Source organism: Aethalodelphis obliquidens, unplaced genomic scaffold (assembly GCF_003676395.1).
Source record: "Aethalodelphis obliquidens isolate GAN/ISIS:26980383/991018 unplaced genomic scaffold, ASM367639v1 scaffold14, whole genome shotgun sequence".
NCBI lineage: Eukaryota > Metazoa > Chordata > Mammalia > Artiodactyla > Delphinidae > Aethalodelphis > Aethalodelphis obliquidens.
Genome location: NW_020837958.1, coordinates 375,788 through 447,876, shown reverse-complemented (window position 1 = coordinate 447,876; position 72,089 = coordinate 375,788). Strand labels below are relative to the sequence as shown.

The window sequence follows — 72,089 nt, the reverse complement described above, 5'->3', positions numbered from 1 at the left end:
TCCAGAGATTCAGAGACTAAGACACACTCATACTTGCAAACTGTGCTTCAGCCTTAGATTACGTGTGAAGCCAAGTCTTCCAAGGACAATTGGAGAACTTCTGGCATAGCAATGGCTGAACCAGGTCACAAGCAGAGAAAGCACCAGGAGAGAAGCCAATCTCTTTATGTCCTGCGGTTCTCTCTCACCTTCTCAGTCCCCACTAAACCGACTCATTTTTAGGTTCTGTAAATCCTGCTGGTTTCAGGCAGAATTCTCTTCCAGGAGTCTCAAATTTCCCCATTTCACTCTCATCCCTATTCAGTAGCCCACTCAATTCTGCTCTTCCTTATAACAAGAAAAGCCCTATTGATCTTAGCCAGGAAAATTATCTTTCTGACCAATGTCTTAAGCATGAAGATAGTTATCAGTGTCATGAGTCAACCCATCTTAACTGACCATCCGGAGACTCTGTGAGAGGGACCCCACCAAGGCTCATTGTAACACTGCTCTTCACAACCGTATAGCTCAGTTAATGAAAAAATGGACACAGAAATTGGGAGAAGAACAGATCTTGCTCTCCCAAACCCACAAGAGCCCACCAGGTAGGTACAGGTTATTATTTTCTTCTATTTCCAGTCATTTAGTGAACCAGAGATAGTCACAGTGCTGGGGAGATGCCAAATCATGAACATAGGCATGGACCCATCAGGTTTAACTAAAATACAGGGTATAAAGAAGTTATTTGCTATACTTTTTCACTAGTTCTCTCTGGTTGATGGGGAAGAAGGTTTTTACTTAGCTTTTAAATTGGGAACAACTTAAGTTTTCTAACAAAAGAGGTGCATATTCTGGGTATGGGGTAGGGGAGTTTGTGTTGGTTTGGCCAATTTTCTGTACGACGTTATGGGAAAAAATCGAATGAACTTTTTGGCCAACCCATACTACCAGTAGAGATCTCTTGCCTATGTGTCTGATGTGTGTTAAGGGACAGAAGGTTTTCGAAATGACCTCGGGCTTCTTTCTGGTTAGTCTTTGTGAATCTCAAGCTGTGGGATCCTGCCCCACTGTTTAGAGGGGAACTGTTCCCAGAGTGAAATCTGGTGGAGATGTGCATAGTCTAGTTTTCCTTCGAACACCAAAAATTAACACATGTTAAGACTTTCTTCTTAAAGGTTTTAGGAGAAACTAAAGACAGAGCTTTGGGAATCAATATTGGATTGAATATCATTGCAAAATATTGAGTAGACTCTGAAGACACAGTATTTCCAGTTAGCTTCCTCTGAGGATGAAAACAGGAATAGAGATCAACAAATCCTTCAAAACCATTCCTTTATGCACATGAAATTGAGTGTGTCATTGACAAAATATTTTCAGATACATTTCTATGTTAAAAAGACTGAGAGATGCATAGGTAAACATGTCTGTTGGATTGTTTTTAGTTGTACGCATCAATGCAGATTAATGAGAAAGAACCTGGTAATAATTCTAGATTAAGAATAAGACTTGGGGGCTTCCCTGGTGGCGCAGTGGTTGAGGGTCTGCCTGCCGATGCAGGGGACGTGGGTTCGTGCCCCGGTCCGGGAAGATCCCACATGCCGCGGAGCAGCTGCACCCGTGAGCCATGGCCGCTGAGCCTGCGCGTCCGGAGCCTGTGCTCCGCAACGGGAGAGGCCACAACAGTGAGAGGCCCGCGCACCGCAAAAAAAAAAAAAAAAAAAAAGAATAAGACTTGGCCTGGGGCTTTTTTGTTTTTGTTTTTTTTCCCTTTTGTTCCATCTAATCATTGATGAGACAGTAATCTTGGCCACTAACTTGGACCCTCTGAGCCTCAGAATTTCTTGTACTTTACAGTGAAGATTTTCATTGCAGGATTGTTTTGAAACATAAACAAGCACAATGCCCCTGTCAGTTGAGAGCTTTGCACAGGGAGTTAGAGAATTTTCTCATGGCTGCATTTCTGTTTAAACTTCATAGTGCGCCTGAAATTGAACTTTCAGTAGTATCTCTCCATGATAAGAACTTACTGGAGAAAGCTGCCCTATCCCCACCTCGCCAAACGTGGCTGACTCTTTTGAAGAAGGAGCTGGAATTCCTGGGGGTGAGTGAGCCTCCTCTAATCACAACCAGAGTAAAGACTGGCTCTAAGGAAGTGTATTTGTTGGCATCCACATAGTTTCCCCACTCAGACTCAAGAGGAGTGAAATACCTGGTAGACGAAAACTTGACACTTACCGCACCCTGTTGGGTAAAAAGAAGCATTTCCTCATGAAGACCCGGATAAGAATAGCAAATAGGATCTGTCAACTCTGGTCAGTTGCCAGGTGATTAATATCATCCTGTGAAGGATTTAGAATCTTTATCTTCTCTTAGATGGAAAGAGCCATTATTGATGTCTACCATGAGAATGTAAATAAAGACACAGGAGAAATGTACTGGCTATTCCTGCCTTAAGGCATGCCTACATAAATCCTTCGAGTGGCCAGATGATAGTGGAAAATATTGCATTTGGATACTTTCTCAGGACTGCCTAAGACACCAAAGCAATTTCTTACATTTTGCCTTGATTATAAGGAAATTGATGTAATCTTAGGAAAACGTCTTCTTATTTCACAAAACTTATGCATTTTTCTACAGGTAACACAAATTCTGATTAGTTTGATATGCTTTTATTTTGGAATAATCGTCTGCTCCGTGTTCAATAATTCAGAATTTAAAGAAGAATTTTTTTCATCATTTAAAGCAGGCTACCCATTCTGGGGAACAGTATTTGTGAGTATATGTCTACAATTGTCTCTGAAATAACACTGTACATGGCTTTTCTTTTATTTAGATCAGATCTGACCAATTGTTTATTCTAGTATTTAGACTATATGAATATATTCTAATATGTAGATATGTAAATATACATACATATTTGCAGTTTACGAAGCACTTTGGGTTGAATATGCTAACACACGTTTATCAGATGAGAAACCTGGGATTAATAAAAGTTAAACATATTACCCAAGAGGCATTTAGCTAATAAAAATTGAAACTAAACTTTCAGAACTCAACTTCAGAAAAATTTCCCTAACACTATCCATCAATAAAGTTATCTTAGTGAAGGGAGGGGGAAGAGATTGCTGAGGTGAGGAGAACAAGACTGACATCTGAGGAACTTCTACTGTGCCCTAGAAACTCTTTTTTTTTTTTTGCGGTACGTGGGCCTCTCACTGTTGTGGCTTCTCCCGTTGTGGAGCACAAGCTCCGGACGCGCAGGCTCAGAGGCCATGGCTCACGGGCCCAGCCGCTCCGCGGCATGTGGGATCTTCCTGGACTGGGGCATGAACCCCTGTCCCCTGCATTGGCAGGCAGACTCTCAACCGCTGCGCCACCAGGGAAGCCCCTTAGAAACTCTTTTAGGTGCTTTCTCAGTGCATCCTTTTTAGTCATTGTACTATTTAGAAACTAGATGGCTGAATGAGCTCACAAAAATATACAGCTTTATTGAAGTATAACTGACATGCCATAAATGGCACATTTTAAGGTGTACAATTTGATAAATTTTGACACATGTATACACACGTGAAAACCTTACCACATCCATATAATGAACATACTCATAACTGCCAAAAGTTTCCTTGTTTCCCTTGGTAACCCTTCCCTTCCTCGACCCCTATCTTCCCATCCTTAGGCAATCACTTGTTTTTTGTCACTATAGATTAGTTTGCATTTCCTAGAGTTTTATATAAATGGAATTATACACCATGTTCTGTCTACTGTCTGGCTTCTTGCACTTGCATAATTATTTTCAATTAATCCATGCTGTTTTTTGGATCAACACTTCATTCACAAGGATATATTATTTTAACCCTAATCACATTGGCTTGGCACTCTGCTAAATACTTAGGTCTCTGGTCACTCGTTCAAGACTCTCTTTGAACCTTTGTCATATTTTATTTGAAACTTCCTTACTGTCTTTTCATTTCAAACAGCTTATTAGATGTCTCTCAACTCATCATACAATCTGAATCTTTGGAATTTTGTTTTTAATTTGTGCTATTGGTTGACATCTTCACTAGATCTTTCACCATATGCATTTTCATAATGACTATATGTCTGTACGATACATGGCAGACTCTGGAGACAGACACATGTTTCTGGCCCAAAGGAGTTGACAACTATAACACACAAGTTGCTCATGAAAGCAAATGATTACAAAAAATTAGAGTAGTGTTATAATCACGCGCCAGGGCTGCTGGAACTTACAATATTTAATAGTAACCCACGGACTGTCAGGGTTGGCATCACCTGGGAACCTGCTAGAAATAAAGAATCTCAGGCCTCGTCTAGGACTTACTGAGTAAGAATTTGCATTTTAACAAGACTCTCATATAATTCATATGTACATTTAATTTTGAGAAGCTCTCTATAGGAAATAAAAAATAAAATAATAAAATTTAAAAGTAAAGGAGAGCTTTATAGAATACCCACAACTTTACCTTCTATTTGGAGGACGGGGGTGAAAGGGACACAGAGAAGAACAGAGACTCACTGTGCTCTTTTTTTTTCCTCCTCCCTTTTGAACAGTTTGCTATTTCTGGATTTGTGTCAGTTATGTCTGAAAGGAAACATGCACCATATCTGGTGAGTTGCATTCTGTCTTTGTCCATCCTTGAGAAGGTAAGAAAAATCTAATGTTGAGAGTCTTGCAAAAGGTACGTCGTCATCTCTTACGAGCAAATGTGGATATGTGATATTTTTCCAATCTACTTTGTATTTAATGTAATCACTAAAAATAAAAGCATTAAAATACCAATTGTATCATTTAAAAACAATAAATGTAACTACTCTGACACTTGTTGAAAAATTAACCTCACACCTTCTCTGTCCTCGTAATCTAGTCCTATGATCAAATAAATGACTCGTTTCCAACGAAGGAGTCTATTTGAGGAGAGGCTATGAGTATCCACGTGGCTTTTCCTGGATGCAGTCCTAGCAAGAAAGTTATAGGTCCTTATTACACAAGTACATTTTCAAGATTTCCCTTTTTCACCTATATTTTAAGTAAATGCAGAGTTGATTGGATATATCCAGCCCTGAAATGCAGATAGGTTTATCGAATACTGTGGCAGGTGCAGGACCAAGTCTAAATGTTGTTCTTTGTCATCAGATACGAGGAAGTCTGGGAGCGAACACTGTCAGCAGCATCGCTGGAGGAATAGGAATCATCATCCTGATCATTAACCTAAAGAAGAGCTCAGCTTGTATCTACCGTTGCCGGGATATTTATGAGAACGACATCTGCTTTGTGGCTTCTGTTTCCGCTGTATGTATTTCTTGTGGGAAGACTAAGATTCTGGGTCTTAGTCTCTCAGTAAGAGACTAAGTCTACTAAGTAGACTTAGTAGACTTAGTAGTCTCTTACTAAGTAAGAGACTAAGTTTACTAAGTCTCTCAGTAAGACGCCTTCTCTTCCTTTCCATGAACACAATCCTTTCTTGCAACCTCAATCACATAATGCAGTGTTCTGGAGGCGCATACCCAGAGATGTGCCGGCCTCCTTCCCCTGCCCCCCCAGCTGAATTCTGCAAGGGTGGAGTCATCTGCTTTGAGTAACCATCTCCTGGTTTTCCCACGTGTCATCTTATAGGAACTGGTCTTGAGGGTGGGCGGTCATGAAAACAAGGGTTGCTGTAAGGGAATGTACTTCTGGGACACCTACCTTGTCACTCTACTTGTCTGTCTGGTTGTTGTTGGTTGTTATTCAACAGGAAATTGTGGCAATGATCCTGTTTCTCACCATTCTGGGGTTTTGCAGTGCTGTGTCACTCACCGTCTATGGGATTGGAGAAGTAATTGAAGGAAATAAGGTAGGCGGAGGCCTGAGATTAAATCCTAAACAATAAGATAAAGAATTCGAGCTTTGTTGCTTAAAAGTATGGCCTGGGTTTCCTGCAACATTTCTTCCAGTTTCAGCATTCCATTTCTCCAAGTTTCAGCACTTTGATGTCCAAATCTCAAGTTTTGAATCAAGCTTTCCACTCACAAATCTCACGGTATATTCCTGTGACTGAGAAGTTTAGGAAAATCGGATCTTCATCATTTTAGAAAATGTAGATGCTTTGAAGTTGATGAGCATGAGAGACGAATACACAGGTGGCAAGTGGTGGAGACACTCAGGTATCTGGGCTCACTTGCTTTCCCAGGATAGTTCTGTTCTATTTGTTCCTGCTCTCTTTTTTCTTGGCTTTCACCTTCCCACTTGCTCTGAAACCTCAAGCTTGTCTCCTCCCTAATCCGTGACTACCAACTGCATTTCCACTTGTCTTACACATTTTACACCTTTGATGTATGAAAAAGAATTACCAATACCTGATGCACATACATTTACTCAGATCTTCCAGATAAAACATGCTCTCTCCATCTGTCCACTTGCCTGAAGCATTCAAGTCTGGCTGCCTTTTCTGATCACTTTCCTCCAGTGACAGAGGTATAAGACAAGAGATATACCAAAGTTCAGACACAGAATCATCTCAGCAACTTCTCAATGACTGACGGTTTCTTCTGAGCCCACGTGGCCAGGCAATCTGGCTTGGTTCGTTACAGACGGAGGTGTTAATGACAGTGTAATGGCAGATGGTGACATTCAGAAAGGCAAAAGGAGATGAGATATGCCTCTTAAGAAAGTCTTCTCGTGGCAGGAAATTCTTGGTGATTGATACTGAATGATTTTTTCCCTCATCAGATTCCAGAAGATCGTCTTTATGAAGAAGTAAACATCTATGCACCAATTTACAGTGAGTTGGAAGATGGAGGGGAGGCAACTTCTCCCACTGATTCGTAAGAATCATGAGTCCAGAACATTCTGATCATAGCAAAGGATCTAGGAAGCCAAGATCTTTGTTTAAGGGACTCCTGGCAAACTTTCAATTCTTTCTGTGACCTGCCAACTTTACATTATGACTTATTCTCCAGATGACAAAATTCTATTTTTGTTGTTTCCATTCACTTAAATCCCCCTCCATTTGTAAATACGAAAGACTCCTATTTTTCTTGTTTTCTGTGGCTGTTTCACACCCATCCCTTCTGGGCCGTCAACAGAAAACAAGAAAAATAAGCATTTACTCTGTGCCTAGAACTGTGCAAATAGAGAAAACAAGAGGAAGGCTGGTTGAGCGTTGAGTTAAACTTAACAGTTTGGTAATATTTGTCTCTTAGCCCCTTTTAGAGTTTACAAGAGCTGCAGATGTATGTGATAGATGCCCCCCACCCCTACGGGATTATAAGCACCTTGAGGGCAAAGTCCACTCAGCAAACATAAACTGAGAACCAACTAAGTAAAGTGTTTCACGTCTGTCTCTTTCACTCTGTGTATCCCAGTATTTTATCCGTAGTGGGTGCTCAGTGTGAATTTATGGAGTGTAGGGGTGAATATTCAGGGAGGCTATATCACCAGGTCAAGACAGAGGTAGGGTAGAAAAGGAGAAAGAAATGATTCTGAAGGGAATTTGGAGGTGATAAGAAGACTAAATTGACATATATTAAGAATAGAGTTAGGAGGACAGTCAGATGGTGGTTTGAATAGAGATTCTCCAGGAATGTATGAAACATTTTGGTGCAGCCGCGTCAGGTTAGCATGGCTGCCTCCTGCTTGTGTTTGGTCTTATATGGACAAAACAACGTGGTATGTTAGAAGGATCACTGATCTTATAAAGCGCAGGGAGTCCGCATTGGAATCCCAGGCCTATTGCTTATTAGTTGAGTGAGTTGTGGCAAATCATTTAACCTTTTACTTAATCTGGGTTTTCTCATCAGTAAAATTAACATATTAGGAATAATTTACCTGCCAGTGCTAAAAGTGTGTATGGAAACACACACACACACACACACACACACACACACACACAGAGTATAAATTAAAAGTGCTCTAAAAGAGAAAGAAATTATTAATAAATTAATTAATTCTTATATACATAAAGCAATCTACAAATCTTAGTACTCGCTAATGATATAAAATTTAAGTCCATTTGATCTGAAAGGCTCCACTCTTTTTTTAAACAAAAATTTAATCCTATGAGCCAAATATGTCAAGAGTAGTCAGTGAAAACAAAGCCACATTTGCTCAATGAAATCAGCTATGTTAAACGACAACAAAAATTTAACCCATTCTATATGAAAAAAAGTATGTCATTACCTTTGAAATAATTGTGTCCTCCATATGTTATTATTATTATTATTATTTACAATAGGTCCTTGTTAGTTATCTATTTTAAATATAGCAGTGTGTACAGGTCAATCCCAAACTCCCAATCTATACTTCTCCCCCACCCTTCTCCGCTGGTACCCATAACCTGTCCTAAAGTCTCCACTTTCTAAACCCACTTCACTTTCTCTTTAATATGCTTTGTGCTTGACCCCCTCATGTCAACACCCTAGCTTCAAATGTTCTGCCTTCCCTTTTGTGCTTGCTTGAATTTCTTCTTTCTGTAATGCTTATCTTAAATCTCACCTGATTCTTTAAGTTTTTCTAGTTGATTGCTCCTCTCTCTAGAAGATAAGTTTTTCGAATCGAATACACACACCCCTTATACTCTATATTAAACCTTCTGTATGCAAATATTTTATGTCCCCTCAATGATAATATATTTTTTCAAAGGCAAAAAGTCTCATAAAAATCTGTATGTTGCATGAATCACCAACACATTCACGGACACAATATTGTTCAGCAGTGTTTGCAGATTGATGAATAAGCAGCAGGGAGTTTTATTAAGTTACTCAGTATCTGGAGATGGAAACCGTAATGGAGAGATCACTTAATGAAGAACTTGAAAGAAGAATAAATGAATGAAGACATGAGCTAAAATGAAGTCAGTGGAAATGGAGAGAAATGATTGTGTCTAAAACATGGAGAGAAAGAGTATTTGGTCTTCTTGCTAACAAGTTGAATTAAAGGATAAAGTTAGAGAAGCAACTGGTTGATTAACACATTATGTGTTTAAGTCGATCAGAGAACAACGGGTAATGTTGAAAGAAATGATAGGAAGTGAGAAATATGAATTAATAAGTGAGGAGTACAGACAGACTCAGATTAAGTGCAGTTTTAGACTGTCATTTTTAGCAGACCAAAGACAAATGCAACTAAAGAGTGCCTGGTGGTATCCAGTGTAGAGTGCTGGTAAAGATGGAATTTGGTAATAGAGATTTAGTGTTGTTATAAGAGAGATCATTATTAAATGAAGCAGATTAACATTCTAAGAGAATTATTTTGAGATAGAAGTAAAGCCAAGTTAACCTGTACATGCCTGTAATCAGAGGGGAAAAGGAGAGAAAATATCTAAGGTAGAATATAAGGGAATTAGGCAGAAAAATGCACTGTGAAACGGTAGATAGCAGGTAGCCCAAAGTAGAGAGAGGTTAGACAACAGAGAATGAATAATCATCAGAGACGGTATCTGCTGACTTGGGTAAGAGAAAAGTCTACAGTGATAAATCAAATCCAGTTAAGATGTAGAAACTGGGCAAAGAAATAGCAGTAGGGAATGAATGCAAAAGGTGCAGAGAAATTCAAAACAGGGTTATGGTGATGAGTGAATGAATAAAATATTTGCAGAGGTATTTAGAGAGAGAGAATGGCGGTATATGTGATGTAAGACACAAAGAGAGGAGGCTGTGAATAGAAGATAACGAAGAAAAGTTAAGTTGAGCCAAATGATTTTGTTGTTGTTGATATTTTTATTTTTAAGAGAAGGAAAGAGTAGTTCACACCTTTAGCCTATGTAAAAGAGTCCTGTGGAGGGACTGAAAAAAATCAGCTGGGGGTAGTATTCACAGATTAATTACTAAAATAATTAAGTACATTTAATTTATTTGGGATGCCAAAATTAAAAAGTGATAAGTAGATGTTAATTTCCCCAGATTATGAAAGTGATCACCTAACCACACAACCAATGACTTAAGTGAATTGTCATGTTTTTCTGACCTCAGGACCCTAGGTTTTCTACTTTCATTTTTCTGAAATTAAAATTTTGTTTCTCCAAACTTGACAGCAGCATAAAAATATACCCTTTCACTGCACAGCTGTATCACCATACTTGATCATCTACAATCACATCCCTTTCATGGCATATGTACTCGAATCCAAACCCCTAAACCTGGCCCACCAGGACCTCTAGAAGTGAATCCAGTCTATCTTCATACTGTGTCATATTTTACACCATTCTTTCCCCGACTCGATTAACGTTTTAACCACATCTTTGACTGTATTTCTATATACATCACACATTTTTTGCCTCAAGATCATTCTGATGATTGTTCTGCCCCTGCCTGCTTTCTATCCCATGCTCACTTCAGGCACACACTGAGGACACAAACAGCATGCTCTTCACATAGTTAGCGCCCCAAATTATCTTTTTAAAAATGTCAACCTAAAGGTTATCTTCTCCATGAAGACTGCCTCATGCACACATATTCATCCAGCCATAAGATCCTGCTTCATAATCACTTTACCCCATGACTCAACGTATTATCGTGTATTATTAGTATACTTATGACCTCCTTGATGTATCCTCAATCACTGGTATTTGTTCAATAAATCAGAATCATTTCACTTGAGTTCTTCTCTGTGTGTGTGTACATGAGGGTGGGGGACTGATCAAGGATAACTGGGAATCAAAGCATCAATTCAGTGATGCTAAGGCCAAGAACAGTTTCTGGAGTCCTCCTTTTAAACAATGCTTTATCAAATGGGATAATCTATAAACAGCCCCACAGACAGAAAAGAGATTGTAAAAAGAATTATCAGCCATCTCGTCAATAAATGGTAGGATAAAGTTGAAAGGAACCTGGACCATAAGTCACATTTTACAAGTTAGCCCTGACTCTGATTTATTTGTTATGCTATGTGAACTTGGGACCGTCTTTTCCCTTCGAGGACCTCAATTTTTCCATCTGAAAATGAGCAGTTTGGAACAAAAAAATCCCAGCTGAACTTCCTGCTTCCATATTCCCTGCTTTTAGATAGTTAAGATTGTTGGTAATCACAATTACTAGGTTTGTGACTGGGACAGCAACAGCAATCAGAGTTATTTGATGCTATTTGATGTATGGTCCAGCAAGACATCTGGGACAATAACATTCATTCTAGAATCTCCTGACAAAAGCTAATCAAAGGTCTCTTTCTAAAAACTGTCTCAGAAAAAAAATTCCCAAATAATTCCCATTCTATGAGGTATGGCTCTACTTACAAAAAATTCTAATAAAACAGGGTACCATATTCATAATTTCAGCCTGGTTTAGAGTGTTGAAGTAAATTTATATGTACAAGGGTGTGAGAGGCCATTGGTAGTCACCATCTGTGTTTCATGAGTATTTCCCATCACTGGAAAACCTCTGCTCACTCCACAAACAGTTAAGTGGGCTCAACTTACATCTCCCAAACAACTTTCATCTGGGACCCCCTGCATAGGGTTGTGTTGAACAACATTGCGGGGCAGGGATCGTTTAGAATGTGAACGTGGAACGTAATATACCCAGAAGCAAATTGTAGAAGCTACATTAGATACTAGCTCTATGATCTTGGATAACCCTTTAAATTTTATCTCAGTTCATTTTTCTTATCTCTTAAATGGTTATATTAACTATAATTACTTCAAATGTACTATGCATGTTCATAGATCACGTAGCCAGTGCCTAGACTGGTGTATGGGACATATTTTTGCATGCATAAATATTGACGCCTAATCCTGAACCTATCCCAGCTCCTCAGGGGCCCTTGACAAGATGTACCAATACCTTTGCTATTCCTGGTTGGAGGAAGTGGTTATGGGACAATGGAAGAGACCAGGGAAGGCAGTCTATGGAAGGAAGCTATGAATATGCTGTGAATCCTGCCTTTTAGGAGTTCATATTCAAATATATAGAGAGAAAGTTTCACTTGGCAAATAGAAGATTGTATTAGAACATAGAGGAAGAATACTTCTAGGATGGGGAGTCACCATGGGAAATTAACGATTAAATTAAAAAGCTGAACTGGAATTCTAAATCTTATGAGAGAGTAAGAATGACAATAAAGCTAAGATTTAATTGAACTTCTGTCATGTCTTGACTTCTGCTGGAAGCCTAACTGGTGTTACTTCATCTTAATCTATAAAACAAACTTTTGAGGTAAGCAAATATCTCTTTTTTTAAAGCCATAAGCTTCTCCACACAACAAGGATAAAACCAAGTTGCCCATGGTTGTTTAGTCAGTAGATCACAGAACTGGGGTTTAGATCCAGGCCAGTTTGTCTTTCGTATCCATGTTATTTCCACTTGGCTCTACTATCTCGCTGAGTTATGGGAAGTGTGTAATAAGTGAGTCTTATCTTCCAAGGGATTGGTCATTCATTCCTGCTATAGAAAACATGAGCGTTGGAGTGACACCAGCATCATGGCAGCATAAGACAGCCCTCCTTTGGTCCCCGCTTTTAAACAGCGAATTCTGAACCCATCCATGAACAAAAGTACCTCTGTGGGAGTTATGGGATTCAGCACCATACACCAAGGGACCCAGGAGGAGTCTCACCCACCCACCCATGCATCAGACGTTAGGCAGACTGAGCTTGGTAGGGGCTGTGGAGCTAGCAGGAGTTTGCTAACTGGCCACAGCCCCTCTCAGCCCCAGCAGGGGAAAAGCAAAAGAGGGCTGACTTGGAAAGACATCCATAGATGAGAGAGACTTTGTAGAAGTCCAGCCTTCCCAAGGAGAGAGTCCAGCTTTCCATTAGAGAGAGAGAAAAAAAAAAGAACTGGACACATTGAAGAGGGCAAGAGAAACTTTGCTAGCGGTGCCCCTTCCTGGAGGTGGCACAGCATGGGGATGAAGTAGTCAGTGATGACTTCTCCCCTCAGGAAAAAGAGAGAGCAGTGAGTGAGTTCCCAGCTACCACAGCTGTGGGGGATGCTGCTGGAGAACCCTGTTTCTCTCCTGCAGCACCCTGAGTATGAAGGCAGGACCTCCATAGCTGGGAGGAAGAAGAGATCAGGAAAGAGATAGATAAGACTATCAAAGGGCATTAAAGGAACGTGGTTCCTGCTGACTGCCTCTTAGACGCAGCAGGAAGCCCGCTCACACTGCTGGGAGACCCTCATCTGAGGTTCCCCACCTGGCCCGTGGGGAACCCCAATGCCCCAAGTGCTAAACCCACCCCTTCCCCAACACTGTGTGCAGCAGCAAGAGAGCCCCAGTAAACAGTCTTCTCAAACAGGTCAGGGTCTGTGGACAAGGGAGACCGTGATACTTGAGCTGCAGCGCCACCATCTGAAAAAACACAAGGGGGGTTTCCAGTTTGGTGAGTTGTAACAACCAGAGAAGACAGACAAGTTTCAGAATTTTGCCACAAGGAGTTAAGAAGTGTGGAGCAGGTATCCATACAAGGTTGGAGGAAATACCAGCTATAAGCAGAACCAAGAAAACAGTATCTCTCTCTAGAAGACAAGGAGAGATTTGAGGAGGTGTCTGCTGATTCAAATGAGAAAACAGCAACACAAACTCCAAGGTACATGAAGAATCAAGGGAATACGCTACCACCAGAAGATGACAAGAATCCTCTAATAGCTGAATTCAAAGGCATGAAAGTTTGTGATTTAGCTGATAAAGAATTCAAAATAGCTGTTTTGAGGAAATTCAAGGAGGTACAAGAAAACAGAAAAATAATTTAAAGAAATCGGGAAACAATTCATGAACAAAAAGAGTTATTGAACAAAGAGATAGAAATCATAAAAGAAGATCCTAACAGAAACTCTGGAGTTGAAGATTTCTTTTTCTTCCAGTTTCATTAAGATATAATTGACATACAGCCCTGTATAAGATTAAAGTGTACAACATACAGTAATAGTTCAACTTACATACATCATGAGATGAGTACCATAATAAGTTTAGTGAGTATCCATCATCTTGTATAGATACAAAATTAAAGAAATAAAAAAAGCTTTTCCTTGTGATGAGAACTCTGAGGATTTGCTCTGGTAACAACTTTCGTATGTAACATTCATCAGTGTTCATTGTATTTATCATGTTGCGATTACATCCCTGGTATTCATTTATAACTGGAAGTTTATACCTTTTGACTACCTTCATCTTTTCTTTCTACTGATTAATTTATGTTCCCTTTTATCAGGAAGAAGGAAATTTAGAATGGAACAGGGTGCTAGGGTGGAAGCAGATGTCTGTCACCAGAGATGACTCTCCAAAACTAAAATTGAGGGGTTTAGTATGTGTGGAAGTACAACTACAAGCTAGAGGTTCAATATTGTCTTTCTTCCATGTCTTTGTGAAAGTGTTCAACTATATTTGTGGATCTATAGTGCTATACCTAATGTCGGGCCCGACTTTTACATCTTAGAGATTAGTCACTAAATATCAAATTTTTATTCTTGGTTATTGTTAAATATTGGTTCTGTATGTTACCACCGATGGTGTTGAAGATGATTCCATTTCCACTGTGGGAGAAGGTGACCTCATAGATTATTGCAGAAAGGAGAACTTCTCTGCAAAACAACCTTCTCTTTCTTGCCTTTCTTCCTTTTCCAGTCATAATGTAGTAAGATATGCAGTCTCTTATAATAATTATGTACCCTTTCTTATTTGGATTTCACCCAGCAAACTTATTTTGGTGCTCATCCATGTTTTTGTGTGTACAGGGTAGTAGTATTCCATTGTATGGATGTACCACAATTCGTTTATCAGTTTGCCTATTGATGGGCATTTGGACTGCCTCCAAGTTTGGGCTCTGACAAATTAAACTATTATGAACATTCATGTTCTAGTCTTTATAGGGATACAAGCTTTAATTTCTCTTAGGTAAATTCCTTTCCACTTACAGTGAAAAGGCTGAGTCATGTGGAAGATGTTTGACATTTAAGAACCTGCCAGATGGTTTCCAAAGTGATTGTACCATTTTACATTTCCACCAGCAGTGTATGAAAGATCCCATTTCCCAACATCAATGCCAGCACCTGGTATGGCCAGTCTTTAAAATTTTACCATGCTAATAGATGTGAAGTATTACCACACTGTGATTTTAATTTGTATTTACCCAGTGACTAATGATTTTGAGCTTCTTTTCATGTCATCATTTGGTGACGTATCTGTTCAAATCTTTTGACTTCTTTTAGACTGAATTGTTTGCTTTCTGATTATGGCGCTTTGAGAGGTCTTTATATACTCGCATACAAGTCCTTTATCTTAAATGTGATTTGACACTTTTTACTCCCAGCCTTTTGCATCTTTCTATTCTAGAGCAACGGACACTCAGGTTGCTTCCATGTCCTGGCTGTTGCAAACAGAGCTGCAACGAACATTGTGGTACATGACTCTTGAATTATGGTTTTCTCAGGGTATATGCCCTGTAGTGGGATTGCTGGGTTATATGATAGTTCTACTTTTAGTTTTTAAAGGAACCTCCATACTGTTCTTCATGGTGGCTGTATCAATCTACATTCCCCACCAACAGTGCAAGAGGGTTCCCTTTTCTCCACACGCTCTCCAGTATTGTTTCTAGATTTTTTGATGATGGCCATTCTGACTGGTATGAGGTGGTATCTCATTGTAGCTTTGATTTGCATTTCTCTAATGATTAGTGATGTTGAGCATCCTTTCATGTGTTTGTTGGCAGTCTGTACATCTTCCTTGAAGAAATGTCTATTTCTCTGCCCATTTTTGGATTGGGTTGTTTTTTTGATATTGAGCTGCATGAGCTGCTTGTATATTTTGGAGATTAATCCTTTATCAGTTGCTTCTTTGCAAATATTTTCTCCCATTCTGAGGGTTGTCTTTTCATCTTGTTTATGGTTTCTTTTCTGTGCAAAAGCTTTGAAGTTTCATTAGGTGCCATTTGTTTATTTTTGTTTTTATTTCCATTTCTCTAGGAGGTGGGTCAAAAAGGATCTTGCTATTATTTATGTCATAGAGTGTTCTGCCTATATTTTCCTCTAAGAATTTTATAGTGTCTGGCCTTACCTTTAGGTTTCTAATCCATTTTGAGTTCATTTTTGTGTATGGTGTTAGGGAGTGCTCTAATTTCATTCTTTTACATGTAGCTGTCCAGTTTTCCCAGCAACACTTATTGAAGAGGGTGGCTTTTCTCCATTATATATTCTTGCCTCCTTTATCAAAAATAAGGTGACCATATGTGTGTGGGTTCATCTCTGGGATTTCTATCCTGTTCCATTGATCTATATTTCTGTTTTTGTGCCAGTACCATACTGTCTTGATTACTGTAGCTTTGTAGTATAGTCTGAGGTCAGGGAGCCTGACTCTTCCAGCTCCATTTTTCTTTCTCAAGATTGCTTTGACTATTCGGGGGCTTTTGTGTTTCCATACAAATTGTGAAATTCTTTGTTCTGCTTCTGTGAAAAATGCCAGTGGTAGTTTGACAGGGATTGCATTGAATGTGTAGATTGCTTTGGGTAGTATAGTCATTTTCACAATGGTGATTCTTCCAATCCAAGACCATGGAATCTCTCTCCATCTGTTTGAATCATCTTTAATTTCTTTCATCAGTGTCTTATAGTTTTCTGCATACAGGTCTTTTGTCTCCCTAGGTAGGTTTATTCCTAGGTATTTTATTCTTTTTGCTACAATGCTAAATGGGTGTGTTTCCTTAATTTCTCTTTAAGATTTTTCATCATTAGTGCATAGGAATGCAAGAGATTTCTGTGCATTAATTTTGTATCCTGGTACTTTACCAAATTCATTGATTAGCTCTAGTAGTTTTCTGGTAGCATCTTTAGGATTGTCTATGGACAGTATCATGTCATTTGCAAACAGTGACAGCTTTACTTCTTCTTTTCTGATTTGAATTCCTTTTATTTCTTTTTCTTCTCTGATTGCTGTGGCTAAAACTTCCAAAACTATGTTGAATAATAGTGGTGAAGGTGGACAACCTTGTCTTGTTCCTGATCTTAGAGGAAATGGTTTCATTTTTTACCATTGAGAGTGATGTTGGCTGTGGGTCTGTCATATATGGTCTTTATAATGTTGAGGTAAGTTCCCTCTATGCCTACTTTCTGGAGGGTTTTTATCATAAATGGGTGTTGAATTTTGTCAAAAGCTTTTTCTGCATCTATTGAGATGATCATATGGTTTTTCTCCTTCAGTTTGTTAATATGGTTTATCACCTTGATTGATTTGTCTATATTGAAGAATCCCTGCATTCCTGGGATAAACCCCACTTAATCAGGGTTTATGATCCTTTTAATGTGCTGCTGGATTCTGTTTGCTAGTATTTGTTGAGGATTTTTGCATCTATGTTCATCAGTGACTTTGTCCTATAGTTTTCTTTCTCTGTGACCTCTTTGCCTGGTTTTGATATCAGGGTGATGGTAGCCTCGTAGAGTGAGTTTTGGAGTATTCCTCCCTCTGTTATATTTTGGAAGAGTTTGAGGAGGATAGGTGTTAGCTCTTCTCTAAATGTTTGACAGAATTCTCCTGTGAAGCCATCTGGTCCTGGGCTTTTGTTTTTTGGAAGATTTTTAATCACAGTCTCAATTTCAGTGCTTGTGATTGGTCTGTTTATATTTTCTACTTCTTCCTGGTTCAGTCTTGGAAGGTTGTGCTTTTTTAAGAATTTGTCCATTTCTTCGAGGTTGTCCATTTTATTGGCATAGAGCTGCTTGTAGTAATCTCATGATCCTTTTATTTCTGCAGTGTCAGTTGTTACTTCTTTTTCATTTCTAATTCTGTTGATTTGAGTCTTCTCCCTCTTTTCTTGATGAGTTTGGCTAATGGTTTATCAATTTTGTTTATCTTCTCAAAGAACCAGCTTTTAGTTTTATTGATCTTTGTTATTGTTTTCTCCATTTCTTTTTCATTTATTTCTGATCTGACCTTTATGATTCATTTCCTTCTGCTAACTTTGGGGTTTTTTTGTTCCTCTTTCTCTAATTGCTTTAGGTGTAAGGTTAGGTCGTTTACTTGAGATGCTTCTTGTTTCTTGAGGTAGGATTGTATTGCTATAAACTTCCCTCTTAGAACTGCTTCTGCTGCATCCTATAGGTTTTGGGTCATTGTGTTTTCATTGTCATTTGTTTCTAGGTATTTTTTAATTTCCTCTTTGATTTCTTCAGCGATCTCGTGGTTATTTAGTAACATATTGTTTAGCCTCCATATGTTTGTATTTTTTACAGATTTTTTCCTGTCATTGATATCTGGTCTCATAGTGTTGCAGTCAGAAAAGATACTTGATATGATCAACTTTCTTAAATTTACCAAGGCTTGATTTGTGACCCAAGATATGAACTATACTGGAGAATGTTCCACGAGCACTTGAGTAGAAAGTGCATTCTGTTGTTTTTGGATGGAATGTTCTATAAATATCAATTAAGTCCATCTTGTTTAATGTATCATTTAAAGCTTGTGTTTCCTTATTTATTTTCATTTTGGATGATCTGTCCATTGGTGAAACTGGGGTGTTAAAGTCCCCTACTATGATTGTGTTACTGTCAGTTTCCCCTTTTATGGCTGTTAGCATTTGCCTATGTATTGAGGTGCTCCTATGTTGGCTGCATAAATATTTACAATTGTTACATCTTCTTCTTGGATTGATCCCTTGATCATTATGTAGTGTCCTTCTTTGTCTCTTGTAATAGTGTTTGTTTCAAAGTCTATTTTTTCTGATATGAGAATTGCTACTCCAGCTTTCTTTTGATTTCCATTTGCATGGAATATCTTTTTCTATCCCCTCACTTTCAGTCTGTATTTGTCCCTAGGTCTGAAGTTGGTCTCTTATAGACAGCATATATATGGGTCTTGTTTTGTATCCATTCAGCCAGTCTGTGTCTTTTGGTTGGAGCATTTAATGCATTTACATTTAAGGTAATTATCGATATGTATGTTCCTATTACCATTTTCTTAATTGTTTTGGGTTTGTTATTGTAGGTCTTTTCGTTTCCTTGTGTTTCCTGCCTAGAGAAGTTGCTTTAGCATTTGTTGTAGAGCTGGTTTTGTGGTGCTGAATTCTCTCAGCATTTGCTTGTCTGTAAAGGTTTTAATTTCTCCATCGAATCCGAATTAGATCCTTGCTGGGTAGAGTAATCTGGGTTGGAGTTTTTCCCTTTCATCAGTTTCAATATGTCCTGCCACTCCTTTCTGGCTTGCAGAGTTTCTGCTGAAAGATCAGCTGTTAACCTTATGGGGATTCCCTTGTATGTTATTTGTTGTTTTTCTCTTGCGGCTTTTAATATTTTTTCTTTGATTTAATTTTTGGTAGTTTGATTAGTATGTGTCTAGGCGTGTTTCTCCTTGGATTTATCCTGTATGGGACTCTCTGTGCTTCCTGGACTTGATTAACTCTTTCTTTTCCCATATTAGGGAAGTTTTCAACTATAATCTCTCAAATATTTTCTCAGTCCCTTTTACTCTTCTCCTTCTGGGACCCCTATAATTTGAACGTTGGTGCATTTAATTGTTGTCCCAGAGATGTCTAAGACTGTCCTCAATTCTTTTCATTCTGTTTTCTTTATTCTGCTCTGCGGTAGTTATTTCCACTATTTTATCTTACAGGTTACTTATTCGTTCTTCTGCCTCAGTTATTCTGCTATTGATCCCTTCTAGAGAATTTTTAATTTCATTTATTGTGTTGTTCATCATTGTTTCTTTTCTCTTTAGTTCTTCTAGGTCCTTGTTAAGTGTTTCTTGTATTTTCTCCATTCTATTTCCAAGATTTTGGATCATCTTTACGATCATTACTCTGAATTCTCTTTCAGGTAGACTGCCTGTTTCCTCTTCATTTGTTTTGTCTGGTGGGTTTTTACCTTGCTCCTTCATCTGCTGTGTGTTTCTCTGTCTTCTCATTTTGCTTGACTTACTGTGTTTGCGGTCTCCTTTTTGCAAGCTGCATCTTTGCAGTTCCTGTTCTTTTGGCGTCTGTCCCCAGTGGCTAAGGTTGGTTCAGTGGGTTGTGTACGCTTCCTGGTGGAGGGGACTAGTGCCTGTGTTCCGGTGGATGAGGCTGGATCTTGTCTTTCTAGTGGGCAGGACCACATCCTGTGGTATGTTTTGGGGTGTCTGTGACTTTATTATGATTTTAGGCAGCCTGTCTGCTAATGGGTGTGGTTGTGTGTCTTCTTGCAGTTGTTTGGCATAGGGTGTCCAGCGCTGTAGCCTGCTGGTTATTGAGTGGAGTTGGGTCTTAGCGTTAAGATGGATATCTCTGGGAGAGCGTTCACCTTTTAATATTATGTAGACCTGGGAGGTCTCTGGTGGACCAATGTCCTGAACTCGGCTCTCCCACCTTAGAGGCACAGGCCTGACACCTGGGCGGAACACCAAGACCCTGTCAGCCACATGGCTCAGAAGAAAAGGAAGGAAAAAAGAAAGAAAGAAATAAAATAATTAAAATTAAAAAATATTAAAAATAAAAAAATAAGTAATAAAAAAAGAAAGAAGAGAGCAACCAAACCAAAAAACAAATCCACCAATGATAAGTGCTAAAAAGTATACTAAAAAAAAAAAAAGACGGACAGAACCCTAGGACAAAGGGTAAAAGCAAAGCTATACAGACAAAATCACACAATGAAGCATACACATACACATTCACAAAAAGAGAAAATATATATATATATATAAAGGAAGAGAGCAACCAAAGCAATAAAGAAATCTACCAATGATAATAAACTCTAAATACTAAAGTAAGATAAACACGAAACCAGAAACCAATTAGATGCAGAATGCAAACCCCAAGTCCACTGTGGTCCACAGTTGCTCCCAAAGTCCACTGCCTCAATTTTGGGATGACTCATTGTCAATTCAGGTATTCCAGAGATGCAGGGTACATCAAGTTGATTGTGGAGATTCAATCCACTGCTCCTGAGGCTGCTGGGAGAAATTTCCCTTCTTCTTGGTTTGCACAGCTCCTGGGGTTCAGCTTTGGATTTGTCCCTGCCTCTGCCTGTAGGTTGCCTGAGGGCGTCTGTTCCCCACCCCCACCCCCACCCCACCCCCGCCCACAGACAGGACGGGGTTAAAGGAGCAGCTGATTACTGGGTTAAAGGAGTGAGCAGCTGGCTCACTGGGGGGGGGGGGGGGGGGGGAGGGAGGGGTATGGATGCAGGGTGAGCCTGCAGCGGCAGAAGCTGGCGTGACATTGCAACAGCCTGAGGCACGCCGTATTCTCCCAGGGAAGGTGTCCCCGGATCACGGGACCCTGGAAGTGGCGGGCTGCACAGGCTCCTGGTAGGGGAGGTGTAGACTGTGATCTGTGCTTGCACACAGCCTTCTTCTTGGCTGCAGCAGCAGCCTTAGCGTTTCATGCCCGTCTGTGGTGTCCACACTGATAGCCGTGGCTCGTGCCTGTCTCTGGAGCTTGTTTAGGCGGTGCTCTGAATCCTCTCTCCTCGTGCACCCCGAAACAATGGTCTCTTGCCTCTTAGGCAGGTCCACACTTTTTCCCGGACTACCTCTCGGCTAGCTGTGTTGCACTAGCCCCCTTCAGGCTGTGTTCACGCAGCCAACCCCCGTCCTCTCCCTGGGATCTGACCTCTGAAGCCTGAGCCTCCCCTCCCAGCCCCCGCCCACCCCAGCAGGTGAGCAGACAAGCCTCTGAGGCTGATGAGTGCTGGTTGGCACCGATCCGCTGTGCGGGAATCTCTCCGCTTTGCCCTCTGCACCCCTGTTGCTGAGCTCTCCTCTGTGGCTCCGAAGCTTCCCCCACTACCTACCCCCCCACCCCCCCACCCCGTCTCCGCCAGTGAAGGGGCTTCCTAGTGTACCGAAACTTTTTGTCCTTCACAGCTCCCTCCCAGAGGTGCAGGTCACATTCCTATTCTTTTGTCTCTGTTTTTTTTTTTCCTTTGCCCTACCCAGGTACGTGGGGAGTTTCTTGCCTTTTGGTAGGTCTGAGTCTTCTGCCAGCGTTCAGTAGGTGTTCTGTAGGAGTTGTTCCACATGTAGATGTATTTCTGATGTATTTGTGGGGAGCAAGGTGATCTCCGCGTCTTACTCCTCCGCCATCTTGAAGGTCTCTCGGTATGCTTTTATTTCTTTTTCTGCTTTATTGCCCTGGCTAGAACATCCAGCACAATGTTGAACTGAAGTTGCAAGAGCAGACATCCTTATCTTCTTCCTGTAGTTAGGGAGAAACCATCTAGTCTTTCACCGTTAAGTATGATGGATGTTGGCTGAGGACTTTTTTCAGATGGACTTTATCACGTTGAGGACATTCTCCTCTCTTTCTAGCGTATTGCACATTTTTATAATGAGTGTTGAATTTAGTCAAATGCTTTTCTCTGCCTATTGAGATGATCTTGTGGGTTTTGTCCTTTATTCTATTGGTATGGTGTATTGCATTGATTTTTTTTTTTTTTTGTGGTACGCGGGCCTCTCACTGTTGTGGCCTCTCCCGTTGCGGAGCACAGGCTCCGGACGCGCAGGCTCAGCGGCCATGGCTCACGGGCCCAGCCGCTCCGCGGCATGTGGGATCTTCCCGGACCGGGGCACGAACCCATGACCCCTGCATCGACAGGGGGACTCGCAACCACTGTGCCACCAGGGAAGCCCTATTTTTTTTATCTTAAATAGACCTTACATTCCTGGGATAAATCCCACTTGGTCATGGTGCATGACCCTTTTTAAATGTTGTTGGATTCAGTTTTCTAGTATTTTGTTAAAGACTTTTGCCTCTATATTTATAAGGGGTATTGGTCTATAGTTGTCCTTTTTTGTGATGTCTTTGATTTTTTGTGTCTGGTTAAAACTGACCTTACAGGATTAGCTGGGAAATATTCTTTCCTTCTTATACTTTTTGGGAGATTTTGTGAAGTAATGGTATTAAATTTTCTATAAACGCTCGTAAGAATTCACCACTGAAGTCATCTGGGCTTGGCCTTTTCTTTGTGGGAATTTATAAAATTACTTGTTATAGGTATATTCAGATTTTCTATTTCTTCTTGAGTTAGTTTCAGTGGTTTGTGTCTTCTAGGAGTTTGTCCCTTATTGTCAGCATGCATGAATGAAGAAATATGCCAATACTAATTTTCAAAGAAGACCATCTTGGTAGTACCATGTTTGTAGGGTTGTTTATCAATATTCTAGAACCTTGAACTAACACAGAGAGGAGAAAATAGTCAAGAGGGTAAGCACATCACCATCAATGGCATCTGTCATTTGTTCGTGGGGTGGGGGGCAGTTTTGTTCCAATGGTCTTGAGTGAAAGCAATTTACTTGGTAATTCTGAGGTGCTTGGGCCACCTGTCTTTTAGCTGTCCTATCTTTTGGACCATTTACTTCTGGAGAAACTCTCGAGGACTACAGCTTTAGGTCAGTAAAGGTATGTGGTGGTAGTGATGGTGGTGGTGTTAGTAAGATCCTATCTAACAAGGCTCAAGTGTACTCTTTCTCTGATGAAGTATCCGAAATAACCAATCTCCTGCCTAAGGTGACAAAGAATGATAACTAGCTGTCAAGGCAAAATAGTCCAGATCTGTTAGTGGAACAAACTGACAAATTTATTACATAATCCATATTCTCAGAATGGGAGTCAAATCATGCAATGAAATATAACACAGAATTAATTTCTAAGGACGCAGTCAATGATTAACCAGGAAGTAAGAAGATATTAGGAATAGTGAGAGTCCTGGAAATCCACCCCTGCCTGCCGACATGAGGAATCAGCTGGCTCTGACAGGTGGAATTTGTGAAAAAGAATCTCTCTGACAGCCAATTTCTCATACATAGACAAGACTAAAAAAGTCTTCTAAGATTTTAATGAGTAATTAAAGATAGTTGGTGCTAGAACCGATACTGGTCAAAGAGACCTTTCACTCGTTAGTCCCTGTAGCTGCCTAAGAAGACAGAATTATAAAATCTATCATGACTCCTGCCCTATGACTTATTCTTATAGATGTACAAGAGTATAGATAAAACGCAGATGGGTGGACAGGATGGCTAGTGGCAAAGTTCTGGCAGAACTTCACTAGATGAAAAAGAAAACAAGAACAAATCTGAAGAGACAATGAAAAAGTCCTGGGAGACCAGAGTTCTAGGACCAATAAACCCTGATCAGTGACAAGTGCTACACTCACCTCACCAGCATGGATGTGCAAACCCCAGACAGGGAGGCGCACTGGGATCCAGTGAAATAGGCACTAGACGAGTCAAAGGACCAGGACCATAATGGTGAGGGGTCTGGCTAGACCTCTCTGGGGCCTCCATGACTGTCTGGCACCTTCAGAGACCACTAGGAAAATCTATGACAATTAAAAGCTTATTAAATTTGCTAACAGAGGAGAGTACAGAGTCTCAGACTCAACAGGGGAAAGTAGGGAAGGGTATAAATAGGGTTTCATCAGCTGGAGTTAGTCATAAGGTGGTTTTAGGGGGCAGTAACAGTAGTCTAGGAAGGAACTGGCTACATTTGCAAACTACAAGGGTTGCAGGGACAGTCAATGGTCTTGTTTTTGGAAAACATGAATTAACATAAAATTGCCATTAAAACAGTTCTCTGTGGTCTTATCTTGAATAATAATAAGGCTCTGAAAAACCTTATGTTAAAACCTTGAACTTAGATAATAGTCTTGCACACCATGCTTTGGTGCACTTTATCAATTTGCTGAATTATTTTTCAAATCATGGTTTCTTTTCATTTCTTAATTCTCAGTAATCATAACTAAAACTAAAAAAAAATTCAAAGAATATGAAAATTACAAAAAGGAGAAAGCTGAAGCACCTGGATGGACCAAAAGCCAACAGCTAACTTCCCAAAAGCATCAATAAAGCCAGAAGACAGCAGAACAAGATCTCCAATATGCTGAATAAAATAACTGCCAACCAGTAATCGATTGTTACCCATTAAAATATCTTACAAGAATGAAGGTGATATGAAGAATTTTCAGAGATACAAAAATTGAGTCTGCCTCCTGCAGACCCACATTAAAGGAATAATAGAGAATGAACTCCAAATAGAAGGAAAATGATAGCACAATGAGATGCAACAAGAAATAAAGAACAAAGGATGGGATAAATATGTGGACACTCACAAACAAATACTACTTGTGTAATGCAGTAATAATCATATATACTAGGATTAAAAATAAAGTATTTAAAATACCAGGCAACATTAACATACAACTAGAAATGGGAGCAAATGATGTTTTTGCTATTTGTGTTTGCTAAGGGCTTTTATTTTACCTGAGAAGAGGGTAAAGGTTTGAGGAACTTTAGCCTTTGTATGCTTTAATGCTTAAGATATCATCAAAAGTAAGAAACTAGAGCTAATAGATATATTTACCCAACAATGACAGAATACACATTTTATAGCACATACCAATAAAAATGACTATATATTGGTAAATAAAACAACTACAGATTAATACTGAAGGTTGAAGTCATACAGTGTATGTTTTTTGCAAAAAAACCAGAGCAATTAGAAGTAAAGAAGGAAAAGAGAGGAGAGGAGAGGGGAGGGAAGGGGAGGGGAGGAGAGGGAAAGGGGGGAGAGGAGGGGAGGGGAGGGGAGGAGAGGAGGGGAGGGGAGGGGAGGAGAGAGGCATCCAAATCAGAAAGGAAGAAATAAAACTGCATGTTTGTAGATGACATGATATTATATACAGAAAATGCTGAATACGCCACAAAAAAAATTGTTAAAACTAAGAAACAAATTCAGTAAAGTTGTAGGATATAGAATCAATAAACAAAAGTCAGTTGCATTTCTATACACTAATAACAAACTATCAGAAAGAAAAATTAAGGAAACAATCCCGTTTAAAATTGCATCAAAAAAAGATAAAATGTACAGAAATAAATTTAATCAAGGAGGTGAAAGATTGGCACACTGAAAACTATGACATTGATTAAAGAAATTAAGGAAGACATGAAGAAATGGAAAGATATCCCCTGCTCATGGATTAGAAGAATTGATATCATTAAAATGTCCATACTACCCAAAGCAATCAACAGAGTCAATGCAATACCTACCAAAATTCCAATGGCATTTTTTACAAATATAGAAAAAAAATCCTAAAATTTGTATGGAACCACAAAAGACCACAAATAGCCAAAGCAATCTTGAGAAAGAGAAAGCTGAAGGCATTACACTTCCTGATTTCAAACCATATTACAAAGCTATAGTCATCAAAACGGTACAGTATCGGCATAAAATCAGAGAGATGGATCAGTGGAACAGAATAGAGAGCCCAGAAATAAACCCACACGTATATGGTCAATTAATTTATGACAAAGGAGCCAAGAATATACAATGAGGAAAGGACAATCTCTCCAATAAATGGTGTTGGGAAAAACCAGACAGTCACTTGCAAAAGAATAAAACTGGACCACTATCTTACACCATACACAAAAATAAACTCAAAATGGATTAAAGACTTGAATGAAAGACCTAAAACCATAAAACTCCTAGAGGAAAACATCGGTGGTAATCTCCTTGACATTGGTCTCGGTAATGATTTTTTGGATTTGACACCAAAAGCAAAAGCAACAAAAGCAAAAATAAACAAGTGGAACAAAATCAAACTAAAAAGCTTCTGCACAGAAAAGGAAACCGTCAATAAGATAAAAAGTCAACCTATGGAATAGGAGAAAATATTTGCAAATAATATATCTGACACAGGTCTAATATAGAAAATATATTTGAAAAGCCAATCAACTCAACAGCAAAAAATAAATCCAATTAAAAAATGGGAAGAGGGTCTGAATAGATATTTTTTTCCAGAGGACATACAGAAGGCCAATAGGTACATGAAAAGATGCTCAGCATCATGAATCATCAGGAAAATGCAAATCAAAACCACAATGAGATATCATCTCACACCTGGCAGAATGGCTATTTATCAAAAAGACAAGAAATAACAAGTGTTAGCAGAATGTGAAGAAAGGGGAACGCTTGTGCACTGTTAGTAGGAAAGTAAATTAGTGCCACCACTATAGAAAACAGTATGGAGGTTGCTAAAAAAAAATTAAAAATAGAACTACTGCATGATCTAGCAATTCCACTCTGGTATTTATCCAAAGTAAACTAAAACAGTAACTCAAGAAGTGTACCCCCATGTTCACTGCAGCATTATTTACAATAGCCAAGACATAGAAACAACCTAACTGTCCACTGATGGATGAATGCATAAAGAAAATATGATACACACACACACACACACACACACACACACACACACACACGAATATTATTCAGCCATGAAAAAGAAAGAAATCCTACCATTTGCAACAATATGGATGGACCTTGAGAACATTATGCTGAGTGAGATATGTCAGACATTGAAAGACAAATACTGTATGATATCACTTATACATGGAATCCAAAGAAGTCAAATTTATAGAAAGAGTAGAATGGTGTTTACCATGGGCGGGTGGGTGGGAGATTTGGGGAGACACTGGTCAAAGGGTATAAACTTCCATTAATGAGATGAATAAGTTCTGGAGATCTAATGCACAGCATAGTGATTACTGTTAACACTACTGTATTACATACTTCAATGTTGTTAAGAGATTAGATGGTAAATGTTCTCATCACAAAAAAGAAATGATAATTATGTGATGTGACAAGTGGTGGCTAACAAACACTAAGGTGTAACATATAAATGTATCAAATCAACACGTTGTACACCTTCAACTTCCACAATGTTATACGTCAACTGTATCTCCATTTTTTAAAAAAAGTAAGTGAAAATGCAAGACACAGAATGGGAGATAATCTCCTCAATACATGTATCTGACAGAGGACCCACAGGCAGAATATATTAAGCACTCCAGAAAATAAATAATAAAAAGACCAAAAAATAAATGAGTAAGACCTGAAGAAGCAGTTCACAAAGAAAGACATACCAATAGCTAGTGAGCATGTAAGTATGTGCTCAACATTAATTACCAAAGAAATGCAAATTAAAATCACAATTAAGATACCACTGCACACACACCAGAATGACTTTAATTAAAAGAACTGGCAAAACCAAGTGCTGGCAGGAATGTGAAGCAAATGAAATTCTTATCCATTTTTGGCGGGAGTGTAAAATGGTTCAACCACCTTGGAAAATTATTTGGTAGCTTTTAACAAAATTAAGCATAGACCTATTTTATGTCTCAGAAATACACACAAGAATGTTCTTGGGAAATCTATTCATAGCAATTAAAAACTTGAAACAATTCAAATGTCTATCAGCAACACAGTGGCTGAACAAACTGTGACTATTCAAACAATAGGATACTGATGCATGCGGCAACATGGATGAAATTCAATCCATTATACTGAACAAGCAAATTCAGATACAAAAATTAACAGGCAAATTTAACAAATGGTGTTTGAAATCAGAATACTGGTTCCCTCTAGAGGGGGTAGGGAGATTGACTAGGAAGAGACACTAGAGAACTTACTGAGGTGATGGAAATGTATGATATATCTGATCTAGAAAGCAAAAAAGGGTAAAAAATATATACATTTACATTAAAACTCTGGCATGATAAAAGAATTGGTAAACTATTTTTAAAGCAGACAACAGCAACGTTTTAATGTTTTTATATACAAAGAGAAAACAGAAGTGACAAAAAGTCAAGAACACAATGAAAAAATAGGCGAAGATTATGAGGAAGGAACAGAAATGCAAATGTAACAGCCAAAGACACTCAGAGTGATGCTCAAATTCAATAGTAGGAGGTGTCAAGTAAATTAACCATGGACTAGGATTTACATACACTTGATTGGCAAAAACTAAAGAGATACAAAAAATTACCACTGGCAGGGAAATGGTGAAAAGATGCTCCTGTATTGTATATCAGTGGTAGAGATGTGAACTGTTACTACCTTTTGGAAAAGCAAGGAGACATTCACTTATATGAAAGATACACATAACTTTAACCCAGGTAGCCATCCCCACAGCGATTACATCACCTATATATAGGATATGGTGCAAGAATGCTTATGGCAGCATTGCTCAGAGTAGCAAAAACAAAACACAGGCAAAAACACCCAAACAAACAAAAAGCAGAAAAGAAGAGGAGAAAGAGGAAATAAATTCTTTCCTGTCACTAAAGAAAAAATGAATTATGGTAACTACACCAAGAGATACTATGTGACTCTAAAATAAACAATTCTTCAACCTAGAGTCAAAACATGCAAATATGACTGCAGAACAGAATGCTAACCATATTCACCTTTACAAACCTTTGCCAGCAAAATACAAGTGTGTCCAGCCTCTGGGCTACTAAGGAGGTGTGCGTCCCTGTAGGCGCTCTTAGTTATCAAAATACAAAATATTTTAAAGGTCTTTAGTGGTAACAAAAAGAACACAAGAAGTTACTATTAGCGTCTTTTGATGTGTCTTCTTCTGTATTTTCCTCTTTTTCTGAGCCTGTAGTTTTCTCTTCTCCCTTTTTTCTTTCCTTTTCTAGTTTTGCTCCTTTTTCGTGCTTCTTAATCTTTCTTTCTCCTTCAACAGACCTTTTTTTTTTTTTTTTTTTTTTGCGGTACGCGGGCCTCTCACTGTTGTGTCCTCTCCCGTCGCGGAGCACAGGTTCCAGACGCGCGGCTCAACGGCCATGGCTCATGGACCCAGCCGCTCCGCGGCATGTGGGATCTTCCCGGATCGGGGCACGAACCCGTGTTCCCTGCATCGGCAGGTGGACTCTCAACCACTGCGCCACCAGGGAAGCCCAGACCACTTCTTTAATATTATTTCTTTGTATTGCATATATTTGTGAAATGGAGTATTTCCTGCATGTAATTTAGAAAGTAGATGATTTTGTATAACGTTCTCTAGAAAATAACATGCTGTTCTATACTGTGCTCTGCTGCGCCACGCTGCACCATACTGTGCTAAAACAGCTGCATGCTCCCATGATCCTCCAGTCGTTTGATTCCTAAGCATCAGATACACTTGAGACACGTGGAAGAGCTTTTCCTACCTGGGCACTGACTGCTACCTCATCATCATCAGAAATTACTATTATATTAGTATTACTGTACTAATACCATGACTCTTCTCTCTTCTTCTTCTGTTACAGGGAATTTTGATTAAGTTGATGGCCTTCAGCATTATTGAATTATTCATTTCCCTGTCTTTCTCAATTTTGAGGGGACCCGCTGACCATGGTGATTGTGAGGAATGCTGTTGACTAGCGCTGTGAGAATAAACACGTGATATAATATTATTGAGAGATGAATTATGCTTGTGAGGAAAAGCCAGGAGGAACATAGAATCTTAAGGCCGGCGACTCCTTGAAGCAAAGGGAAGTGACTCAACGGAGTGGGGTCTGGGAACATTTTGGCTGATACAACACATCCTGCCTCTTTGTAAGGCCATCTCCTCCTCTCCCCAAATCACACGGTCGCCTTGCTGTCACCTCCTTTGTTAGTCATGCATTCAGTGAACAAAAGGACAGCAACATAGGGTTGGTTGTCACGGTTTAAACAGAGAAATGAACCAGAACCCAGGGTGTGGCAGCGAGACCAGGTCCAAGATGTCTCCTGCTGCTTTCTCCAAGAGACTCTACCTAGGGGTTCCTGCTCCACTGCTGTGTGGAAAGATGAGTTGGCTGGAAGAATGGCTTGGCCCACAGGTTCTACATTGATCAATGTTAGCCACTTATAACAACTAGAAGCGTTAACAATAATTAGGGCAAATATTGGTGGAAGCCACTACAAGGTTCCAGGTGCCACGCTAAGTGCTCATTTCATCTCACAAAAATCTAAGGCGCAAATTTGATTATTATACTCATTTTACAGGCGATGAAGCTGAAGCACAGAGAGGGTAAGTCACGTACCCAAGGTCACAACGTGTGCAACGGCAAAGTCATGGTATCAACAGCGGGTCTGGCTCCAGATCCCAAGGTCTTACTCTCTATACCAACATACCAATGTCTCTTAAACTTTTGGTCTCAGAACCCCTCGACACTCTGAAAAATTATTCGACTCATGACACATTAATACAAGTAACATTTTTACTAAAATAACTCTATTTTCCAAAATAAAAAAATTTAGTGTGGAGAGTGGCACTGATATATAGTTTTGCAAATCTCTTTTTATTTTTAGGTTACTTGACACTCTTTTATTTTTTTAACTTTATTAAGTTGTAGTTTATTCACCAAAAAAACTGCTCACTTTTCACGTGTGCATATGCCCCAGTACCGTCACCATCACCAAGGTACTAAGCACATCCACCACCTCCAACATGTTCCTTGTGTTCTTTTGTGGGGCTCTGGTCTTGGTTTTTGGTAGAAAACACTTAACATGAGGTCTATGCTCTTAACCTATTTTCAAGTGCACAATTCTGTATTATTGACTATAAATACTCTGCTGCACGGCAGATCTCTAGAATTGACTCATCTTGTGTAACTTTACACCCACTGAAAAACAAATCCACATCTAATTTGACTGCACATTCAAGGGGAACTTTTAGGAGGCCCAGTGCACCGCACACCACCACATACCGATTAAATCAGAATGCGGTGAGAGCCGAACATCGGTAACTCGTGAAGGTTCCCAGGTGATTCCAATACAGAGCAAAGCTTAGGAACCACTGCTTCACTCTGGCTTAACAGAAGACGGCTGGATTCTCTGGGCTGCTTTTGCATTCAACCTGTCCTAGTGTCGCATGTTCTGCAGCCCGTGGAGAATACTGCTGTAAGCCCGTGCAAAGGGGAAATAAGGCCTTAGCATTATGGTGAGAATCGTTCTGAGGTCACAGACCCCGTACAAGGGTCTCAAGAACTCCCGGAGATTCCCAGACCACCCTTTAAGAACAGCTGCCTGACGTTATACTGCCTTCCACTGACAGAATACCTGAGAAGTGTTAAGGATCTTACCTCTATCATCATCTCAGTTACTTGTCACGACCGCCCTCTGACAGAGGTATAACTAGCCCATGTCACAGACGTGACACTGAAGCTCAAAGTGGTTAACTTGTCTGAGGCCACAAAAGCGAGTACGATTTAGAACAAGGATGTGATTCAAGACCCCTGACTCCAGATCCTATTATCCTCTGCCTCTTTTGGCATAGAAAAAACTCAGCACACTCAAAGGATAACCTAGCAGGCTTTCATTTCTGCTACAAACTGGGAGGAGAAAGGCCTACAGTTGCATAAGTGAAGGCAGGGGATGGGGGGCAGTGGGGTTCCTATGAAAAATATTTGGCAGCCCAGGAAGGTTCTGACGGGTGGGGTTTGAGATATATTTAAGGGTGAGAGGCCTGGTCACCTAATGGTAAATAAGGGTTTTTAAGTCAGGCCTGGGTTTAAATGTTGGTTTTGCCATTTAAAGTAAAGTGACTTGAACAAATTATTTAACCTTTGTGAGTCTTATATTCCTCCACTAAAATGTAATAACAACACTTACCTGATGCGTTTTCTGTGAGCCTTAAGTGAAACATGTGAACTGATTCTGTGAATGTTTGGAACTTAAAAAACCGCTCAGAAAATGGTAGGTTTTCTTTTAAATTTATAACTGAAGTTTTCTTGCTTCCCAAACATCACTGTCACTTACTATGTGACTTTGAGCCAGTCTCCCCCGAAGTTCCCACTGAACTTTGGTTTCCACAATTACAACACTGTAGGTGTTATATGGACAGTGCCTGGCATATAAGCAGATATTCAACTAATGTTATTTTTTTAATGTAAAGTAGTCCCTCGGAACAGAAGGAAGGCCTCATAAACTACAAAGCTCTTAATTACTCGAAATTATATTTTCCTTAGTAATAATTATTTTTTATAAATACAACATTGGGACTTTCCAACTTATAACCAAGTTCTATTTGCAAAAGGATCTTTATAGTTTCACCTCCGAGGGACCCTGCGTCTCCTTTACCAATTCTCTGAAACCAAAACCCTCTAACACCGAATGATTCTGGGTACCGATGCCTTGTTGAACAGTTGGGAACACACCATAATATTACTTTCTGATACTGGATAGTATTGTGATAGTCATCTGGATGGGAGAAAAAAACCACATCAGGACCACCGGCTCTCACAGCACCACAGAGAACATGGCAGTCAGAAAAACCAGCCCTGCTTTCCAGAGACGCACAGGACAATGGCGGAATAGGGCACGGACACAAACAATTATGACGCAGAATGTAGTTCTCCTAAGAGTGGCAAAATGTCTCAAGGATAAAAAAGATGGGAGCGTTAGGAGGTGGGGGGAATAAAAGAAAGACAAATTCCTATGAGGCAAATATTAACTTAATAAAAGGTTAGTTAATAAACTTCGATGGAGACTTTAAGGAAGCAATGATCCTTTGGAAGCAGGAAAGCCACTAGACAATCACAAGAGGTTTAACCGAGAGAGAGAAATATTAGACGTGTAACAGACCTAATAAAATATGCTCAAACATTACAGTGGGGAAAAAAAGATGGAATAAAGAAAGTCCTACTGAATCCAAATCCAGATCATAGGAGGATTTCAACACAAACACTGAAAGGTCAATTAATCCAAATTGGCAACAAAGTGAACGTTCATATAAATTCAAATTCAAGCTTATTACAGGAAGAATCACACATAAAGCCACCTACATCTGATCTCACTGTAGCAAACCAGAGTAGCAAACACCCCAAGACAGGCTTGGGGAAAAACACAGGGCCTACACAGAGATAAGGATGTGAAAAATCCGGTTGTGAAACCCCAATTCAACCCTCATTCATGCACTGCGTTTGCCAAGTTCTGACCTGCTCCCACAGTCACTGAAATGAAGGCACACTCCTCCAGCCACCCGTAATCCAGGACTCAGACCTCCGGCCTCACAATCATCCACAACTCAGACCCTGTGTCATCAGCATCCCTACACCACCAACCATTCAAGCACTTCAGCAGATATTCACAGACCCACAACCGGAACCTTAAATGGGTGGCGGATCTTATGTTTCCACTTCTCTTCTCTCTGTAGCATTAATGAGAGGTGACCCCCTGACTCCTACCTGTGTATACCTGATGACAGCAAGTTCTCTATTCAAACGTTAGCCTGTTCCACTGATGAACTGCTCCAATGGTGGGTGGGGACATGGCATTTTTTTCTATGTTGCCCCCAAATCAGCCTCTCCAGAATGACTTTTACCCATTGGTTCTAACCCTCTGATTCCAAACCGTCTTAAAGAAAAGAGAGGCAGAGGGAGACATAGAGAAGAGAGGAGAGAGAGTGAGAGAGAAGATATGAACGAACCTCGGATTCAGCAACAGAGCTGCCATGTTTCAGCCCTTTAGACTAGGCAAACGATTACCTAACTACAGCCCTGGGTCGCTAACGAAATACATCAATGGAGAAGAAAATTACCAAGTAAGAAAAATCCAAAATATGAACATAAAGGTTGTATATGGTAGGGCAGTGGATACAATACCTTTGGGCAAAACTTTCTTTGATGCGTCTCCCAAATGTTTACTCTCCTGGCCACCAGCTTTCTCCATTTCCTCACCTGATCTAGTGCTGGGCTTGATGGCTACATAGCTCTGGCCCCGACTGAAAAGAAAGGGGACACTAGGGTACTAGACAGATGGAGGGAAAAGGTGGGTTTGTAGGTAAAAGTACTATTTCAACGTACATCCCCAAATATGGAACTCTTGCCTCAAGCTTCTGGGGACATGTTCCACAGCACCAAAAGATATTTTTAGGCCATTTCTACTAAATTCAACACGAGACATACACGGTCCCACTCGAACCCTAAGTGTGGGCAAATGAGGATGACATTTGAAGAGGATACACACAACACTTCCAAGGGTATGGGCTTAATGATTCTTCAATCTCTCTGCATGGATGCCTCCCTCCCACCCACCCATTCCTAAGAAAGTAACAGAAAAAGGTAAAAGTCCTAACAGCCCATCTTTGCAGAATTTCTAGAGCCCTTCGTGCCCTTGGGGACCCCCCATCCACACCTGCTTACAGGGTGGGGGCCTACATAGTTCTTCTAATTAAGGCAGCGTAAAGTACGCCCGGCAGTCCCCTGGGATCTTTTTCAAGAAGTGAAACCTCCTGGTAAGGCAGAAACTTTTTTGTATATCCTCTCCAGCTCTGATAAGTGTGTATTAAACTAAAGTAATTGGGGCAAAACCCAAGGTAGCAGAAGCCACTAATTTCCTGTCACCTGGTATCTATCAGCAATCCCAGCCCTGGTCCATCTCACTCGCCCGCTGTGTGCTTGAGAACCTAGCTGTCTAAGCGAACTCAGCCGCAAGCATCCACGTCAGCCCTTGAGCCTTAAGACCTTGGAGACTCAGGTAAGGAATCCATTTGCTTTGCTTAAGTGTCTAAAAGGGAGTGACAGAGAAGGCGTAGGATGGTTTGGGAAGACTGGAGATTCTTGGCTTTAATTCTAGGGCTTCCCTGGTCAGGTCTTCTGATAGTGTCATCATTTGAGGAAAGGCGATACCAAGGCCTGCTGTCCGTCCACCTACTACCTTAGCCACTCACTCTCTCTCTCTCTCTCTAGAATGACCCTGGCCCGTCTACAAAAGTAGTAAATTGCCACATGTAGATTAAAGCACGGTTACTACCTGCTGGGCTCAAACCTGAGCTCCACCATCAACAAGCCCTGTAACCTCAGGCAAGTTACTAAACCTCTGTGCTCCTCGGTTTCCTCACCTATAAAGTGGGGGCGATAGTCATACCCACTGCGTTATGAAGAATAGATGAGCTAAAATCCTGACGCTCTTAGAACAGCCTCGAACCAAATAAGAAAATAAACAGTCACGGCTGTAACGAAAATAACTCCACGCCTCTCGCTTTCAATGCTTTTGTCTCCAAAGCAACCCCACTACATGTGGACACCCCTAGGTGTGGTTCAGCCTCTCAGGAGGACATTTTCTGGAGGGGATTGGTGGACGCCAAGTCGAGCACAAAACCCTGCCTCAAATCCGTCACAGAAACCGAGAGAGAGAGTGGGCACTGGAGACTAGAGGAAGATCTGATGAAGGCCGACAAAGACGACCTCTAACCCCGCCGTCACGGTCTCCTGAAACCAGTTTATAACATTCCCTTCCCCTGTTTCCCATAACATGGCTTGATCGCACTGACTGACCGGTGAGATGAAATCAATCACCTTTTGGTCCGACATCCTGAGTGTCTGTAAACCTGTCCCGAGGAAGTAGTTCAGTTTAATGTTCAGTTTACCGTTCAGTTTACCATTTCTTGAGCTCATAGTATATAGGAAACAGGTTCCCTGCGTAATCCTAGTAAGGCGTTCCCAAAAGGAATTTACACTCCATTAGAGGGACTAACAATATGACATGAGAAAGTGACAAGTAAGGAATGCAAAGAGCTGTGGGCTCTGAAGGAGAATTCCTGGCCAGGAAGAGCCTCGGTGATGTGAATGTCTGATGGGCAGCGGCACTGAAAGTGAAGGGGGTGGGAGGGGGGTGGGAGGAGAAGCATTTCAAAGTTGAGAGGTTCAAAGAAGAAAGCGGGAGAGGCATCCAGACCAGTGGCTCTGTGGGGAGTAGTGGGATGTGAGCTTAAGAAATTACGTAGAGGCTGTGAGCGACCAGGTAAAGGGTTTTCCCCGGCAGGCAATGACAGATCAGAGATGAGTTCAAGTTCAGCGTCACTTCAGCAGGGATTTAAGGGAGTCTGATCTAGCTGCCTTGTGGAGGACGGGTTAGAAAAGCGAGAGACAGAAGGCAGAAAAGCAAGATTTCTGTGCTAAACCAGTAGAGGAAACGAGAGGAGAGGAAATGAGAATCAAACTCATGAGGGGACACTGGCACCTGCAAAATACGATATTTACAGAGGTAGAAACTGCCTGACTTAGCTTCCATGTGGGAGATGAAGGAGCTGGAGCGGAATATGGCTCCAACGTTTTAAGCCTGGGTGACAGGGGTACAGATGTGAAGCCACCCGAGGGATGATGCCTGGCTTTGCAGCACGTTCTTTCTCTCGTGGAGCTTTTATGCCCCCACCTCGCAGCAGGCGGGGTCGTAGTGGCAGGCGGGATCTTGGTGGCCTGCAGGATCTTAGTTCCCCGACCAGGGATCAGATCTGTGCCCCTGCAGTAGCAGCACAGAGTCTGAACCCCTGGGATGCCCGGGAAGACCCTGCAGCACAGTCTTTGAAGAAGGCGGTTTCACCTGAGTGGCTCTGGCAGGAAGCAGACGCGGAGTGTCGAGGAGTGAGTGGGTCGTGAGGAAGTGGAAGCAGAGAGGAAGCTTTTAAGACGCTGGGATTATAGGACTGGGGAGACTGCGCAGTGGCTGGGACAGTCCTGGATTAAAGGAAGGGGTTTTGGGACTGGGGAGACACCGCAGCACATTTTAATCGTAACAAAGGTTCCAGGGATGATAATTATTCTTTGAGCCCTTTAGTAGTTTATAAATTGCAAATTATCTCATGTTCTCAAAACAAAACTTTGAATAGAGAGATCAGGTCACAACGGTAGCAAGCAACAGAGCTAGGACTAGCTCTTTCTGCTCCGTACTCCCCAAATATAGCAAGAGACTGAAGATGCAACCAATCTCATTGAAGGACTAACGACACAGTAGGAGACGGGCTGTAGAGCAAAGGCAGAGGAAAAGGAAGTATTAAGAATATTATTCCTCAGAGACAAGCGCACAGGAGGCCACAAGGGATGAAAATGCAAAACTATTTGAGCGGCAAAGGAGGAAGTGGAGGTAACAAAATCTGGGCAGCTTTGAACTTCTGAGTAAATGATGGAAGTATTAGACCTAAAGGTCATTATTCAAACCAAAGCCCATAAACGCTGTGAGATCTTCTTCAGTAGAAGGACATGGAAATAGTGGTGCCTTTTAAAAGCCCAAGAAGATTTGCAGAAATTGCTGTAATAAAACAGGGCAGTGTCTGATAAACTGAGTCCTGATTTTAGTATAGTTCGGTGATAATAAAATCTTACGACCACATTTTGACCAATGTGATCAGTAACCACTACTAGTGTACCAACTAGTCTTTGAGCATAACTGTGTGTTGGAAAACACACAGTTGGGACAAACAGTCATGGTGAACAATTAAAGAAAAAAAATATATAGGGTAAGGCTACAGGACTCTACAATAACCTGATGAGTGTGTGGTCTAGTTTCACATATTCCCATAGAATAAAATGAATAAAATCTTTCATTACCCAGTCAGCCTACAATGACCTGGCATGCATATATATATATATACACACACACACACATATGCCAGAAAAAATGAAGTAGCATAGAGAAACAAGTATGTTTGTGTTTATAAACTATTTTACAGTGGTATGTGTTGAAGGCTTTGTAGAAATATAGTTGCCATAGTGAGACATCATCTTAAGAGAAATAAAATATTCCCCTCCAACGGTCATTACTGCCATTAGTCATGGCAGACAAAGCCCAAGGAGGACTTGTTTACACAAAAGGTTTATCTGACTAATAATATAGACACAGCCTTAGGCAGATGAAAAGTGAGGAGAAATGAAAACAATGGTAGTCCAATCATCTCCTTCTGTCCAGATAATTGATGACCTTTGCTTTATAAGTTGTCCTCATTAAAACGAGCCCTCTGGAGAGGAGTGTGGTAACCTCAGCTCATTCCATACTTACCGTGGGAAAATTAATTAACCTCTCCGAACCCCCATTTCCACAACTGCAGAGAAAAAGAAACTTCCCACTTAGCAGGGGAGCTGTGGGAGCGTGGGAACTAACTAGCACAGAGCGGGCGCTCAGTGAACAACTCCAGCTACGTGGTCCAGCCCGAGGTGCGGCAGAAAGAGCGCGAGCCTCGGAGCCCTAGGGGCTGCCTTTCTGGTTTGGTTCCATCACTAAGTGCAAGGTCTTTAACAAGGCGTGTCTCATCCTTGGGCCACAGTTTCCTCATTTATCAAAGGAACGGAATGGTTTCTGAGGTCTGACTGGCCCTAAACACTCTGCCTGAATCCGTCTGTAAACACCTTAGTGGTCTATATTAAAATATTCCCTCCTGTTGGTGGTCTTGCGGGGTGGTTTGTGGTGCAAAGCGGATCCCTAAGAGCACACGACATCTGGTAATCTAGGGCTGGGGCAAAATCAGGTGTGGAGCACCCACAGCCTCCCCTCTTCCCCTTCAGCCACGGTCCAGACAGATACTCTGTTTTCAACCGATGTATAGTCACCCAAACCGCACATCTATTTGAAGGAAAAGGAAGAGATTCATAAGTGAAAGGCTGAATTCCTATTCCCCACGGGGGACAAAGCAGCCTGGTACCACAGATACCTTGTTGGCTAGGTCCAAGCCCTCATCTTAAATCTCTGATGGTTGTGTAACTTTGAACAAGTTACCTAACTTCTCGGTGCCCTTGTTACCCTTTCTACAAAACAGAGGCCACGATTCATCCCTTGTCTGCCCTGTGAGGCTCAGATGAGATGCCAGATGTGAAATGTCTTTGTTACTAGGAAGGGGGTACAGATGTGAGGCCTGGGAGACTCCCGGGCCCCTGTCTTCCAGCATACCTGCAGGTGCCCAGCCCTGCGTGACTTTAGGAAGGTAAGTAAGCTGGACAGACAGCTTTGGCCTCCAAGGCCCCTTACGTGACTTACAGTCAGTAAAGACAAGACCAAAATTGCGTCCCTAAAGAGAGATTTCCAGGTCCCAGGAAAGACCCAATAGAATTCATGTAAGTAATTGATATAAAGAAATGAATACTGAAGGGAATCACGTGATGAAGAAGGTAGAACAGTCTTAAAATGTTAGAGCTGGAAAGGGACATTCATCACGGAGGACGAATAGCATTTACTACTTCCTGCCTGTGTACTAGGCACTTTCACTTACGTTCACTTATTTATTTCTCACAACATGTCTCTGAAAGGGGTATTGTTCTCATTTTTCAGATGGGAAAAGTAGAAACTACTGCTCCTAAAGGTAAAAATATTGAACAAGAACAAAAGCAGCTAATAATGATTCAGACATGGGTGCTTTTTTTTTTTTTTGCCATACGCGGGCCTCTCACTGTTGCGACCCCTCCCGTTGCGGGACACAGGCTCCGGACGCGCAGGCTCAGCGGCCATGGCTCACGGGCCCAGCCGCTCCGCGGCATGTGGGATCTTCCCGGACCTGGGCACGAACCCGTGTCCCCTGCATCGGCAGGCGGACTCTCAACCACTGCGCCACCAGGGAAGCCCCAGACGTGGGTGTTTTACATACATTTACTTCTTCAATAATATTCATGAAGAAACTACTAAATCCAGGCATAATTTTAAATACTAAACAACAGAGAACACAAGGAATTTATATTCTAGTGGGGAGAGACTGACAGTACACGAGCAAGCAAATACAGTAATTCCTCACAGGGATAATGCTACCAAAATAAATAAAATGGGATGTTGTGAGAGAGATGCATTGCGGATTGAGGGCTCAGGAAAGGCTTCTTTGAGAGGCTGACGTTTAAGCTATCCCTGAACGGAAAGAAACCAGCCATGCACACACCATCAGCCCATTTAAGTCTCACAGCAACCCTATGAGATAAGAATGACTACTATCCCCATTTTACAGTTGAAGAAGTTGAGGCCCAGGGAGTTTAAAGAACTTACCCAGAGTTTCACAGCAAATAGAAGAATCATGACCTAAACCTAGGCAGTCTGATTCAGAGGCCACAGTCTCACACAGAACCTTCAGGAGCCTCCTTGAAGTGATTTACTCAAGGTGGCAGAGTTAGTGGGAGGAGGGAAGATTGACTCGGCCCCTCTCGACTCCAACAGTCTTCACCATCCTCCAGCATGGTGACTCTGGCCCATCCCAATGGACAAAAGCAGGTAAGCAAAGGGACAAGGACGAGCCCACACAAAACGCATTTTCCAATATGAAAGCACAAGGAAAGCATCCAGAGATGACAGAACACAGAGAATATGAGTGCGACGTTCTCGACAGAGAGAAAACACGTCCAAATGTGTCTGTCAAGAATACTGGCAGGGGCTTCCCTGGTGGCGCAGTGGTTGAGAGTCTGCCTGCCGATGCAGGGGACGCGGGTTCGTGCCCCGGTCCGGGAGGATCCCACATGCCGCGGAGCGGCTGGGCCCCGTGAGCCATGGCCGCTGAGCCTGCGCGTCCGGAGCCCGTGCTCCGCAACGGGAGAGGCCACAACAGTGAGAGGCCCACATATCACACACAAAAAAAAGAATACGGGCAGGGATCCCTGGGCCCATAAACCCTTGCGTGAGTTGCCCCCTCCAGAGCCTGTCTTAGAACATGGCAGGAGGCCTTGCTTGAGATCCAGAGTCACTAGGAAGAGGCCGTGTCCGCCATCAGTGACACCCACAGAGAGAATACAGAGGGAAGTATTCAGGTGCACGACACGAGATAAAAGACAGCCAAGAATCCTGTTCCCTCTCCTCATTTTATTATTTGTTTTATTTTTAGGACTTTTGAGGGTGAAATGACGACGCCCAGAAATTCCATGAGTGGAGCTTTCCCGGCAGGCCCTATCGCCATGCAGCCTGTTCAGAAACTAATTCCCAGGAGGGTGCCTTCAGTGGTGGGCGCCACACAGAGCTTCTTCATGAGGGAATCTAAGGCTTTGGGGGTAAGTCAGTTGCCCTCCATTCCACATCCTAGGGACTCTCTGGCCTACAGAAGCAGATGCTGTAGGCCAGGTACACAATTCAATCCGACTGGAAGGTATTTGATCCCACCGGAGGTGATCTTTATGTCTGACACAGGGGGCCAAATCGGGGACGTACAGAGAGACTATCATGGTGATCTTATGCCCCCACTTGATCTTGAGGCTTGCAGAGTTAGGGGTCTCCCATCCCAGGTCATCACCAGCATACCACATATACCTGCCTTGGAAATGCCCCAGGTGGTGGGGAAAACGAATCGGAACAAGACAAGGTCTTGGCACCTTCACCGCTTGCTTTGGACATCTTACACAGCCCCGTCCAGGTCAGGAACCAGGGCTTCCGGCCTCACTTTCGCTTTCTGACTTGACGATGACCTACTTCAGTTCATCCATCAGTGCCCCTATTCTCTCCCCAGGCTGTCCAGGTTATGAATGGGCTCTTCCACATTGCCCTGGGCGGCCTCCTGTTGCTTCACGCGGAGGTCTATGCACCCATCTGTGTAACTTTGTGGTACCCTCTCTGGGGAGGCATTATGGTGAGTAAAAACTAACAACCATTTGGGGAGTGATACAGACAAAAAGGTTAAAAAGCTCCACAGGAATAGACCAGATTATTGCTGTGTTGAGGAAAGCGCAGGAGCAGGGAACAGGTTATCTGGTTGACGTGATTTAGTGGAAAGAGAGGTGGACTGCACGGAGCGTGAATCCCATGGTTGAGAGTCCGTGGTCATGCTTCGTGGCAATTCAGAGAAAGCTGCCCTACACGGATCTACACAGGGAGGAAAGACTTCTCCAAGCAGGACCTCTCCAAAGTCAATGTCCAGCATGAAGGGGGCTGGGTACTAGACGTTTGGACTGTAGAGCATGGTGTTTCAGAAAGCAAACTTCCTCCCACCTGCTCCTTCTTCCCTGCAATTCTCTTTACTTACTATCTCACGTGGAGAAATTAGTCCCATCCCAAAGAAATCTCCCCTCACTTATCAGCAGAGCAGTACTCCTTATGGCTGTTTCACGTGCCTGTTTTCCAAGCTGGTAACCCTGTCTGGATGTGGTATGGGACGGTGATGTTTTCATCACCATTACCCCTTCATAGATGCCACTATGAAGACAGGTCCAGGATTGAAATTTTCAGCACAAGGAGAGATGGAGTCGTGAAAGAGTTTCCTCCATCTTAGAGCTTGGATAGTAGAAAAGGAAGATGAGAAATAATGGCCACTTCCTGTAGCAGCCCATGTTTGAATGAAGTCCCTACGACATTCAGGCCAAGTATTTCTTCTACATCAATTCACTCATCATTGCCATCAACGCCATTTAAAACACTGTGAACTCCAAAGAGCAATTCCCCAAATTACAAAAAGGAAAACTGAAAATAAAACATTTAAATTCACAGTGTGAGTACTAATGGACATGGAAATGTGAATTCTGCCTCTGGTCTTACTATATTCCTAGTCACAGCTCCCCATCTGATTGAATAAAAGGCATGGACTGAATGGGATTGAGCCTGAATAAGGGAGAAATATGCTGAAAAATGAATAAATCCATTAAAAAGGACTGGATAGTTTAGTTAAAGTGGTTGAAAGTGTGGATAGCTTTTCTACAACCAGTTCTCAATGTTAAAAAGCGATCTCCTTCTCTGCCCCTCTCTCTCTCTCTGCTGCTTCTCCCATCTCGCCCCTGCCCTTCCCCACCCACCACCTCTCTTTTTACAGTATATCATTTCTGGATCACTCCTGGCAGCAGCGGAGAAAAACTCCATGAAGAGTTTGGCAAGTAATCGTATGTCCTTCCTTCCCACACATCAGAGAAGTAGCTATTTTCTCAGTTGAAAAGAAGGACCCTTGAAGACCTTTGGAGTTACAGTAGCACTGAGTTATCGCTCAATCCTAAGAAGCAAAAGATCCTCTATGATGCCGTTGTGATTTCATTCATAAAAAACATGGAAATGAGATATTCATGGAAACAGAATTAAAGGCAGATCGTTGAAGAGCATGCTTATGGTCTTAGGAATGTGAGATGCTGTGTGAGACTGAGATCTCTTTGAAAATCTTGTCATTTCTCTCAGACCAGCATTTAGGAAAACTGTCTAATCAATGCTATGACTGACTCAAGTCCTAGTTAACCTTCAGCTGTAACCCTGGGCAAGTCAGTTTACCCCTGTGTACCTCTGAATTTTATTTTATTTTTTGTGGTACACGGGCCTCTCACTGTTGTGGCCTCTCCCGTTGCGGAGCACAGGCTCCGGACACGCAGGCTCAGTGGCCACGGCTCACAGGTCCAGCCGCTCTGCGACATGTGGGATCTTCCCGGACCGGGGCACGAACCCGCGTCCCCTGCATCGGCAGGCGGACTCGCAACCACTGAGCCACCAGGGAAGCCCCTGTACCTCTGAATTTTAACCTATAAAATGGAGATAATAGTCTTTGCTACCGTATGAAACTCTCCTGAGGATAAAATGGAATAATATATATGAGGGTGCTTCAGATGCTATAAAGAGCTAGAGTGGTCTTGTGCATATCACCCCTCAGGACACATTTACACCCAGAAAGAACCCCTGATTCTGTACAGGTCAAGAGCTTACCAGCAAGCTTCCTTCTTCAACTTTTCTCCACTTACTACGCTATCACTAATTTGAGTCGCTTCCGAAGTCAGTGGGGACGGAGGACGTTGAGATGACTCCTGTCTAGAGGTGGTCTGCCAAACTCAGCTTGGGGGAAAAGAAAAACTGTTTATGAAGATCAAGTTGTATTTATTCTCCAAATACAGTCAGTCCTACTGACTTGCCACCTGTAGGTCATACAACCAGGGATGAAATATGTGTGTCTTAAGATAATCATCAACAACCCCACACCATTATGGTACTTTCTGCACATACCTTCTTGTTTCGAACTCTTATCATCCCGGCAAGGTAGCACAGTCACACTGACATCCTCTTACCTGTGCTGCCCGGAGACATCAGCCTTAATTGTATCTTGAAAGATGATAGACTGGGGCTGACTGCAACCTGGGGCAAGAGGGAGGGAATAGGGGTTACCATTTGCTTGTTTCCACTTGATGGTACAGACCTAGAGGGGTCTATGTGCTCTTTCCCTACCTATACCCACAATGCCATCCTGCTTCACTGTGATCTAATCTGAATACTATTCATTTCATTTACTCAACAGTTGTGTATTGAATGCCTACTAGTATTCTGGTGGCAGTGGCAGTGAAAGGAAGTACAAGGATTACTCCTAGGATGTTTTCTTGATGAACTGATTGGATGGTGGTGGCATAAATGAGATGGGGAAATCTGAGAAAGGGACAAGGTTCAGACATGAAGGTTTTCATTTTATAGTGACAAAGAGACTAAAAACAACTGAGAGAAATAGAACTTAGTATGATTTAGGTGTAGTGCCTTTCTGAGTCAGGGGAATGGGATCTGGAATTCCTTCCTAGCTTATATTCTTCAATTGGTAATTAAACTCAATTAATAAATCTTTATGTCTCTATTTCAGGTCAGAGGGAGAATAATAATGAACTCATTGAGCCTCTTTGCTGCTATTTCTGGAATAATTTTTTTGATCATGGACATATTTAATCTGACAATTTCCCACTTTTTTAAAATGGAGAGTCTGAACCTCACTAAGGCTCCCACACCATATATTAACATACACAACTGTGAACCAGCTAACCCCGCTGACAAAAACTCTCTAGCTATGCAATATTGTGACAGCATACGGTTTTTGTTCTTGGTAAGTGCGAAACTGGATTTATTTTCAGGGAGGAAGTATGGCATTTTTCTTATGACCATCAGCTCTAGATCCAGTCTGTCTGTGTCTGCTACTTACTGCCTATATGGTGTTCAGCAAGAATTCTGATCACACTGTCTCATTTTCTTCAACTGTAAAATGGGGAAGGTGATAGTATTTATTACTGTTTATAGTATTTATAGAGCTGTTTTGAGGGATGAGTTAATACATGGAAAGCACCTAGAACAGTGTCTGGTACAAAGAAAGTGCTAGCTTTAACATTTATTATTATTATTAACAGAAGATTTATTATTATTATTATTGATTAAGATGAACACTGAAGAACCTAAGTTGTAATAAACACCATTTGCCTCAAGGAGGTTTTTTTTTTTTTGCGGTACGCGGGCCTCTCACTGCTGTGGCCTCTCCCGTTGCGGAGCACAGGCTCCGGAACGCACAGGTTCAGCGGCCGTGGCTCACGGGCCCAGGCGCTCCGCGGCATGTGGGATCTTCCCGGACCGGGGCACGAACCCGTGTCCCCCGTATCGGCAGGCGGACTCTCAACCACTGCGCCACCAGGGAAGCCCCCTCAAGGAGTTTTTAGTGTAGAGTTTGAAGGGGAAAAAAATGCATCTCCCAAGTGTGGAGAGATTTCCTTAGTGCGATACCATACCACCTAAAGCTGGATACAGTTCAATTTGGGACTCAATAATTGTTCTCGCCTACACAGAATTGATTCTTCAACTAATTATTACTGCTTTACTTTCTGTCAGCAACATACACTATCTGTCATGTGCCAGGAGTTGTGCTAAGGGTTAGGGTTATGCAGATACTAGCAGTTCTCACAGTCAGTCATTATTTCCCTAAAGAATTGATCTTTTAGTCCACAGTCACTTACAGAGCACCAGCCATATTCTTATATTTTCATTATTACCTTTTCACCCTCACTTTTCTGTTCTTCAGGGCATTTTTGCAGTGATGTTGCTCTTTGCCTTCCTCCAGAAACTTGTGACAGCTGGCACTGTTGAGAACGAATGGAAAAAAATATGCTCCAGACCCAAAGCTGTAAGTAGAAGCCATGCTGTTCACAAACTCCCTGTAGGAAAATCACATCTACAAAGAGTCATTTATGGAGAGTGTAATCTGATGAGCCTGGGAACATCATGAAAAGTGATCCTAGCATATTTCTGGAAAGCAGAAAATACCAGTAATGGAGAAAAGGTCTTGAAATCTGAAATAGGTTTAAAGGTTAGACAGAGGATACAGTCCTATGCTATGTACATCCTCTTACTAACCTTTTTGCTGGACTTCAAGTCATCCCTCTTGACTTCAGAATTCCATACTTAATGCATAAAAACAGGATGGCTGAAGGCTGATTAAAACCACTATTTCTTGCACCTCATTTCTCAGTATTCCCTTCTCCTCCCCTCTTTCCTTCTAATCCCTCTTCCAAAACAATAGGTTCAAAGAGGCTCCACAATTGGGAGATATGAATATCCCAGTGACAGGTCTATTATCAACTGCTTCAGAACCATAGGATGTTAGCTTTGGAAGAGAATTTAGAAATCATCATCAATTCCTTCATTTTGCAGATGAGGAAGACAGGGTTGGAGAGAGAAAGTTACTTTCCCAAGGTTATCTCCAATAAAGGCCAGTCAAAACTAAAATCTAAATTCCTCTATTGTTGCAGTGTTATTTCCCAGACACTGTGCGATCATTCCAGGCAAAGTGGCAAGTGTCTGCTCGCCTTGAGGATGAGCCTTGATAAGTGATTTGATAAGAATCTGAGCAGCTGGGAAATCAATCCTGGTACTGGGAAGCATATAGAAAATAACATGAATAGCATAAAAACCAGGAGGCATTTGATATTCATACAGATTGTTGAGAAATGTGCCAGTGATGAAGGTCAAGAAAAGTTGGTTCAATTTTGTGTTCCAGAACGTAGTTCTCCTGTCAGCAGAAGAAAAAAAGGAACAGGCAATTGAAATAAAAGAAGAAGTGGTTGAGCAGATTGAAATATCTTCCCAACCAAAGAATGAAGAGGACATTGAAATTATTCCAGTCCAAGAAGAAGAAGAAGAAGAAGAAGAAGGAGAAGGAGAAGGAGAAACGGAAATAACGTTTCCAGAACCTCCCCAAGATCAGGAAGCCTCACCGTTAGAAAATGATAGTGTCCCTTAAACTAGTTTTTTTCTGTTTTCTGTGTTCTTTTTTTTTAGACATTAACGTTCACAGCTTCCAAGAGACTTATTTACCCCCATTTCTGAAGGCACTCTGCATGCAGCCTCCATGTCGCTCTGGTCTTTGCATGGAGGGACCACAGCTCCCTTCGCCCCGTCCTCATTCAGAGGATGAACATAGGCCATTGTAGTAGACTGTATCATCATGTTTCTTGCTTAGGACAGCTTTCTTACGTTAAAAAACAATAGGCTGAATAAGGGCTTCAGAATGTGGTTTCTCACTGGTCTGTTCCTTGGATAAGGTGCAGTGGTAGTCACAGCGGTAGTAGTTCGCTTGTCTTTTCATTTTTTCCCTCCGCAATAGGGAGACTCTGCACCAGATGAAAAATGTAAGTGACTGCTCCATGCCGTCCCAAAGCTATCTTTAATTCCTTCCACATCTACATTTTTCGTGGAGTCTCTTTTGCACCACTGTTTTCAGGAAAGCAAAAAATAATACTGAGGTACAATAAAGATCCCATTCCATCTATCTTTATATGGGGCTGACACTGTGGCTTCCACACCCCACGGGGGCAGCTCTAAGTGGCCAGTCCTCACCCCTGTCTTTGTACAAACAGCACCGCTTACACATCTCCGTCTGTCTTAACTTCCCCTAACTCCTCTTCTAGGCTCTTGGTTGCACTGTCTACCTACTTTTAGCCTTTAGGCAAAGGAAGAAAGAATGATAGAAAAAGTGCCATGAGGAGTACCCAAATTACAAAGGATAATCAATACTTGTATTTGTAGAATATTTTCCAGTTCACAAAGTATTTTATCAAATAATTGCAACTGAGCTTCCATGATCAAGGAAAAAAAATCCCTATCCCTGTTTTACAAATGTTCAAAGAGAAAATAAGTAAATAAATAAGTAAAGGTTATTTGTCAGTAGTCACAGCAAGTAATTTTGAGAGCCTGTTTCATACCTAGATCTTCTTATTCAAATGCTATAATGCTTGAAATAACCAAATTGCCTATCGAATGTCTACATAAACTACTAGAGCCAAGTCAACAGGTTTTATCAGCACCTGCTCTCTGACCAGCATGAAACAGGTGTTGAGAAACACACACAAGAGTCAGAAGTCAGGTTTTACCCCTTGGGGACAAAAAGACTTAGACATTCACAACCTTTGAAAAATCATTAATATACAATTAGCTGTCAGATTATAGAATGCAGACACTAAGTGCTATAGACATTCTGAGAAAGAAGATCATGCTTGAAAATAACATAATTACTTATGATGCCAAATCTCAGGGAATATTTACCCTATTTCTAGATTCTTTTTCATATTCAGAGACGTTACTACCCTACATAGAAAGAATGTTAAACTAGGAAGACGTCACTATAAGCTATCAGCTACATTTGAGCATTTGCTACATGCCGAGTGCTGCCAGGCTCTGGTAGGTACATAGACAATGTAATTTCCACTCTCAGTGCTATTTCCACTTTGACCACCAATGGAAGATATTTCCTGTGATTAGGAAAAAAAAAAGGAAGGGGGACATTTCTGTCTATGTCCTCGAAAATGGCTTTAAATGAATAAAACTGTATGTGTGTTCTCGTCTGCAGCAGATGATTCCAACATGGTGTTTCTCTAATCTTCTTTACTCTTGTAACATTTTGACCATGGGAGGCTCCAGCAGCCTTAAGCTCATATTCACATAATCCCAAACGGGTTTGAACTGTAAGATGTCAAGACATCGACTATTCACGTCAATATATTCTACCACACACACATATTCCCGTGGAAAATTTTCCTGGAACAGGTCATTAATAACACACTCCTTGCTGTCTGCGCTCCAGAATGTGACTGGAATATATGGTGGTAGACTAGGACCAGTGCCTGCCTTGGACTAGGGGAAAGGGAAGAGGTTGTGGCAATGGCAGACTCAAGGCAAAATTCAGAGAGAAAACCTTCAAAAGAGACAAGATCTTATTTCTATCTCATTTTCTCCACTTCTGAAATATATATGAGCATCCTTCTCCAAACTCATGGTTTCCTTAAGAATTTTAGTTTATTTTGTTCATTTTTATGATCTCAAATAGTTAGTTTTTTCTGACCTCACGTTAACTCCTTATAACGAGACACCGCTGATGTCTACTCTTAAAAAAGAATGAAAATCCTTGCTATGACCTTCTCCCCAATTATCTCTTTGACAATTTGTTCATAGTAGGGTGACAGACCACCCCACTCTGCTCAGGACTGAGAGATTTCCTGGGATACAGGACTTTTAGTGCTAAAAACCAGATAGCCCGAGGCAAACCAGGATGGCTGATCACCTTAGTTCACAACAGTACATAATTTTACCTACTTGCAATCACTGCACAATGTAATCTTTTTATACTTAAATTTATACCATAAATATGTTTCTTTACTGGTATATAATTTTCTTAAGTATTATTTTTAGTTGCAACTGAGCACTTCATTGAATCAATATAGAATAAATTCACCCTTCCTCTATAATTGGATACTTAGCGTATTTCCTTTTTTTCTATTTTTTTTTGCAAATCACTTTCATAGCTGCAGAAACCATGAGCAAGGAAGAAACATATTTCCTGTTCTCATTATTCAAAATGTGGTTTCACACATTAGGCCTTGTCAAAGTCCACCAATAGGAAGTACTGGCACTGGTTAAAAACCAGGGAATTCCTTTTTATTACACTTTCAGAAGAGAAAAGCCCAATACGCAGAAATGGTAGCTTGGATTTGATTTGTTTTAAATTCTTGGTACATAACCTAAAACACAAATCGGAAAATGTCCTAAGTCTAAACCTTAAAGGGGTTTCCTTTCATTCAAAACCTGGTTATGTGTTCTGAGCTAAAGAGGACCAAGGAATATAAAATGAATATGGTAGAATCATATGGTGGCAACATCAAAGCTAAGCTAGGATTTTCCCATGGAGTCATGTTTGCCCCTTGTTCACCTCTTCCCTTGGTGACTTACTGTAAGAAAATTACTCTTACCTAGTATGCATCCTGCTGCAAGGGAGAACAAAAATCCTAAAGTAAGACACGAACTCATCATTGGGAAATCATTAATTCAATCATCCAAAAGTACTTACTGATCCCAGCCTACCGGTAAGCAAAAATAAGCAAGTCCTCTCATTTTAAGAGCTTACTATCTGGTTGGAAAGACAGACATTAGTAATATATCCGTCAGACCTACTACGGGTATGGCAACCTGTTAAGTACAGAGGGTATACCTAAATATAAGAGAAACTCCCTGCCCTCAAAAACCTTACTGCCTAACTAGAGGTGATAAAAACCATATATGTTAAAAGATAAGCAGTAGGGAGCCAAGAAAATTCAATGGGAAAAGAATAATCTTTAAAAAAACCGTGGTGGGAAAACTGGGTAGCCTCATGCAAAAAAGAATGAAATTGCATGCTTACCTCATATCACATACAAAAATTAACTCAAAATGGATCAGAGGCCTAAATATAAGAGCAAAAACTACAAAACTCTCAGAAGAAAACATAGGTATAAACTTCATAACCTTGGGTTAGACAATGGTTTCTTAGGTATGACAACAAAAGCATAAACAAATTAAAAAGTGAACGTCATCAAAATTAAAAACTTTTGTGCTGCAAAGGGCACTGTAAAGGAAGTGAAAACAACCTACAGAAGGGGAGAAAATATCTGCAAATTATATATCTGATAAGGGTCTAGTATCCAGAACGTATAAAGAAAGCTTACAGCTCAGCAATAAAAAGACAAATAACACATGTAAACTTGGGCAAAGGATTTGAATATATATTTGTCCAAAGAAAATATACAAATGGTTAATAAGCATATGAAAAGATGCTCATCACTAGTCACTAGGGAAATGCAAATCAAAACCACAATGAGCTATGACTTCACACCCATGGGGATGGCTATAATCAAAAAGAAAGTAACGAGCTTGGTGAGGATTTGGAAAAATTAGAACCCTCATACATTGCTAGTGGTAATGTAAAATGGTGTCGCTGCTTTGAAACGTTGTTTGGCAGTTCCTCAAAAAGCTAAACATGGAGTTACTATAAGGTAAGGCTCAGTAGTCCACGACTAGGTATATACCTAGGAAAAGTGAAAACACAGGATCACACACAAACTTTTATAAAAATGTTCACAGGAGCGTTATTCATAATAGGCAAAAAGTGGAAACAACCCAGATGTCTATCAACTGATGAACAGATAAAGAAAATGTGCTATATCCATATAATGAAACATTATTCAGCCACGAAAGGAATGACGTACCGGTACATGTCATAACATACATGAGCCTTAAAAATATCATTTTAAGTATAAGAAGTCAGATATAAGAAACTATATATTGTATGATTCCATTTATATGAAATGCACATAATAGGTAAATCCACAAAAACAAAAAATAGATATAGGCAGGAGACAGGGGGGCAGGAGAGACAGAAAGTGACTGCTGATTAATTAGGCTTCCTTTGGCAGGATGAAAATATTCTGTAATTATATAATGGTGCAATGATGGTTGCATAATTTTGTGAATATATTAAAAAAAACTTTAAAAGATGTGTGAATTATATTCCAATAAAAATAATTTAAAAAGCGATGATAAGTGACATAAGATAGCCAGGAAGGGCTAAATAACAGTAAAAGGCGCTAATGCCTAGCACAAAATAATTGCTCCATAATATTACAGGAACGAGCTCAATGAAGGCTAGGATATTACAAGGAAATCTCACGGAATAGAAGGGAGTTGAGTTGAATCTTAGAGAATAAGTAGAAATTATATGATAAGAGAAAAAGAACATTCCAGGTAGGGGGACCAATACCTATACAGGATGAAACAGAAACATTCTAGTTGTGTTCACAGCCAATCAGAATAGCCTAGATGGATTATGGTTAAATCAGGGTGTAATTAACTTAAGGCAATAGACAAAGGCTGGAACCACACTATGCAGGGTCTTAAATGCTCATGGCATCTGGACTTTAATCCATAAGCATTAGAGAATCATTGGAGGTGAACTGAGTAGGGAAGAAAGAAATTACAATTAATAGTTTAGAAAACAAGTGAGACAGTAGGAGTAAACAAGGAACTAGACCTGAATTAAAGACTAGAAATAAAGGTAGGGGGCTATATTTTAGACATTTGGGGGTAGAAAGGACTTAATAAATGTGAAGGAATTTATTAGATATAAGGAGTGAAAAAGAGGAAGAAATCAAAACATCTCCCAGCTTTGGGTTTGGATGATGGGAAGTAGGAAGGGCATTAGATGGTGACGATGCTAAAAGAGAGAGAGAGAAAGCTGAGAAAGGAGAAGCATGGGCATTGGATCATGAGCTCAGAATGGAGCAGTTCTATGATTTCACATCATAGATTGAAGATTCATTATGATATGCACTGCAAATCGCTGGAAATGCAAGCTTGAAAATCAAATAAGAGAACAGGATTGAAAGAACATGGCACTGCATGAGGAATTCACCTAAAATTGATAAGTTATGGGAATGAATGAGAGTTCCCAGGGGAGGGTGACACCTTGTAAGGAATGCTCACATATGGCTGTCTGAGAAAGTGAAATTAGTGAAGATGAAATTGAGGATGTCAAAGAAAGTAGGAAAGAGATTTAAGAGAATGTCCTGTTTTGGAAGCTAAGGAAGGACAAGCATCTCAAAGGGCCAGGAGGAAGCAGAGCAGTGTTGTTGAGAAATCCTAAAGAACAGGGATTGAACAGAGCTCACTGGATACAGCTAACAGGGCGTCACTAGCGGTATTAGGGGAAACAACTTTAGAAAGGTATTAAGACGAGAAGAAAGACTGCAATTCACTGAAAATTGAATGTGACATGAAAACATTTAAGCTGTGAGAGAAGATTCTGCTTTGGGAATGTTTGGTTGTAAAAGATGGTAGAGAGATAACCGATGGTTTGAGAAACAGGGCAAGAAATTACCCAGAACAGTGGGTGGTCTAAAACCTGCAGGCACAGATAGGCACAGGGTGCTTTTCATTTAACAAATTCAAATATTTATTGCACGTGGGCCTGGTTCTAAGTGATGAGGATATAAGCAGTGAACAACACAGACAAAAATTCCTGCCTGTATCGAATTTACATCATTAAACTTCATTAAGGCATTAATGGGCTGTCACTGGTGAGCAGTCAAGAGGATATTGGAAAGTTTGGACACTTTTCACTTCAGGTGTTTCACTGCCAACTTATTAACATTCTAACAACTTACTGACAACTGTGTGTGGCTTTAACAGTGTTTTTGATCTTCAAAACAATATTTCCTCAGCTTTGATGGGAACAACCAGCACAGCCAATACGGTAGAAACAAATTTGTGGGCTGCAGCACCAGACAGGAGCAGTATTACTCCAGGAACCAGGTGAGATCAAGGAAGGGAGAAGTAACTGGCCCCCTAAAATGTCAAGAAGCACTCATAGCATGACTATTGGGCACCATTTTTCATCAGCTTCTGCAGGGAAAGAGCTGCCCAGGGATCCATCAACAACTCTCTGTGCTTTTATCTGTACGGGAAATGAAACTTAAAGTTATGCTTTTGCATGTTGCAGGAAACAGCTGCAGTAAATCTACGTTTATGACAGGAACAATCCAAGTCATAAGATGGTAAAAAACTTCATTCAAACTTATTCAATGAAGCAGACACATAATTCTTTGTTCGTTTAAGAAAACTTGCATTTTTAAAAACTCTCATGTGATTCTAATGTGCAGCAGTTTGAGGCCCACTATTCTAAGTTCCTTCTATGGAATCCAAATAAGATTTTAAGAAAATAGGTAACTAGTTATCACTTTAAATGACTTCTGAGAGATTGGTCCAAGATGGCAGAGTAGAAGGACATGCTCTCACAACAACTGGCGAGAGCACCAGAATCACAACTAACTGCTGAACAATCATTGACAGGAAGACACTGGAACTCGCCAAAAAAGATACTCCACGTCCAAAGACAAAGGAGAAGCCACAGTGAGACGGTAGGAGGGGCGCAATAACAATAAAATCAAACCCCAAAACTGCTGGGAGGGTGACTCACAAACTGGAGAACACTTATACCACAGAAGTCCACCCACTGGAGTGAAGGTTCTGAGCCCCACGTCAGGCTTCCCAACCTGGGGGTCCGGCAACAGGAGGAGCAACTCCTAGAGAATCAGACTTTGAAGGCTAGCAGGATTTCATTGCAGGACTTCGACAGGACTGGGGGAAACAGACACTCCACCCTTGCAGGGCACACACAAAGTAGTGTGCACATCGGGACCCAGGGAAAGGAGCAGTGACCCCACTGGAGACTGAACCAGACCCACCTGCTAGCGTTGGAGGGTCTCCTGCAGAGGCAGGGGTTGGCTGTGTCTCACTGTGAGGACAAGGACACTGGCAGCAGAAGTTCTGAGAAGTACGCTTTGGCGTAAGCCCTCCCAGAGTCCGCCATTAGCTCCACCAAAGAGCCCGGGTAGGCTCCAGTATTGGGTCACCTCAGGCCAAACAACCAACAGGGAGGGAACTCAGCCCCACCCATCAGCAGACAAACAGATTAAAGATTTACTGAGCTCTGCCCACCAGAGCAACAGTCAGCTCTACCCAACACCAGTCCCTCCCATCAGAAAACTTGCACAAGCCTCTTAGATAGCCACATCCACTAGAGGGCAGACAGCAGAAGCAAGAAGAACTACAATCCTGCAGCCTGTGGAAGGAAAACCACATTCACAGAAAGATAGACAAGATGAAAAGGCAGAGGACGTGGTACCAGATGAAGGAACAAGATAAAACCCCAGAAAACAACTAAATGAAGTGGAGATAGGCAACCTTCCAGAAAAACAGTTCAGAATAATGATAGTGAAGATGATCCAGGACCTCGGAAAAACAATGGAGGCAAAGATTGAGAAGATGCAAGAAATGCTGAACAAAGACCTAGAAGAACTAAAGAACAAACAAACAGAGATGAACAATACAATAACTGAAATGAAAACTACATTAGAAGGAATCAATAGCAGAATAACTGAGGCAGAAGAACGGGTAAGTGACCTGGAAGACAGAACGGTGGAATTCACTGCTGTGGAACAGACTAAAGAAAAAAGAATGAAAAGAAATGAAGACAGCCTAAGGGACCTCTGGGACAACATTAAACACACGAACATTCGCATTATAGGGGTCCCAGAAGGAGAAGAGAGAGAGAAAGGACCAGAGGAAATATTTGAAGAGATTATAGTTGAAAACTTCCCTAACATGGGAAAGGAAATAGCCACCCAAGTCCAGGAAGCGCAGAGAGTCCCATACAGGATAAACCCAAGGAAAAACATGCCAAGACACATAGTAATCAAACTGGCAAAAATTAAAGAGAAAGAAAAATTATTGAAAGCAGCAAGGGAAAAACGACAAATAACATACAAGGGAACTCTCATAAGGTTAACAGCTGATTTCTCAGCAGAAACTCTACAAGCCAGAAGGGAGTGGCGTGACATATTTAAAGTGATGAAAGGGAAGAACCTACAACCAAGACTACTCTACTCGGCAAGGATGTCATTCAGATTTGATGGAGAAATCAAAAGCTTTACAGACGAGCAGAAGCTGAGAGAATTCAGCCCCACTAAACCAGCTCTACAACAAATGCTAAAGGAACTTCTCGAAGTGGGAAACACAAGAGAATAAAAGGACCTACAAAAATAAACCCAAAACAATTAAGAAAATGGTCATAGGAACATACATATAATTACCTTAAACGTGAATGGATTAAATGCTCCAACCAAAACACACAGGCTCACTGAATGGATACAAAAACAAGACCCATGTATATGCTGTCCACAAGAGACCCACTTCAGACCTAGAGACACAGACTGAAAGTGAGGAGATGGAAAAAGATATTCCATGCAAATGGAAATCAAAAGAAAGCTGGAGTAGCAATACTCATATCAGATAAAATAGACTTTAAAATAAAGAATGTTACATGAGACAAGGAAGGACACTACATAATGATCAAGGGATCAATCCAAGAAGAAGATATAACAATTATAAATATATATGCACCCAACATAGGAGCACCTCAATACATAAGGCAACTTTTACCAATGGACAGATCATCCAAAATGAAAATAAATAAGGAAACACAAGCTTTAAATGATACATTAAACAAGAGGGACTTAATTGATATTTATAGGACATCACATCCAAAAACAACAGAATACACTTTCTTCTCAAGTGCTCATGGAACATTCTCCAGGATAGATCATATCTTGGCTCACAAATCAAGCCTTGGTAAATTTAAGAAAACTGAAATCATATCAAGTATCTTTTATGACCACAAATCTATGAGACTAGATATCAATGACAGGAAAAAAACTGTAAAAAAAATAGAAACACATGGAGAATGAACAATACACTACTAAATGACCAAGAGATCCCTGAAGAACTCAAAGAGGAAATCAAAAAATGCCTAGAAATAAATCACAAAGAAAACATGATGACTCAAAACCTATGGGATGCAGCAAAAGCAGTTCTAAGAGGGAAATTTATAGCAATACACTCCTACCTCAAGAAACAAGAAATATCTCAAGTAAACAACCTAACCTTACACCTAAAAGAATTAGAGAAAGAGGAACAAGAAAACCCCAAAGTTAGCAGAAGGAAAGAAATCATAAAGGCCAGATCCGAAATAAATGAAAAGAAATGAAGGAAACAATACCAAAGATCAATAAAACTAAAAACTGGTTCTTTGGGAAGATAAACAAAATTGGTAAACCATTAGCCAGACTCATCAAAAAAAAAAAAAGGGCGAAGACTCAAGTCAACAGACTTAGAAATGAAAAAGAAGCAACAACTGACACTGCAGAAATACAAAGGATCATTAGAGATTACTACAACCAACTTTATGCCAATAAAATGGACAACCTGGAAGAAATAGACAAATTCTTAGAAAAGAACAACCTCCTGAGACTGAACCAGGAAGAAATAGAAAATATAAACAGACCAATCACAAGCACTGAAATTGAAGCTATGATTAACAATCTTGCAACAAACAAAAGCCCCGGCCCACATGGCTTCACAGGCAAATTCTATCAAATATTTAGAGAAGAGCTAACATCTATCCTTCTCAAACTCTTCCAAAATATAGCAGAGGGAGAAACACTCCCCAAGTCATTCTATGAGGCCACCATCACCCTGATACCAAAACCAGACAAAGATGTCACAAAAAAGGAAAACTACAGGCCAGTATCACTGATGAACATAGATGCAAAGTCCTCAACAAAATACTAGCAAACAGAATCCAGCAGCACATTAAAAGGATCATACACCATGATCAAGTGGGGTTTATTCCAGGAATGCAAGGATTCTTCAATATACGCAAATCAATCAATGTGATAAACCATATTATCAAATTGAAGGAGAAAAACCATATGATCATCTCAATAGATGCAGAGAAAGCTTTTGACAAAATTCAACACCCATTTATGATAAAAACCCTCCAGAAATTAGGCATAGACGAAACTTACCTCAACATAATAAAGGCCAGGTATGAAAAACCCACAGCCGACATCGTTCTCAATGGTGAAAAACTGAAACCATTTCCACCAAGATCACGGACAAGACAAGGTTGCCACTTTCTCCACTATTATTCAACATAGTTTTGAAAGTTTTAGCCACAGCAGTCAGAGACGAGAAAGAAATAAAAGGAATCCAAATCAGAAAAGAAGAAGTAAAACTGTCACTGTTTGCCGATGACCTGATACTATACATAGAGAATCCTAAAGATGCTACCAGAAAACTACTAGAGCTAATCAATGGATTTGGTAAAGTAGCAGGTTACAAGATTAATGCACAGTAATCCCTTGCATTCCTAAACACTAATGATGAAAAATCTGAAGTAGAAATTAAAGAAACACTCCCATTTACCACTGCAACAAAAAGAATAAAATACCTAGGAATAAACTTACCTAAGGAGGTAAAACACCTATTCTCAGAAAACTATAAGACACTGATGAAAGAAATTAAACATGATACAAACAGATGGAGAGATATACTATGGTCTTGGATTGGAGGAATCAACACTGTGAAAATGACTATATGACCCAAAGCACTCTGCAGATTCAATGCAATCCCTATTAAACTACCACTGGCATTTTTCACAAAAGTAGAACAAAAAATTTCACAATTTGTATGGAAACACAAAAGACCCCAAATAGCCAAAGAAATCTTGAGAAAGAAAAATGGAGCTGGAGGAATCAGGCTCCCTGACTTAACACTATACTACAAAGCTATAGTAATCAAGACAGTATGGTACTGGCACAAAAACAGAAATATAGATCAATGGAACAGGGTAGAAAGCCCAGAGATAAACCCACACACATATGGTCACTTTGTCTTTGATAAAGGAGGCAAGAGTATACAATGGAGAAAAGACAGCGTCTTCAATAAGTGGTGCTGGGAAAACTGGACAGCTACATGTAAAAGAATGAAATTAGAACACTCCCTAACCTCATACACAAAAATACACTCAAAATGGATTAAAAACCTAAATATAAAGCCAGAAACTATAAAACTCTTAGAGGAAAACATTGAAGAACACTCTATGACATAAATCACAGTAAGATCCTTTTTGACCCACCTCTTAGAGTAAGGGAAATAAAAACAAAAATAAACAAATGGGACCAAATGAAACTTCAAAGCTTTTGCATAGCAAAGGAAACCATAAAGAAGATGAAAAGACAACCCTCAGAGTGGGAGAAAATATTTGCGAGCGAAGCAAAGACAAAGGATTAATCTCCAAAATATACAAGCAGCTCATGCAGCTCAATATCAAAAAAACAAACAACCCAATCCAAAAACAGGCAGAAGACCTAAATAGACATTTCTCCAAAGAAGATATACAGTTTGCCAACAAACACATGAAAGGATGCTCAACATCATTAATCATTAGAGAAATGCAAATCAAAACTACAGTGAGGTATCACCTTACACCAGTCAAAATGGCCATCATCAAAAAATCTACAAACAATAATTGCTGGAGAGGGTGTGGAGAAAAAGGAACCCTCTTGCACTGTTGGTGGGAATGTAAATTGATACAGCCACTATGGAGAACAGTATGGAGGTTCCTTAAAAAACTAAAAATAGAACTACCATACCATCCAGCAATCCCACTACTGGGCATATACCCTGAGGAAAGCATAATTCAAGAAGAGTCATGTACCAAAATGTTCATTGCAGCTCTATGTACAATAGCCAGGACATGGAAGCAACCTAAACGACCATCGACAGATTAATAGGTAAAGAAGATGTGGTACATATATACAATGGAATGTTACTCAGCCATGAAAAGAAATGAAATTGAGTTATTTGTAGTGAGGTGGATGGACCTAGAGTCTGTCATACAGAGTGAAGTAAGTCAGAAAGATAAAAACAAATACTGTATGCTAACACATACATACGGAATCTAAAGGAAAAAATAATGGTTCTGAAGAACCTAGGGGCAGGACAGCAATAAAGACGCAGAAGTAGAACATGGACTTGAGGACATAGAGAGGGGGAAGGGTAAGCTGGGGTGAAGTGAGAGTGGCATGGACATATATACACTACCAAATGGAAAATAGATAGCTGGTGGGAAGCAGCCTCATCCACAGGGAGATCAGCTCGGTGCTTTGTGTCCAGCTAGAAGGGTGGGATAGGGAGGGTGTGACGGAGACACAAGAGGGAGGAGACATGGGGATATATGTATACCTATGGCTGATTCACTTTGTTATACAGCAGAAACTAATACACCATTGTAAAGCAATTATACTCCAATAAAGTTGTTTAAAAAAAATAAAAGTAGCACCCTGAATCCCTATCAAAATATCCATGGCATTTTTCACAGGGCTACAGCAAATAATTCTAAAATTTGTATGGATACGCAAAATACCCTGAATAGGCAAAACTATCTTGAAAAAGAACAAAGCAGGATGTAGCATGTTCCCTGACTTCAACCTATACCTCAAAGCTACAGTAATCCAAGCAGTATGGTACTGGCACAAAGCCAGACACATAGATCAGTGGAGCAGAATAGAGAGCTCAGAAATAAACCCACACATTTATGGTCAATTAATCTACAACAAGGGAGGCAAGAATAAATAATACAATGAGGAAAAGACCGCCCTGTCAGTAAATGGTGTTGGGAAGCTGTACAGCTACATGCAAAAGAATCAAATTACGTTTTCACACCATATTCAAAAATAAACTCAAAATGGATTAAAGACTTAAATGTAAGATCTGAAACCATAAAACCCCTAGAAGAAGATAGGCAGTATATTATTTGACATGGTCTTAGCAATATTTTTTTGAGTATGTCTCCTCAAGCAAGAAAGATAAAAGCAAAAATAAACAAACGGGACTACATCAGACTAAAAAGCTTTTGCACAGTGAAGGAAACTATCAACAAAATACAAAGGCAGCCTACGAAATGGGAGAACATATTTGCAAACAATGTATCTGATAAGGGGTTAATACCCCAAATATACAAAGAACTCTTACAACTCAACATCAGAAAACAAACAACCCGATTAAAAAATGAGCCGAGGACCTAAAGAGACATTTTCCCAAAGAAGACATACAGAATGCCAACAGACACAGGAAAAGATGCTTAATGTCACTAATCATCAAGGAAATACAAATAAAAACTACAATGAGATATCTCAGACCTCTGAGAATGGCTGTTCCCAAAAAGACAAGTTATGAGTGTTAGTGAGGATGTGGAGAAAAGGGAATCTTCATGCTTTGTTGATGGGGATGTAAATTGGTACAGCCAGTATGGAAAACAGTATGTAGATTCCTCAAAAAATTAAAAGTAGAACTACCATATGATCCAGCAATTCCACTTCTGGATATTTTTCCAAAGAAAACAAAACCACTAATTTGAAAAGACATGTGCACCCTATGTTCATTGCAGCATTAGCTACAATAGCCAAGAGATGGAAGGAACCTAAGTGTTGACTGATGGATGAATGGATAAAGAAGATGTGGCACGTATACATAGTGGAATATTAGCCATAAAACAGAATGAAATCTTGCCATTTGCGACAACATGGATGGACCTAGAGGGTATTATTCCAAGTGAAATAAGTCAAGCAGAGAAAGACAAATACCATATGATTTTGCTTATATGTGGAATCTAAAAACACAAGTGAACAAACATAACAGAACAGAAATTGAATCATAGATATGGAGAACAAACAGGTGGTTGCCAGAGGGGTGTTGGGTGGGGGGATGAGTAAAATAGGTGAGAGAGATTAAGAGTTACAAACTTCCAGTTACAAAATAAATGAGTCATGGGGATGAAATGTACAGCATGGGGAATATAGTCAATAATACTGTAATAACCTTGTAAAGTGACAGATGGTAACTAGACTTATTGTGTGATCATTCTGCAATGTATAAAAATATTGAATTATTATGTTGTACACCTGGAACTAATATACGTTGTAGGTCAGTTATACTTAAATTTTTCCAAAAAAGTAGCAGCATAAGAATTTAATTTTGGCCAATACTGTGAGCCACTAAAACATGGGCCATTAATGGTGTCATTGACTCTTCCCCAGATCTGGGTCCCACATACTAGAAAGGATGCGCACCCTGGTCATGTTTGGTGGTTACCTTTTATATTCACACTGGGGGTTGTGAGTGGGAGAAATGGAGCCTGATCCCATCCCAACATTAGCAAGCACAGGTGGGGGAGTGGGGAACACAGGACTGGCCTGCCCCAATCTCCATCACCAGATGGACATCCTGTTCTCTTCCTCTTCTCCCCCAGTTATTGCTTTCTGGAGTAAGAGGTGAAGGAGGTGCATTATGGGCCTAATCTCTCGGGGTCCCTGAGTTTTTTTTCTCCATGATCCTTCTCTAATTTTACAAGACACCCCCAAACACACCTTAGCTTTTGCATTATTAATGAGAAATCCTTTTTGTGGGTACAGTATGTCATATAACGTTCATATTTTTCAGACAAGCAAAGCAAAAGTGCTTCCTTAGAAAATGATTTTTGTCGTGTTGGAAAGTAGAATATTTCTGAGACACAGCCATCATTTATTTAAGCTAAACAAAAGCCACCTCTTGGAAATTTTATATTCCAGATGCCTGCTGTCCATCCAAGAGTGAATATTCAAATCTAAAAACTTTATTATTTTAAAAATATCTGTCTGAGAAGGGAGAGGTAGTTCAAATCACCATTTGTAGGGAACCCTCTTCTCTGTATCTTCTAATGTCCTGTCCCCCACACCAGCTGGTGAGTCCCATTTGTGTCTTCTATATGTCAAGCATTCTCCTCCAATGAACAGCAACCCTGACCCAGTCTCTCCATGACGATTCTGCCACTGCTCTGGGATCCTGCACTTGCCCTTTTCCCCATAGCCACTTAACCTGAGCCTTGACGATACTTTCCCCACGGCCACTTAAGCTGAGCCTTGACGATACTTTCCCCACGTCTAAGCAAATAAAGAAAGTTTTTTGAGTCTTTCCCATGTGTCAAACACTATACTGTTTTACATACATATTTGCGTGTCCCCTTCACAATAACCCTTTCTTTGGCATAGATACTGCTATTTCCCCATTTCAAACACAAGTTGACTAAAGCACGGAGAAGTTAATTAATCTGCCCAGGGTCACATGCAGCAAGAGGCAGAGTAGGAATCTGAACCAGCATGTCTGCATTATATTCCATCATGTTGTTAACCTCTACGGGCTCTAACTTCCCTTTCTCTTTTTCAAACATGATCTTTAATGCTTACATTTACAACCTCACATCCACCTAGGTTTGTTTTGTTGTTTTTGTTTTTACTTTTTATTTTGAAATGAATTTAGATTCATGTAGAAGTTGCTAAAATAGTACAAAAGCTCCTGGGTACCCTTCTCCCAGCTTCCCCGATGTTCACATCTTAAATAATCATAATACAATTACCAAAACCAGGAAATTGACATTTGTACAGTATTGTACAATTAACTAAACCTTAGAACTTATTTGGATTTTATCTGCTTTTACAGTACATACACTTGAGTGTGTATATATTTATCACATGTATAGACTCATGTAATGACCGCCACAGTCAGAACCCAGAACAATTCTACTGTCCCAAAAAATACTCCCTTGAGAATACAGAACGCTTCCATAACCACAAAGAAACTCCCTTGTATCATCCCCTCATAGTTGCACCCCCATATCTGACCTCTGGCAATCACCATCATATATTTTGTCATTTTAAGAATAGTTAATAGATGAAATTATACAGTGTGTAGCCTTCTGAGATTGGATTTTTTCACTCAACATAATAACCTTGCAATCCATCAGTGTTGTATGTATCAATATTTTGTTACGTTTTATTGTTGTGTAGTATCCCATTGAATGAGTACACAGTTTTTTGTTTTGTTTTGTATTTGAATTTTATTTGATTTTTTTATACAGAAGGTTCTTATTAGTCATCAATTTTATACACATCAGTGTATACATGTCAATCTCCATCACCCAATTCACCATACCACCATGCCCACCCCACTGTGGTTTTCCCCCCTTGGTGTCCATATGTTTGTTCTCTATATCTGTGTCTCCACTTCTGCCCTGCAAACCGGTTCATCTGTACCATTTTTCTAGGTTCCACATACATGTGTTAATATACAATATTTGTTTTTCTCTTTCTAACTTACTTCACTCTGTATGACAGTCTCTAGATCCATCCACGTCTCAACAAATGACACAATTTCATTCCTTTTTATGGCTGAGTAATATTCCATTGTATATATGTACCACATCTTCTTTATCCATTCGTCTGTCCATGGGCATTTAGGTTGCTTCCATGACCTGGCTATGGTAAATAGTGCTGCAATGAACATTGGGGTGTATGTGTCTTTTTGAATTATGGTTTTCTCTGGGTATATGCCCAGTAGTGGGATTGCTGGATCAGATGGTAATTTTATTTTTAGTTTTTTAAGGAACCTCCATACTGTTCTCCATAGTGGCTGTATCAATTTACATTCCCACCAACAGTGCAAGAGGGTTCCCTTTTCTCCACACCCTCTCCAGCATTTGCTGTGTGTAGATTTTCTGATGATTCCCATTCTAACTGGTGTGAGGTGATACCTCATTGGAGTTTTGTTTGCATTTCTCTAATAATTACTGATATTGAGCAGCTTTTCATGTGCCTCTTGGTCATGTGTATGTTGTTTTTGGAGAAATGTCTATTTAGGTCTTCTGCCCATTTTTAGATTGGGTTGTTTGTTTCTTTAATATTGAGCTGCATGAGCTGTTTATATATTTTGGAGATTAATCCTTTCTCTATTGATTCGTTGGCAAATATTTTCTCCCATTCTGAGGGTTGTCTTTTCATCTTGTTTATGGTTTCCTTTGCTGTGCAAAAGCTTTGAAGTTTCATCAGGTATCATTTGTTTTTGTTTTTATTTCCATTACTCTAGGAGGTGGGTCAAAAAGTATCATCCTGTGATCTATGTCGTAGAGTGTTTTTCCTATGCTTTCCTCTAAGAGTTTTATAGTGTCTGGCCTTACATTTAGGTCTTTAATCCATTTTGAGCTTATTTTTGTGTATGGTGTTAGGAAGCTTTCTAATTTCATTCTTTTACTTGTAGCTGTCCAGCTTTCCCAGCACCACTTATTGAAGAGGCTGTCCTTTCTCCGTTTCATATTCTTGCCTCCTTTATCAAAGATAAGGTGACCACAGACGCGTGGGTTTATCTCTGGGCTTTCTATCCTGTTCCATTGATCCACATTTCTGTTTTTGTGCCACAACCATATTGTCTTGATTACTGTAGCTTTGTAGTATAGTCTGAAGTCAGGGAGTCTGATTCCTCCAGCTCCGTTTTTCTATCTCAAGATTGCTTTGGCTATTCGGGGTCTTTTGTGTGTCCATACGAATTGTGAAATTTTTTGTTCTATTTCTGTGAAAAATGCCAGTGGTAGTATGATAGGGATTGCATTGAATCTGTAGATTGCTTTGGGTAGTAGAGTCATTTTCACAATGTTGATTCTTCCAATCCAAGAACATGGTATATCTCTCCATCTATTTATATCATCTTTAATTTCTTTAATCAGTGTCTTATAATTTACTGCATACAGGTCTTTTGTCTCCCTAGGTAGGTTTATTCCTAGGTATTTTGTTGTTGTTGTTGCAATGGTAAATGGGAGTGTTTCGTTAATTTCTCTTTCAGATTTTTCATCATTAGGGTATAGGACTGCAAGAAATTTCTGCGCATTAACTTTGTATCCTGCAACTTTACCAAATTCATTGATTAACTCTACTAGTTTTCTGGTGGCACTTTTAGGATTCTCTATGTATAGTATCATATCATCTGCAAACAGTGACAGTTTTACTTCTTCTTTTCCAATTTGTATTCCTTTTATTTCTTTTTCTTCTCTGATTGCCGTGGCTAGGACTTCCAAAACTATGTTGAATAACAGTGGTGAGAGTGGACATCCTTGTCTTGTTCCTGATTTAGAGTTAATGACTTCAGTTTCTCACCATTGAAAGTGATGTTTGCTGTGGGTTTGTTGTATATAGCCTTTATTATGTTGAGGTAGTTTCCGTCTATACCCACTTTCTGAAGAGTTTTTTTATCATAAATGGGTGTTGAATTCTGTCAGAAGCTTTTTCTGCATCTACTGAGAGGATCATATGGTTTTTCTTCTTCAATTTGTTAATATGATGTATCACATTGATTGATTTGTGTATATTGAAGAATCCTTGCATTCCTGGGATAAATCCCACTTGATGATGTGTATGATCCTTCTAATGTGTTGTTGGATTCTATTTGCTGGTATTTTGTTGAGGATTTTTGCATCTATATTCATCACTGATATTGGTCTGTAATTTTCTTTTTTTGCAGTATCTTTGTCTGGTTTCGGTATCAGGGTGACAGTGGCCTCACAGAATAAGTTTGGAAGTGTTCCTTCCTCTGCAATTTTTTGGAAGAGTTTGAGAAGGATGAGTGTTAGCTCTTCTCTAAATGTTCGATAGAATTCACCTGTGAAGCCATCTGGTCCTGGACTTCTGTTGGAAGATTTTTAATCACAGTTTCAATTTCATTACTTGTGATTGGTCTGTTCATATTTTCTATTTCTTTCTGGTTCAGTCTTGGAAGGTTATACCTTTCTACGAATTTGTCCATTTCTTCCAGGTTGTCCATTTTATTGGCATAGAGTTGCATGTAGTAGTCTCTTAGGATGCCTTGTATTTCTGCAGTGCCTGTTGTAACTTCTACTTTTCATTGCTAATTTTAATGATTTTAGCCCTCTCCCTCTTTTTCTTGATGAGTCTGGCTAATGGTTTATCAATTTTGTTTATCTTCTCAAAGAACCAGCTCGTAGTTTTATTGATCCTTGCTATTGTTTACTTTGTTTCTATTTCATTTATTTCTGCTCTGATCTTTATGATTTCTTTCCTTCTGCTAACTTTGGGTTTTGTTTGTTCTTCTTTCTCTAGTCCCTTCAGGTGTAAGGTTAGATTGCTTATTTGAGATTTTTCTTGTTTCTTGAGGTAGGCTTGCATAGCTATAAACTTCCCTCTTAGAACTGCTTTTGCTGCATCCTATAGGTTTTGCATCGTCGTGTTCTCACTGTCATTTGTCTGTAGGTATTTTTTTATTTCCTCTTTGATTCCTTCAGTGATTTATTGGTTATTTAGTAACGTATTGTTTAGCCTCCATGTGTTTGTGTTTTTTACGGTTTTTTCCCTGTAATTGATTTCTAATCTCATAGCATTGTGGTCAGAAAAGATGCTCGATATGATTTCAGTTTTCCTAAATTTACTGAGGCTTGATTTGTGACCCAAGATGTGAACTATCCTGGAGAATGTTCCACATGAACTTGAGAAGGAAGTGTAATCTGCTGTTTTGGGGTGGAATGTCCTATAAATATCAATTAAATCTATCTGGTCTATTGTGTCATTTAAAGCTTCCTTATTTATTTTCATTTTGGATGATCTGTCCATTGGTTTAAGTGAGGTGTTAAAGTCCCCCACTCTTATTGTGTTACTGTTGATTTTCTCTTTTATAGCTGTTAGCAGTAGCCTTATGTATTGATGTACTCCTATGTTGGGTGCATATATATTTATAATTGTTATACCTTCTTCTTGGATTGGTCCCTTGATCATTATGCAGTGTCCTTCCTTGTCTCTTGTAACATTCTTTATTTTAAAGTCTATTTTATCTGATATGAGTATTGCTACTCCAGCTTTCTTTTGATTTCCATTTGCATGGAATATCTTTTTCCATCCCCTCACTTTCAGTCTGTATGTGTTACTCAGTCTGAAGTGGGTCTCTTGTAGATAGCATATATATGGGTGGTTTTTTTTGTATACATTCAGCAAGCCTGTGTGTTTTGGATGGAGCATTTAATCCATTCACGTTTAAGGTAATTATCAATATGTATGTTCCTATGAACACTTTCTTAATTGTTTTGGGTTTGTTCTTGTAGGTCCTTTTCTTCTCTTGTGTTTCCCCCTTAGAGAAATTCCTTTAGCATTTGCTGTAGAGCAGGTTTGGTGGTGTTGAATTCTCTTAGCTTTTGCTTGTCTGTAAAGCTTTTGATTTCTCCATTGAATCTGAATGAAATCCTTGCTGGGTAGAGTAATCTTGGTTGTAACTTCTTCTCTTTCATCACTTTAAGTATCATGCCACTCCCTTCTGGCTTGTAGAGTTTCTGCTGAGAAATCAGCTGTTAACCTTATGGGAGTTCCCTTGTATGTTGTTTGTCATTTTTCCCTTGCTGCTTTCAATAATTTTTCTTTCTCTTTAATTTTTGCCAATTTGATTACTATTTGTCTCAGTGTGTTTCTCCTCGGGTTTAGCCTGTATGGGACTCACTGCGCTTCCTGGACTTGGGTGGCTATTTCCTTTCCTATGTTAGGGAAGTTTTCGACTATAATCTCTTCAAATATATTCTCGGGTCCTTTCTCTCTCTCTTCTCCTTCTGGGACCCCTATAATGCGAATGTTCCTGCATTTAATGTTGTCCCAGAGGTCTCTTAGGCTGTCTCCATTGCTTTTCATTCTTTTTTTCTTTAGTCTGTTCCACAGCAGTGAATTCCACCATTCTGTTTTCCAGGTCACTTATCCATTCTTCTACCTCAGTTATTCTTCTGTTGATTCCTTCTAGTGTAGTTTCCATTTCAGTTATTTTATTGTTCATCTCTGTTTGTTTGTTCTTTAATTCTTCTAGGTCTTTGTTAAACATTTCTTGTATCTTCTTGATCTTTGCCTCCATTCTTTCTCCAAGGTCCTGGATCATCTTCACTGTCATTATTCTGAATTCTTTTTCTGGAAGGTTGCCTACATCCACTTCATTTCTTTGTTTTTCTGGGGTTTTATCTTGTTCCTTCATCTGGTACACAGCCCTCTGCCTTTTCATCTTGTCTATCTTTCTGTTAATGTGGTTTTTGTTCCACAGGCTGCAGGACTGTAGTTCTTCTTGCTTCTGCTGTCTGCCCTCTCGAGTACACAGTTTTTTTACCTACTACTATAGTCTTTTTCCAGCCTCCTATGCTTCTTCTACTAAAATAATCAAAGTGATTCTCAAAATATGGTGGGAGGCTTTCCTTCAACTGGGTGTGATTGTTAAAAATGCAGAATTCTGGACCCCATCTCAGACCCATTCTATCAGAGTATCTGTGGGTAAGGCCTAGGGTTACAAAATCTATAGTTCAAATAATTCAATGTAGACAGCATAATTTTGGTTACTTTTTAGTTGCATTAAGCTGGAAACCAATGTAGTGACCATTTAAATTAGGAATGGTGATGGTTAACTGGTCTTCTGATCATAAAACCCATTCTCCGGAGGCAATTAGTCATACTGACCAACATCAGACCCTTTGCTAATTAGAATAATAAAAGAATTTTTTATTGAAAATGAGTGACTTATTACATAGCATAGGCACGTTAAAAATGGGTTCCCATTGGTGAAATTGAAGGTGTTAATAATTTTAGAAACATCCTCTACTCTTGCATGAATACTGTATAAACATTTGACAATGTCTGTAGCCTTTACCCTTATGTTCTGAACTAATGCCAGATCTTTTGCCCATCCATGAACTTGGAAGGCTCTGATGATAGGACCTTATCTTGGGAGACTTGGTTTGCCTGCTCAATTAAAGCTTCCATGCAGAAGAGTAGGAAGGGGAACATCTAAAGAACACAGAACCTAGGGGTGTGATAAGCACCTTTGTCACGGCCACTCATCAGAGCCTAGGGCAGTGCTTGGCACCAAGCTGGACCTCAGTAAATATTTAGTGGATTTTAAAATGTGCTCTGCAATGGAATATTACTCAGCCATAGAAAGAAACGAAATTGAGTTATCTGTAGTGAGGTGGATGGACCTGGAGTCTGTCATACAGAGTGAAGTAAGTCAGAAAGAGAAAAACAAATACCGTATGCTAACACATATATATGGAATCTAAAAAAAACCCGAAAAACTGGTTCCGAAGAATCTAGGGGCAGGACAGGAATAAAGACGCAGACGTAGAGAATGGACTTGAGGACTCCAGGAGGGGGAAGGGTAAGCTGGGACAAAGTGAGAGAGTGGCATGGACATATATACACTACCAAATGTAAAATAGATATCTAGTGGGAAGCAGCTGCATTGCCTGGGGAGATCAGCTCAGTGCTTTGTGACCACCTAGAGGGGTGGGATAGGGAGGGTGGGAGGGAGACGCAAGAGGGAGGATATATGGGGGTATATGTATATGTATAGCTGATTTACTTTGTTATAAAGCAGAAACTAACACACCATTGTAAAGCAATTATACTCCAATAAAGATGTTAAAAAATTTTTTTTAATTAATTAATAAATAAAATAAAACGTGCTCTGTTCTTTTATACTTTCCTAGTGGTAACTAGGGTCACAAAACTAATTAGTCCTTAATTCAAGGTCTTCAGTAAACAAACATTTTTGTTTTTCCTTTTATGAATTGTGCTTTTGGTATCTAATCTGAGAATTCTTCACCTAGATTCTAAAGGTTTGCACCTATGTTTTTAAAAATAAATTTACATTTTATAGAAATATGTTTTACACACTTATAGTTGTACATGAAAGTCTGTGATTCATTTTCAGTTAACTTTTTATATAAGGTGGGAGACAAGTTTGGGTTCTTTCATTTGTTTTTGTTTGTTTATGGTGTCCACTTGCTCCAGCACCTTTTGTTAAAAAGGCTACCTTTCCTCTACTGAATTGCTTTTGCACCTTTGTGAAAACTTAGTTGGGCATGTTTGTGTGCTTCTATTTCTGGGTTCTCTATTCTATCCCACTGATCTATTGATATGTGTCTGTCCCTCTCCAATACCACATTGTCTCCATCACTGTAGCTATACAGTGAACCTTAATATTGCACAGAGTGAATCCTTCTACTTTATTCTTTTTTAGGATTGTTTAGCTGTTCTATAGCCTGTGCCTTCCCACAATAATTTTTAAAATAAGCTTGCTTCTGTTTATCAAAAACCTCTCTGGGGGCTTCCCTGGTGGCACAGTGGTTGAGAGTCCGCCTGCCGATGCAGGGGACACGGGTTCATGCCCCGGTCCGGGAAGATCCCACATGCCGTGGAGCGGCTGGGCCCATGAGCCATGGCCACTGAGCCTGCGCGTCCAGAGCCTGTGCTCCGTGACGGGAGAGGCCACAACAGTGAGAGGCCCGCCTACCGCAAAGGAAAAAAAAAAAAAAAACCTCTCTGGGATTTTGGTGGGAATTTTATTAAACTTATTTATCAATTTTGGAAGAAGTGACATCCTTATCATATTACGTTTCTCTTTCTTTTTAAAACACACTTTCTGGGCTTCCCTGGTGGCGCAGTGGTTGAGAGTACACCTGCCGATGCAGGGGACACAGGTTCGTCCCCCGGTGCGGGAAGATCCCACATGCCGCGGAGCGGCTGGGCCCGTGAGCCATGGCCGCTGAGCCTGCGCGTCCAGAGCCTGTGCTCCACAACGGGAGAGGCTACAGCAGTGAGAGGCCCGCGTACCGCAAAATAAATAAATAAAAATTAAAAAAAACAAAAAACACTTTCTCCTTAACTTCTATAACAGCATACCCTTCTTGTTTTCTCTGTTGCTGCTAACTTTATCCTATCTCAGCTTTACTTTCCTCTGCCTAGATGTTAAATACTTGACAAACACTTTCTTTAGGTTCAAGTCACTTGACCCAAATACACGTACTTACAAGTAATATTATAAGATTCCCAACCATCTGTCACTTTCTAGGCTTGCACAATGCCAGGGGAGAAGAAAAAGGACACATTTTCTTGCCTTTCCAAGGTTCCAAGGTAACTTCCTGGTACCTCAGAAAAATAATAGAAAGTGTAATTGCCCAAAACATGCAAGAAATTTAAAAAAAAAAAAAAAAAAAGGCAAAGATTAACCATGAAGGACATCTGGCGGTGAAATCTGTCACCATCGTGTCATAGTTGTGTCTCTGGACCACACTTGCCACTAGAGGGCGCTATGCAGGATTAGCCGCCATACAAAGTTTCCGAAGCCTTGTGAAAAGCCACACCATAGAAGCCCTATGCGTTCATTCATTGCGGAGTGCCTTCTGCCTCTGTCTGACTCCATTCTTCCTGGTTGGCTCATACTGACCGGCAGACCCAGTCAGACCCAGTTCCCTACAGGTGCACGGCTTCAAGACAGAATGTGACACACGTGGACACAGACCTTCTAACCCTCACACGTTACCTGACTGTACGATCTTAATCAGGTTGCTCACCACGCTAAGGTGCAGTTTCCCCGTGTGTAAAATGGCAGTTA

General features: G+C 40.4%; 2 protein-coding genes across 3 annotated transcripts; both read left to right on the top strand.

The window, feature by feature from the left end:
* The first annotated feature begins 358 nt into the window (after window positions 1-358).
* On the top strand, window positions 359-10,575 carry MS4A2 (membrane spanning 4-domains A2). Of its 2 annotated transcripts, XM_027114594.1 has the most exons (7): window positions 423-584; window positions 1,957-2,080; window positions 2,617-2,751; window positions 4,552-4,608; window positions 5,135-5,290; window positions 5,736-5,834; window positions 6,710-10,575. In XM_027114594.1, the coding sequence occupies exons 1-7, from the start codon at window positions 523-525 to the stop codon at window positions 6,806-6,808; spliced, it is 732 nt and encodes a 243-aa protein (XP_026970395.1). In that variant the 5' UTR covers window positions 423-522; the 3' UTR covers window positions 6,809-10,575. The 2 variants fall into 2 exon arrangements, with proteins under 2 accessions (XP_026970396.1, XP_026970395.1); XM_027114595.1 differs by lacking the exons at window positions 5,736-5,834; window positions 6,710-10,575 and adding an exon at window positions 5,416-5,704 and having other exon boundaries at window positions 359-584; window positions 5,135-5,330.
* Window positions 10,576-35,018: 24,443 nt separating this feature from the next.
* On the top strand, window positions 35,019-48,947 carry LOC113624679 (B-lymphocyte antigen CD20-like). Its single transcript, XM_027114592.1, has 7 exons — window positions 35,019-35,153; window positions 41,239-41,401; window positions 41,854-41,973; window positions 43,147-43,203; window positions 44,929-45,165; window positions 46,126-46,227; window positions 47,101-48,947. Exons 2-7 carry the CDS (start codon window positions 41,255-41,257, stop codon window positions 47,341-47,343), a joined length of 906 nt encoding a protein of 301 aa, XP_026970393.1. The 5' UTR covers window positions 35,019-35,153; window positions 41,239-41,254; the 3' UTR covers window positions 47,344-48,947.
* The last annotated feature ends 23,142 nt before the right edge of the window (window positions 48,948-72,089 follow it).

What these genes read in the sequence shown, in the direction of transcription:
- MS4A2 (XM_027114594.1), top strand. Translation starts at nt 523, where the DNA reads ATGGACACAGAAATTGGGAGAAGAACAGATCTTGCTCTCCCAAACCCA. An exon ending in AACCCACAAGAGCCCACCAG is followed by an intron (nt 585 to 1,956) that starts GTAGGTACAGGT and finishes TAAACTTCATAG; the next exon opens with TGCGCCTGAAATTGAACTTT. An exon ending in AGGAGCTGGAATTCCTGGGG is followed by an intron (nt 2,081 to 2,616) that starts GTGAGTGAGCCT and finishes ATTTTTCTACAG; the next exon opens with GTAACACAAATTCTGATTAG.
- LOC113624679 (XM_027114592.1), top strand. Translation starts at nt 41,255, where the DNA reads ATGACGACGCCCAGAAATTCCATGAGTGGAGCTTTCCCGGCAGGCCCT. An exon ending in GGGAATCTAAGGCTTTGGGG is followed by an intron (nt 41,402 to 41,853) that starts GTAAGTCAGTTG and finishes TTCTCTCCCCAG; the next exon opens with GCTGTCCAGGTTATGAATGG. An exon ending in GCATACGGTTTTTGTTCTTG is followed by an intron (nt 45,166 to 46,125) that starts GTAAGTGCGAAA and finishes TCTGTTCTTCAG; the next exon opens with GGCATTTTTGCAGTGATGTT.